Source organism: Conger conger, chromosome 2, assembly GCF_963514075.1.
Source record: "Conger conger chromosome 2, fConCon1.1, whole genome shotgun sequence".
Lineage (NCBI taxonomy): Eukaryota > Metazoa > Chordata > Actinopteri > Anguilliformes > Congridae > Conger > Conger conger.
The window spans coordinates 55393010-55448635 of NC_083761.1; the positions used below are offsets into that span (position 1 = coordinate 55393010).

At 41.7% G+C, this 55626-nt stretch overlaps 2 protein-coding genes across 3 annotated transcripts; one reads left to right on the forward strand and one right to left on the reverse strand.

The window, feature by feature from the left end:
* Window positions 1-738: 738 nt before the first annotated feature.
* LOC133116675 (general transcription factor 3C polypeptide 1) lies at window positions 739-17940 on the forward strand. The gene is made up of 37 exons (XM_061226522.1): window positions 739-1164; window positions 1373-1591; window positions 1696-1872; window positions 2157-2300; window positions 2582-2678; window positions 2780-2903; window positions 2988-3146; window positions 3379-3494; window positions 3637-3991; window positions 5231-5400; window positions 5514-5641; window positions 5736-5889; window positions 6032-6135; window positions 6799-6950; window positions 7157-7441; window positions 7527-7672; window positions 7787-7884; window positions 8005-8101; window positions 8274-8451; window positions 8893-9019; window positions 9111-9246; window positions 9352-9436; window positions 9685-9852; window positions 9961-10118; window positions 11004-11146; window positions 11416-11497; window positions 11865-11977; window positions 12099-12158; window positions 12251-12344; window positions 12681-12853; window positions 13448-13744; window positions 14102-14346; window positions 14857-15146; window positions 15437-15899; window positions 16919-16943; window positions 17156-17348; window positions 17581-17940. The coding sequence occupies exons 1-37, from the start codon at window positions 944-946 to the stop codon at window positions 17797-17799; spliced, it is 6195 nt and encodes a 2064-aa protein (XP_061082506.1). The 5' UTR covers window positions 739-943; the 3' UTR covers window positions 17800-17940.
* A 116-nt stretch (window positions 17941-18056) lies between these two features.
* LOC133116683 (SEC14-like protein 5) lies at window positions 18057-50535 on the reverse strand. 2 transcript variants are annotated; one of them, XM_061226534.1, is made up of 16 exons: window positions 50068-50535; window positions 48139-48208; window positions 35138-35287; window positions 34168-34299; window positions 31425-31553; window positions 28675-28882; window positions 26442-26554; window positions 25861-25890; window positions 24063-24341; window positions 23104-23174; window positions 22793-22964; window positions 22128-22262; window positions 21785-21922; window positions 21247-21486; window positions 20482-20660; window positions 18057-19954 (listed from the first exon to the last, which is right to left on the reverse strand). In XM_061226534.1, the coding sequence occupies exons 2-16, from the start codon at window positions 48199-48201 to the stop codon at window positions 19849-19851; spliced, it is 2145 nt and encodes a 714-aa protein (XP_061082518.1). In that variant the 5' UTR covers window positions 48202-48208; window positions 50068-50535; the 3' UTR covers window positions 18057-19848. The 2 variants fall into 2 exon arrangements, with proteins under 2 accessions (XP_061082518.1, XP_061082526.1); XM_061226542.1 differs by lacking the exon at window positions 25861-25890.
* Between the last annotated feature and the right edge of the window lie 5091 nt (window positions 50536-55626).

Sequence of the window (55626 nt, forward strand, 5' to 3'; positions counted from 1 at the left end):
GCCCAGTCAAGATGCAGCTCATTTAATCCTGCGGCGTTCGATTTGTAATTAACATTTTTATTTTGACGAAAATTTTTATTTTTTAAAACATTTTTTCAACGAGTAAACAAGACAATGAGCAGAAACGAACAGAACACGCGTTTAGAAGAATATCGTTGGCGCTTTTAGTCTATTGACTTCATGTAAGCTATTCGTTCGTTACAAATAACGTCAATGCCAACTACAAGGCATTATAGCGTTTTAGCTAGCTAACAAATAGTGCCACTTACTGGGCGAACAGGGTTTATTAAATAATGAATACATGGTAGTATCTATATTTGGTTATATTACGGCAGTTGGCAAAACCCAGAAGAGCTTTTCTTTCATTTGAATTTCACCCGGACCACCCCATCGTCTCTCACAGCTTAAAATGAGACTGAAAAATGTTTGTCTATAATAAAGTTAGGGGAAATATAGGTCGCAAAGCATTGTGGTTCGTACCCACAATTCTAATGACCATGGTTCACTAGATGTTACGGTGCATTGTGGGATATTTGTAGTGCCCTCAAAATGTGAATAAAATTGAATTTCTGATTCCGAGACTTGAACAAGATGGCTGACGGCCACTAGTTAGTGAATAGTGAGCCATTTCTAATATAATATAATATTTCATTGACTGTAGAAGGCACGAACTCCTGAAAACATGAATGACGTAGGTGAAATGCCGAAGGTCAAATGTGAAGAACGTCACAAGCGCTATAAGTGTCATGTTGTAGCAAGCTGTTGTAAGCTAGCTAGCTTAAAAACAACGTTCGTCCAATGTGTAATGTTGGTTTAAGCAGTGACTTGTATGATTTTGTTGATAATCTGTTTACAGTAAAATCGGACGCTTTGTGTATGGTATTTTTTGATATCTGTGCTAAACCACAGGCTTTGTGAAAGCCTGAGCAACATATGTTTGGCGATGGATGCTCTCCAAATGCTTATTGATGAAGTTGCTTTGGAAGGTTTGGATGGGATAACAATCTCTTCTCTCTGGATCCGTCTTGAGGACAGACATCCCAAGTTTCCTTTAAAGCTAGACCCTTCTACAAAGGAGTTTCTTTGGAAATCATTGGTGTGTGATCCAGACATCGAATTATACGAATTGCCGAGGGAAAGGGCACAACTCATATTATTTGACCGGTAAGTCTGAGCCTGAAGTCGAAGCTCTGTTAACTACACTTAAGTTACAGCTACATTAAGTTTGCTAACCGATAGCCATGTACCATTCGCTTTCGGCCTATTTATTTGTTTCTGCTAGCCAGTTTCCCTTTCTGTCGAGTCGGCTGACGTTAGATAAGTCCTAAGCTTGTTATGGCGGTTGTATGATATCATAGATATGCCTTTATAGGTTTTCAGAGATCGACCCAGAAACTGGAATACAGGAGATTCGGCGGGCATCGCCGTCTCAAGACATACAAGAAGACCCGTACCCTGTCAAAGTTATTCAGGAAAACGAAGACGGGATACAAGGATCTTGTCAGTATTTTGAAGAACGTAAACATATTACCAGTCAAGTCAGGACTATTGACTTTAAACCATGCCAATCTCTTGAAGATGCCATTGATAAGTAAGACACCACTGCTCGTTAAAACACGTCATTGTGTTAGACAGTTAATTAAAATGTATTCTAATTCTAACCTTGGTGTTTTTTTCTTCCTCAACGTTATGCAGATGGGGAGTGAAACTTGTTCTAGTAGCATCTCAAAGGGTCCGTTTCAGGGCTTTGATTGGTTCTGAAGGGGATCCTGACCTTAAATTGTCAGACCATTCATACTGCATCTTGGAGCGACTGGGCAGAGCAAGATGGCAGGGAGAGCTCCAAAGAGATCTTCACAGCAGAGTCTTCAAGTACAGACCCAATTTTGCTTCTTTTATCAATATTAACCCAATGTCATGCCGCCATCGTTTTATTTTTATATTTCCTTGTGAAAACGGTAAAAGCATGACATGTTTCTCGGCAATAGTGCTGAGAGGTCCCTTTCTACCCAATAACTCATTGAATTTATCAATCTAATTAATACAATTCCCACCAGATATCTTATACCCTTTACCCCTCTGAGAGCATTGGAAAAATCCTTTCAGTTAAATGTATGTCATGTATGACCTTGTTTGTTTATATTTAAATCTGTCAGAACAGACCCTGGGAAAATGCACTATCTTAGGAGGTCGCTGGACAGGAACGATCTGATTACCCTCCAATCTCATGTAATCCGAGTGGCCACTGGTGGCCAACAATATTCCATCCTCATCCTCCTCAAGAGATTCCACGTGGACAGGTGAAATCGTCTTAGCCTGTTGATGTGTCTAATAAAACTGCAGTTAAACCCTTCATCTTATGAAATATGTGGACACAAGAACATACTAGTACTACTGATAATAAGTGAAATTTTTTAATAATAGGCACTGTTTGAAGGTGGATGTTTTAATTGGTGAATACGTCAAATTGAATGTCATTTCAATTCTTGAATGTATCATTTATGAACACAATAATAATGAATCAAAGCATCTTGTCAGCGGAGCTCTAAAATGTGGCATTGTGTTTTTAACAATATTTTAGGAGGAGCAAGTATGACATCCTGATGGAGAAAACCTCCAACTTATTGGCTGCCACCCCAAGACAAATGTGTGTGATGATCAAACTGCGAGAGCAGCTGGTAAGATGTTCTTCAACTTTGACTCAGATTAGCGCCTGTGGAGGAAATATGTTTTATGATGGAAATTGAAAGTACACAATGCAGTTCCATCTCTTTTCCAGTCTGTGAGTGAACGGACATTCAAGCGCGTGTACCAGTATATGATGGCGGCCAAGCTGGTCCAGATTGTGTCTCTTCCACTGGAGGAGCTGAACCCTGCCGCAGGACCATGCAAAACAAAGAGAGGTAGCTCTCGCATAGGGCCACAGGTCTGAAGCCTGTCAACATAAAGCATGCTCGCCTAGCAATTGTCATGTATCTGTTCTGCAGGAACCGATATCATGGTGAGGTGCCTCAAACTTTTGAGAGAGTATGGAAAGAAGGAGGAGGATGAAGATGAAAACGATGAAGAGGACGGTTATAGGAACCTGCCTCACTCAGAGGGTCCTATCAAAGAGCGAGACATACTGATGCAGGCCTATGAAATAGGTGCGTCCAGACCCTTACGTTTACATGGAAAAGCTGTGTGAAGTAATAATATTAAGATGATGAGAAATAGCGGTCTAATTGCACTGCTAGTCATATAGGAAAACAGCTGTGTAATTGTAAAATGTTTTTTGTAGTTGTAATGTGATGAATTGTGCTTGGAAGCACAATTGATGTCAAAACTCAATGATCTGTACTAATTTCTCTGATTAAATCCACGTCTTTCAATTGACAGTTGTAAGCAGTGGAACAAAAGGTATTTCCCAGTCTACTCTCAGAATGCGCATGAATGTGGGGAAACTTGAAGGACGCATGATATGCCGACTTCTGGAACGAAACAAAATGATCAAGGTAGGGTATATTTGTATTCAGACAAAGCCTCTGTGTCGAGCTTAGCCTGCTTTTTCCTAATGATTCCTCTGACAGAAAACATGGGAAGTGTGGGAAGAACTAGGAAGTGATTGGTTCAAAGCAGTACCTGTCTTCACCAAAGGGCTTCATGGAGGACCAGGGCCGTCAGAGAACCACCAAGTTCATTAGCAAGATATACGTGGAGCAGAGCGACTTGAACCGGCAGTTTGTGAAGGAGAAGGCGCGGAGCGAGCAGCTGAGGACGGGCGACGCGGCGGATGTGTGCGAGGTGGAGGTGGCGCTGTCGCCGCCCGCGGAGGATATGTCGTTGGCACAGGAAGAGCAGGAGACATCAAAGCGCCGGCAGCCTCCATCGAAAGGCAGTTCCTCTAAAAGACCTGCGAAAAATTCCAAAAAAACTGTCAAAGACACATCCTCCCTGCAGACCCCATTAAAACAAACCAAGCTCAACTTTTCCACCCAGCAGTCTGCAAAGAGTGAGTGCACGCTGTAGAGTTACTTCATTCTTCATTTTTTCAATAGAGAACATGGAAAAAATGTGCCTCTTTGCAAGGAAAAAACCCCCCAAAAAAAACATTTGCGAGTGGAAATTTGTGTTTGTGTCGATTTGTGCCTCGTATCTTTGGCATTAAAGCAGGGAAAAACTTGAAGACGTGTACGCTGGCACATGTTCTCCAATTTCCATAATACTGCTCAGAAAAAAAGTTGTGGTCATTCAAAAATGCTAAATCATGCCACAGAGCAATTTATTTTAAATATCTGATGGCTTACTCCATCAGCACCACTTGGTGTATGACTTCCAAACTTCTAAGACTTGTAGATATTTTGGTTCAGAACAGCCACAAGCAAAATGAAGTCAAACAGATCATTCATTCAAAAAATATACAATGCCAAAGATGGGTCTGGCCAGAAAATGACCAAAAAGTGTTGCCTGTCCAACCAAGTAATTGGAAAGTTTCTGATAAAAATGTAACTATGTACTTCAAAAGGTATAATAGGCCTATATTTGTACAAAAGATTGAGATATATAAAGATATATGTACAAATGGCAATGATGTAGGAAGCCATCAAAGTATGTTTTATTGTGAATTAAGGTTCTCTTTGAACTCATAAAACATGCGTAAACTTAGCAGTTACAACTAAATATTTTGTACATTAGTAGGCCTATTATTCCTTTTGGAGTACACAAAGTTTCATTTTCATTTTTCTATTATAATAAGTTTAATTTTGCAATAAATTATCTAAAGTGGCACAATTTAGCATTTTTAAATGACCTTAATTTCTTCTGAGCAGTATTATGAAAATTTGAGTCCATAATCTGAATGAAGCATACACGTCTTCAGGTTTTTCCCTGATTTAATGCCAAAGATATTAGGTTTAATTCCAACACAAACTCCGTCTTCCACTTGCATTTTTGGGTGCCAGCCCCCCCCCCCCCTATTTTAAGAGACAATATCTCTAATCCAAAGCAGCACATTTTTTGCATGTTCTCTATTGAATATATAAAGAACATTTGCACAAAGTTTGAGCAAAATTGGAGTGGTAACCCACCACACCTTGGTCGATTTTTCACAGAATTACCCTATATTGTTTAGCAGGCAGCCATGTCCTATGTGTAGTAGATTGATTCCGTATTTACCATGCATATCATCTCCGTGAGGCTGGATGTATTTTGCTTCTGTTGGCATGTTCCAATAATGTTTTCTGTTGCACAGTTCTCTCCAAAGCATTGACCCCTAGGAGAGTGCGTGGATGCATGAGCACGCAGGTGGTGCAGAATCTGGACATGAGTCTGGACTCCAGCAGCAGCCAGAGCGCCTGCAGCAGTGGGCCCGCCAATAACGACTCCTGTATGATGATCGTTGAAGAAGTCGTCCCTCAAAAGGTTCTTTTAATTTAATTATTATTTTTTCTGTTTCATTTTTGTGTCGACTAACAGATGTTACTGACTGTGTTGGCCTCTCCGAGTCTTTCATGCAAGCCCACTTCTGTCCCCAGGAGTCAAGGCCTCTTAAGGGGAGTGCCAAACGAATCCAGAAGCCCCATCAGACGTACAGGCTGCTGAAACGCAAGAATCTCATTATTGAAACAATCCGCAGCGTCAAACTCATTGACAACCTGTACTCGTGAGTTGTGTTTGCTGTGCGGCTTGGGAATGCGGTATTGTTTGGTTTCTGTTTATAATTTGAATTTTTGCTGCCGACTGTCTCCTGTGGCCAGGCTGCAGAGGATGATCATGGACGAGGAAAAGCAGGATGGGGTGTCCACCAAATGCTGCAAGAAATCCATTCTGAGGCTACTGAAAAGCCTCTCCAAAGAGGGAATGCTCAGACTGTTTTGCACCACTGTTATACAGGATGGCGTCAGCAAAAAGGTACCAGCACTGAGGCCTGCGAGAAAAATGTTTATAAATGGCAGTGCCTATACTTTGGCAATATAGCTTTTATTGAGGATTCTTACTGAGCTTCAGTTTTCGACTAAAAACAACTTGACTTCATTTTACCTTTTCTTTTCAGGTGGAGTTGGTGGTCCATCCGTCTATAACTCCCGATGACCCCTTGGTGAAAAGTGCTATTGAACAAATAAGATTCCGCCTCTCAAGTTCCTATTCAGTGAACAGGTGAGAGGAATTTCACCGGTGATGAAGGTAGCTTTATGTTTATCGTTGATACATTAAAGGAATACACCAGCATTTTGGGAAATATACCTTTTTTTCGACATATAAATGATCATTGTCTTTGTAACTAAAATTTTCCTGGTGGGGGATTCCCTGCCTGGCCTGACTGGGGCTATATTTCATGCTATATTTCCCTGCCTGAATGATTTTCCCAGTCCAGCCCTGGGTGCACTAACCCGCGGAAGATGGAAGGATACTTGTGTTCAGCAGTTCCAACAGTAAAACGTCATTTTTACAATTTTTTTCCCACACATGTATTTCAAATACACATGATCTTGTGCAAATAAGACAACTTCAGAGTTGCTGTAAGGTGTATTTCTTCACTTTGACAGTGGTAGGTCTTTATGTGAAGCCAACACAATGTGCTAACATGGAAACCGAGTGGAAAAAAAGTTGGAAATAGGTATTTTAATTTGAAACCAGTTATATTTTTTCTTTTTTATCCAGGTGAGTCTCAAAGAGATAAAATAAAATAATAATCTTCTTCAAGGGGGCACTGGCCATGGGTACTTGAAGCTACAATCTGCCATCAGTAGTTTCCAGCAGCAGCAGAGATTGCGATGGAGGCCAGAAAGTCTGACTGTGCTGTGCCGTCTCTCTTAACAGGGCGAAAGTGCTTCAAGCCGATGGGGAGGCAGAGCAGCAAAAAGGGGACGATACCGGGGGCAAAGTGAAGGGGGCCAGTCCCTCCAAGATGGCAGTGAGCAAATCCGAAAAAGCTCGAGCAAAGCAGCTGAAAGACTTCAAGCCTTCTATTGGTACTGTACTGTGTACTGTGTTGGCACATTCTATGCATCCTCCAAAAGTACTGTGTGAACAAATTGGCAGTTCTCGAAATGCTTTGTTTCTGTAGCTAGAAGAGAAAATGTTGGGAAGATTTAATTTTGAAGTGCAATTTGCAAACGATCTCAAGTGATGGTTTCTGAAAATGGATTTTTCCAAAACCAATTATTTTTGTGTGTAGTTCCAGGCCTTGGTCGATCCCGTGGATTTCAGCCTAAAGTACCTCGCCTTAGGCTGGTGCACATGTTCCTGTGGTACCTCATCTATGGCCATTCCATGAGGAGGGCCCCTGCTGAGGACAAGGGCTCAAGTGCTGAGGAAGAAGGAGCAGAGCCTGGACAGAGTGAATCAGCCAATCAGAGTGCAGAATCTGAGTCATCCAGTCAGGCTAAAGGGAAATCCTCCACAGGGATGGCGGGTGACAAGGACCGAGTGGACAATGAGACCGATGACGATCAATTGAAAGGTAAAATCAAATGCCCGGTCATTCCTTTAAATACCTTTGGATACAAGTGGTAAAAAACATGGGGACCATTTTGTGTCTCTTTTAGTGTATGTGGACGAATTGTCATGGAGAAGGTTCATTCCCCCAACGCCCCTGCACAGGGAGTTCAGCTATGGCTGGGCCCTCACCAGCGACATGCTGCTCTCGTTGCCTCTTTCTCTCTTCGTCAAGATCATCCAAGTCAGCTACCAGGTGTCTGCTCTTTTGCATATGTGCATTCATGCACACTGGAAAAGGCTGTACTATGTCTTAAAGATGTTGTTACAATGTTGCTGTACTATGTTGTAATGTGTCTGGTTGAACCAGGTCGATGGTCTGGAAGCATATCTGAATGACCCTGTGAAGCAGCACTATCCCATTAGACACCTACCAGGGAAGCTTAAGATGCAGCTCTTATACAAAAGGTACACAGTTTCAGATAATGCTCCTCTTTTACTGCACTGTTCTAATAGGTAATTCTGCAATTAACATTGAAAAATAACTGTCTATTAAATCCTTACCGTCCAATGGTTTGTGTGTTACAGGAAGTACATATTTAGCTTTCATGAGTGTATGCAACGTTTGTGCTACATGGGACTCATGCAGTTTGGACCATTTGAAAAGTTCCAGGACAAAGATCAGGTAGATTTTCTTTGGAATTAATTCATGTAAATGATCAAATAAAGACATATGAACAGATAAAAGGATTGCAAATGTAACTGCCAGGGCATTATAGAGTACAGAATTAAGATTGATGATGTTATGCCTGGTGTCACTGTTACACTACATGTATCGCTGTGTTAACCTTTCCCAGATCTTTGTCTATCTGAGGAAGAAAGCCACTATTGTGGACACCACCACTTGTGAGCCTCACTATAATATAGCTGTGTCAAGCCGGCCTTTTGAGCGTCGCAGTTACACCTTTGACACCCTACAAGATGTGGAGAACTACTGGTTTGACCTGCAGTGTGTCTGCCTCAACACCCCTTTAGGTACTTTCTTCAAGTCTTTTAAGTTTAGGTTCTATATCCTTTCATTTACAAATTCAACCAATCTTGGAAGTGATTTCATAAATGCATTTAAGGTATTTTTAGTGCACGGCTGCCCAGCCCTGTTCCTGGACCTTTTCCCTCCAACCGTAACAATCCACACCTCATTCAACGGCTAGAGATCTTGTTGACCTGCTAATTAGTTGAATCAAACCTTCAGGAGTGTAGATCTCCAGGAACAGGATTGGGCAGCCCCATTTCAGTGAAATGTGTGATACCACTTCATATTGTTCACTGAGTAGGCAGCCGCACTTGGCCGGGGCATTTTTTTTGTTGTATGAGCTTTACCGCCACCTGGTGGTCAGCACCATATATACACACATTTTCCAGCTGTGGTTTTTGAAATCCTCGGAGCAGTCACTGCAGATTGTCGCATGCCTCCAGGTCTGATACGAGGTCCGCGCAGGAGGGGTCAGGCCAGTGCCGGTTCAGTGGAGGAGGATGAAGCGGAACCTGCCGTGGAGCACATGCGGCCGAACGAGAAGTACTTGCGGGTGGCGTACACATTGAAGTGAGTCGGGCCTGCGTGTGGGCTTACAGTGGAGTGGAGTAACAGGAGAGTGTGGATGCTGATGGGTGGGTTTTGGGTGCATCCTAAACAGGGGCAGGGCCGAGGTGACGGACGATGGGGTGATTCCCGGGGACGGTAAGGGAGCGGGGGGAATGGACTCCTCCTTCTACAGCCACTTGAAGCGAAACTGGATCTGGACAAGCTACCTCCTCTCCAGACACAGAAAGGTCAGTGTCACAACTAGCCCCTCGATCGCATAACCCGCATTCACTCACACAAAATACACAGGTACTTATTTGTGTGTTCACTATATCTCCTGTGCTCTGTTCCAGGCTGACAGCTCTTTTGAGAGTAACCCTACCCTCAGACTGAACAATCTCCTGTCCAAGCATCCATTGCCTCTGTCTGTGCCTTGTTGTAAGGAGCTTCCCCTAATTTAAAGAATTTATAATGTGCAGTGAGGCTGTGAGTGTATCTTACTGACTGTGTCTGGCATGGATATATGAGCTTTGAATTGCGTTTGATTGATTGTGATTTCTTTGTTTTGTGAATCTGAGCTATGTATGTGTGACATTTCTGTGAAACTTTGTAGAGCTTTGTAATCTTTGTCTGTGTGTACATGTTACTGATTAACGTTTATATGTCTATTTCTCTGTTCCTCTTAGCAACTAAAATGAAAAACAGTATGGGCCTCCAGTTGCCAGTGATGGAGGAAGAGGTCCAAATCACTACAGAGTCCAGCAGTAGGAACTTGCGTGTTGTGGGTGGGAAGAAACAAAAGCGCAAGAGGCAAAAGAAGGAGTCTGTGAAACAGGCTACGAAGAAGAAAAAAGGTGAGCAGTTGCAGCCAAAACTAATAAAATAAAAATAAGGCAAAAAACAGGCTTTTGGACTCAGCAGGCAGGCAAAGCTGTTTATCACACTGTCACTTGGTTTCGTAGTGGTGAACCCTCCAAACAAACGACCACGCACTCCTTTCCACGACGAAGCTGATCTCTCTGCCCTCAAGAGGATGACTCGACAACGAGTGACTTGGACCCTGCAGGAGGACAGTCTTCTGATGCTGTGCCGTGTTGCTAGTCACTTTCTCAATCGCAAGGTGAGCCGCTTCAGACACTGAAGATGGTGCTTCCATGATTGGCTGTGTAAACTTAGATATTTGTATGGGGTATTTATTTGTAAGTGGCCTGGTTAAGTCACTTGCTTGTTTTAACTAGTCCTTTATTCACCGGATTTTAAAACTCAGTTACAGGATGCACTATGAAGACCCAAATAAAGATGCCCCTAAAAGACTTTTTGTATTGGATCTGTAAGATATGGATCTCTTCAAGGGTTGTCTCCTGAATAATTGACCTACTGAACCCAGTGGGAAAATTATTCAGGAGGAATAACCCTTGAAGTGATCCATCCATATCTGCTGCATATCTGACAACAGCATGATGGTTTGAGGCTCATTTGATACCTTGGACCCTTGATGACTTATAGCCATTTAGCCAAGAAATGTGTTCTGTTCTGTGTCAGCATAATTGACAGTCCCACCCCCAATTCCTGTTGAGATCCATTCAAATGCAAAAAGGTTTAGTATCGCTTGTTGGGCATCCTGAAAATTAGATATCCAGACTCTGATGAGGTTGTTGGTTCACAGACATCAGTTAGTCATGGCATGCAACATATAACCAAGTATAAAAAAATGTCAATTAAACTATGATTATATGAATTTGTCCAATTATTTTTGTGCCCAAAATTGTCAATCGGGAGGGAATGTATAAAAAGGGCTATAATTCCTGATTTGGTTTCATTTCAAATACAATGTGCTGGAGTAGAGCCAAAAGGACAGAAGTTGTCCTTTTGCCCAAATACTTACGGACTTCACTGTAAATGATACCAAAGACATACAGTCAGGTGAAGCTACTGTGAGCCAAGAATGGTTCGCTGAAGGGCCCACCGCTTCACCTGTATGTCTGTTTGTTGCTCTGTCGTACAGATTAAGAAGCCCTTTGTTCCCTGGCAAGTGGTGCGAGACCTCCTCCATGCTCAGTTTGAGGAATCTCTAGACAAGACATCCCTGTCGGTGGGCCGGCGTTCCCGCTACATCATGAAGAACCCTCAGACCTTCCTCAACTTCAAGTGGGTCGTGTGACTTTTGGCTGTGTTGTAATCCAGTCTGGTCACCCATGTTTTTGTGAAATATTTTATGGAGTTGCTGGCTTTTAATTCCTACAGCAAAGCTTCATCTCAGGAGGACACCCATCTGTGCAAGTGGAGCTTTATTGTTTTTAACATTTCAATTTCAGAAATGTTTTCCCTCTTTACAAAGGCAGCCAGCACCATCTGGTCTGATAACGAACAAATCCCGTTTTAATATTTTTATCTCCTGGTTTACTTTTTGCCTGTAGAATATGCCTGGCAGAGGTGTACCAAGATAAATCCCTTGTTGAGGAATTTCAGAACAGGTGCCAAAACTACGAGGACTCAGAGGTAGGACTGGCAAACGGATGTGCTTTAATGGGGATTGGGTTGCGCGTGATTAATGAATGAATCTGTTTCTGACCCCATTTCTGCATGGTTTTCTTTGTTTGTTAAAGCTCAACTAATATTCTTAACCTCAAAACCCACATGAAATGGAATGCACACAAATCTATAGCCTTTTGTATTGAGGGTATCATGAACAGTATTAACCTGAAAAGTCTTATTGTTTCTGTGCTGCTGCCCCAATGAATGAATCTCTGGTGCTAAAGTCCTTTTTAAAAGATTCTCATCTGATGGGAGGGAATGAGCTCATTTTCAACCAGTGATGTCTTGTATTCTGTCTTGGCTGTTGTTGAGAGACTAATCTACATTTTAGGTGTGTGCCTCTGAGTTCAAGGAGTTTGTCACAGCCCTGAGGCAGAAGTTCAGTGCCGCTTCAGGGGACTGTTCTTTTGAAATCCCCAACACCAAACAGGAGCTTTTCAGAAGGTATTCAGAAGGTGTTAATGTACGGGCTTGGGGAGATGTGATGGAAGGTAAAAGTTTGTTGAAGAATTGCGCAATTGTACAAGTTTTCTACATCAGCATTGGTGCTGTGGTCACTTCACAGGTTCAAGGTCTATGCCATTGGAGAGGACTCAAATAAGATCATGAAGGACCAGCTCAAGAGGTAATACAATGTACAGTGATGTGCGCTTTTCAGAAAGGGCGCTTTCCCCCTTCAGTAACATGGTCTTGACAAAGCCAATCTTTTAATTGCAGCACTGAAGACATCCATTCCCTGGTGCTCAATAACTTGATCCAGAGCACCCTGGTGCTGTCCCCCGTTCAGATGAGGAGCTGTCGCTCCTTTCAGGTAATTGGCTGACAACATGCCGGTGTATTATTGGTTCCCAACGTATAACGTATAGTCACAGTCATTTTTGAAATAGTGTACCAAAGGTGGGAACTGAGATGAGGAAATGGGGTCTTTTCCCATAATGCTCCTTTATCCTGGAATGCATTGCAAAAGGCTAGGAAAGTTTAAGGCTCTCATTGAGCACCATATATGTGACCACTGTACCGGCTTTTTCATTGGTGTTTTCATGTTGTACTTATTGTATTGTTGTCACTGTTAATTGTACATTCCACTTTGTTTCACTGTCCTGTCAAACACATACATTTACCTCTCACTCTCACTTTCCGTCATCAGACCTTCCATATATACAGCAGGTACAAGGAGCAGAATCTGTTCCAGGCCTTTATGAAGTGTCAGAAGCGAGGCCTTGTGAATCGTCGCCGCGTTCACAAAGTTTTTGGGCCCAAGAAGTGCCGGGCACTGCCTTTTTTACCCATGTCCTACCAGCTGTCTCAGACCTACTACAGGTGGGCATTATTTGTGTTTCTTAGCTTCCTATACACATTTCTAGGTTATAAATACTTATAAGTTGAATATTTAATGTTGTCCAAATTCCAATCCTTTTCACTGACTCGGAACGTTCCAGAATTCTCACAGTTTCCAACTTGAAATCCTATATGTTGTTTGAGGCATAATACAAAAATAAACCATGACTTGTTCTGAAATTAAGGATCCAAACTTAAATTAGCTTTTGATCTGTTGCTGTACATCAGGGTTGCTCAAAGCTGGAGATCTACTGTCCTGTGGGTTTTCATTCCAAACTTAAAGTACACCTCATTTAGCAGCTAGAGATATCACTGAGCTGCTGTTTATTTGAATCAGGTTTGCCAAATTAGGGTTGAAATGAAAACCTACAGTACGGTATATCTCCAGGAAGAGGATTGGGCAGCTCTGCTGTACATGGTCAAAGACGGGCAACATGCTTAAAAAATGAAAGGGTGTTGATGAGGATGGGTGGGTCTCCTAGGACTGAGGCAAGTGATCCAATGGGATGTTTGACCAACTCTCGTCTTGTCTCTGCCCCTGCCCCTGCCCCGGACCCTACCCCCGCCCTTGCCCAGGTGCTTCACGTGGCGCATCCCTAACACCGTCTGCACAGAGTCCTACGAGTTCCTGGAGGCCCTACGGAGCTGCGGGAGGGAGGACCGGCCCAACACGTTTATCTTCCGGAACCATATGATCGAGTCCGAGCCGGAGCCCGAATCGGACATGATTCCCTTCCCCCTGGACGCCCCTGGGGGTGCCTGTGTGACCGGGATGAGCCTGATCATGATGGGCCTGCTCTACGTGGAGCTGTCCATCCCTGAGCAGATTGTGGTGGTGGACAGCACCTTGGTGGAAAATGAGGCACTGAAGAGGTAACTGAGGACATGTGCACATCCCAGCACTGCATGAATATTTAATCCGTATAAACTGTATATTTTCTCAATAGATTTGTATCTGAATCCTATGAATAAATGAAGCATACAAATGCGTATTATCCATAATGCATGTCTAATCCTGCATGCTTCTATCTGGGCCTTAGTTTGTCAGTGGGAACATTCTCATTCCGTACACATGCAGTGAGCTCTGCAGCTGAAGCCTGTGCTCTTGGTGTGTGCCTTACCTGACTGAGCCACTGAGGAACCTGTGGTTCTTCTTTAGAATTTTGAGTCTTATGTGAAGGTATAACCAACAGTCGTATGATCAGGAGTTGAGGTTGCGTTTTATCTCAGTGCCGGAAAGGACGCGGTGGAAGACGATGAGGACGATGACATGGAGGAGGGCGAAGGGAAGAAGAAGTTTGAGGTGAAGGCTCGTCAGGCCTCCCACACCAACTACCTGCTGATGCGGGGCTACTCCGCCCCGGGAATCGTCAGCATGCGCAACCTCAACCCCAACGACAACGTGGTGGTCAACTCCTGCACCATCAGGGTGAAGCTGCGTGACACGCCTGCCCACTCCATCTTCAGAGCTGACTGTGAGTCCCACGCTACCATGCTGTCCACTCCTGTCACACATTTATAGAAAGCAAATTTTGCATATTTTTTGTTTTTGAACTTTTCATGCCATCCTGGAGCTTTCTGTTTTTGTTCCATACTGATCCAAGTAAAATCATAGCAATTTTGGTAGAAGTATGCATATTTTAGGGACTAACTGCTATTTTTCTGAGCTGTTTGTAAAACGATTTCCCACGTGACATAATGCATCTTTTTGCAAAATTATTGGATGACATTGCTAAAAGTTAACACAAAGAGCTCATCACAAGAGATCACAAGAGACAGAGGGGTAGGGGTTTGAGACTTTTCAAAATACTACAGCGCTGCTCTTTGCAAACATTTTGTGGCTGTTTTAGATACTAAAACCAGGTGGAGAATGCTGATGCGTGTGGGCCCTTAAATGACTCTCACAGGTTGCTTGGTAAATGCTTGGGTTGGTGAGAAGGACTGAGAAACACCTTTTTTTTAATGGTGTTTTGTCATCGCTGCAGGGGACAGTAGCTTCATAGATAGCGAGCTGCAAGGGGAAGCCTGTCTGCCCAGTCGTTTGACCCACCTAATGAGGCTCAGCAGCGACTCTGGCTGCCTAGAGCGCTTCAGCAACCGATGTGTGGACCAGTACGGCTACAGCGCAGAGGACCTGCAGGCCGCTCTCGACATCCACAGCGCCATTGAAGCCACCCACTCCTTCGGCTGCGACAGGCTGGAGCTCAGCCAGGACTTCTCTGCCCTTATGGAGGTGCAGGACGGCAGGACCAGAACCTTCCATCAGTACCTGCGGGTGAGGACTGTATAGGGGAGGGTAGGGAACCACTCTCCTACCTGCTACCTACAGGAAGCAAGAGGGCATGAGTGGTTTACACATGTAGGCTGAGAAGACCTTTTCTGCGTTTACTCTAGTTTTGCCTGAATGTACAGTTGGCCTTGGTTGCATTTTAAACTACTTTACTTACGTTTTGTGGATACAGGGATATTGTTAGAAGTCTTTTGGAGGCATGAGTTTGCAGGTTTTGTCTGTTGGTAGCTTTGGTCATTTTCAATTACTCGCCTCAATGTTGTATTTCTGCACAGGATCTAGTGAACCTGGAGGAGGTCCTGGAGGTCGGAGGAAACTCTGTGCGCATGGTGGCTGTTAAATATGCTGAGCCCTGGCTAGTGCACATCCACACCCCCGAGAGAATGGCTGCCAAGAGCGAGGACCTCCCCTCACAAAAGGCGACACCCAGGAAGAGGAGTTTGCCACAAGAGGGGGAGGAGCAGCAGGTGCCCCCAAGTAAGAGGCCTACCTTGACAATTGAGAATGAAGAGGAGTCGGAATTGCACGGTAAAGCTGAGCCAGCGAGCAGTCATGCAGCAGAGGGAAGGGATCTCTCTGAACAGTCTACAGGGCCCAAGTCAGATGCAGAGACTCCGGTGGAGGAGGCTGCTAAAGGAGAGGGAAAAGAGGGGCCGGGCGGCAATGTGTCATCTCCCGCCAGTGCTTCTCTTGCTCAGTCCAGTGAGAGCACGCATCCACTGCACCCTCAGACTAAAGGTACTGTATGTGCTTTCTCCTGGTCTGTGCAGTGCTAGATTCAGATGGGACATTTTGTTATTGGAGTGACAATAAGAAAACTGGCCTCCCAGTGGTGGAGTGAGCTGCTCACCACAGTCGGCACAGCAGAGTCGCTGGCTATCTTCTGCTTCAAGAAGACTCCTGGTGTGAGTGCAGGGGCTCATTCCAATCACTTATTTTTCACCTCCTTTCTCCTTGTTCCTTGCCTGACCCAGAAATCGTTTGAGGTCCTCCATCTTTAAGGAAATTCCAATCCGTTAAATGTTGCTTCAAGGAGCCAGGAGCTAAGAGGCGATTGAACAAGAAAACTCGAGCACATTCCTTTGCACTATTTTTTCAAAATACCTGATGTGCAAATGATCAACCTGTGTGTCCACCTCTCCCCATCTGCCACGTATCTGTAACTGATGTTGCTTCGAACTGACAAATGAAGGAATATAAATTTGCCTAATTTCTATTTTCTCAATTTCCCCCCATCTTTGCCTTCTTCTCTGGCTTCCTTTCCTTGCCTACCCCAATGGGTGGAGCTGGGAGCAAGGAAAGGACACAAGAATAGGACAAGGGGCTGAAAAATAAGCGATTGGAAATATCTTCTGTTTCAGCGTGAGAAGACTCCCGTTTAGATGGCTCACCTAATGAATATTATTTAATGGCATTACTAGGCTCTCCTATGCTTAATCTAAAATTATGTCCTCAAACCCATTTGCTACATGAAGGATTACACTCTCTCCCTCTTTCATCTAGTAAAGCTCTTATGTTTCAGCTGTATGTAGTTATAACTTCTAATTTATTAGCAACTATTGGTTGTGACCCTAATGACTTGGTTGCCCAAATCATTGTAGATGCACTTATGTACACTAATTCGCGTTGGATAAGACTGCTAATTCTGCCAAGTCTGCTAATTGCCCAAATGTAAATGTAGTAAATCACTCATTCCCAGTTGTTCCCACTCAGTTATGACCAGATGTTCACCCTTGTTTTCCCCTTTGTTTTTGCAGATAGAGATGGCAGCCCTCCTGGAAGGTAAACATTCCTGTTCTCTTTGATAAGAAAGTATCTTTATTCATGAGCAGAAAACGTTCAGCCAGATGTGTGTGAACAGAGTGTTCACCCGGTCTCCTTCCGACACCTTTACATGCTCCAGTGGTACCTTGTTCCAGATGGTACCGTATGTGCTGCTGTGTGTTCTGTCGCCCCGCTGTTCTCAGCTGCGGCTGTTCCCCCTGTCACTGCAGCGTGTTTGAGAAGGTGAGCTTCATCAGCCGTCCCTGGCGCGTTGTAGACGGGAGCTTGAACAGGCCTGTGTGCAAGGGCATGCTGGAGTCGCTGCTCTTCCACATCATGTCCAAGCCTGGCCTCCCTGAGTCGGTGCTGATAGACCACTACAATGGTGTCCTGCAGCCTGTGGTCATTCTGGACCTTCTACAGGTATGCCTGCTCCTGCTCCTGCTCTGTTCTGCTTTCTCAGTCAGCGTATGTGGAGATGATTCTTGGAGGCGTTTGATAACTGCGAGTTCTCACTCGGCTTTTATGTTTCCATTTTAGTTTCTACCTGCTCTGACTTTGTTTTGAAGATCAGTCTGCCTTGTGTAGGGTCCGTTTGGTCTTTTTCTCCCGAGACTTTAGCACTTAAAAGCCTTCTGCGCCGCTCCTTGTCCAGGGTCTGGAGGAGATCGGGTGTGTGCAGAAGAAGGTCCTTAAAGGACGGCCCCGGGCAACCCTCTTTTCTCCTTTGCGTGCCTCCGAGCCAAAGGAAGATGGGGTGAAGTTCAGAGACGTCACGTTCTATGAGCCCACGGTGGACGGCTGCCTGAGGCTAAGCAAAGTCTTCCCTCATGAGCCCAACTGGAACAAGTGGGTCCCGTTCATACACTCCTGAGACCAGCATCAGGGCAAATTGCGTGCTTTTAAAATTTCATTTAAAATTCCATAGACTAATTATTTTTGTTTTGTATGTTTGTATGTGTCTGTAATGTGTTATCAATCTTAAACTCAATAAACAGGAATTGTAAAATTTAAAGTGTTGAATGTAGCAAATGCAATTTACTGTGTCCCTATTTTCTCCATTTCCTTATTTGTAATGCTGTATTATAATATCCTGCCAACCAAAGCCAAAGAATAAGGAAAAACACCAGATTTCTTTGCACTTGTTTATTTTACAGTAATAACATGGACATTTTCCATCCAATTACATGAATATAGTTCCTTTCATAAAATTACTTTGTCATTTATTGTCAGTTTAAAATGCATTTTGTAGTAGCTACAGTATAAACTGTGAATGCAATATTAATTAATCAATTTTTTGTTGTGTATATTATTTAAAAAATATAGTTCTCCCAAGACAATATATCATTTTTAAAATTAATTATTACGCACGGTCACATCTGCCAGATACCCTGTCAACAATGGAAATGGTTACATTTACAGTCTTCATAGTAACATAAGAAAACTCCCTGTATTCATCTTCAACTTTCGTCCGCTTTAAAATGTGTAAATAGTTTTGTGAAAAGAGCCTTAAAAATTAAGCAAAACACTTACCCTCTCCGATGTGCTTTTTTTGTTTTATAGTTTCTCAGTGTTATCTGAATTGTGTGTTAAAATCAAAACCCTTCTATTTGGTAAGATACTCATTCCAATTAATGGCTGTTTTAACTTAAAATAAAAATGGAGTTTTAAGGCAGTAAATAATTAATTGGCTCAGAAGTTGACTTTACATCAGTGCATCGACTGTGCTTCCTCAATATTGCTGATATAAAAAGCCCTTGTAATCAAAAGGTCCTTAGTCTTGAAGTATCTCTTTCAGTTACATTCTATTCTCCTGAACACTACAGCATTAAAACAAATATGGCTTTCAATTACACAGAAAAGTTACATCTATTTACAGATTATAGCCCTGTGCTAGTTAAGGTTGCACAATTGGGATGCTGTGCTATGCAGTTTTCAGTTTTGTGTCCCACAGGGTTCCTGCAGATTCTCTTGAACATGCATTTAAGAACAGAGCTGCGCCGAAAACATGCCGGAACGCATTGCCTGTGTTTTTTTGACAGGAGCCATACTCTTCAGTTTCGTTTTAAAACAAATGAAACGTGGAAATGGGAGGTCTCAGCAGCAGCTACAGGAGGACTACAGTGGTCACCCATGCACATCACCTCTATTGCATTGCACTGTTAGATGGATATATGAACCAAGAGTTAATTAGTATAGGCATTAGAGAACGTTTCATTTGCATGAAAATTGCTCCGGCAGCGGCCCTATTTGCAGTGTCCCTATTTATTAAGCCCATAGAAAAATATGTACAGCAATCGCTGCAGCTAAATCTTGCACTATAAACAAGACACAGTACCTTTTCTCTATCCCCTTTGAGGTCAGAAATGTATGCCTTATTTTCTACATTCTCAACATTTAAAAAAACATTGTAGCTCAAATGCAAACTTACAAATACCTGGACTGTTCCTTAGTAACATACGGTTTTCCACTTGAGTTTATCTAGCCCTTCTCGTATGTTTTGTTGATATCTGTAGGAGTATGTATGCATATACAGGTATGTGTCTATCATGTACCAATTCCTATGAAGGTTCCTATGAAGGACCTACGTAAAACCTTCATATAAAATACATAATCCAATTACAGCAATGACAAAGAGTGTCATAGGCTATGCTGTATTTCCATGTGTATCATAAATTGCACTCTGTTTGATATTGATGTAGACAACAGTTTATGACAGTCTATGTTGGGCGGCATGATTTTAGCATGTTTACGCTGTGCTTATGAGGTTGTGTATTTATGAAGGACACTTCACAGATAATGTTCATGAAAATGGTTGGTGGACTTCTGTATGCAGGCATGTGTGTTGGTGTGTGATTGGATATTTTAAATAGTTGTCTGTGCCCTTGTGGCTCATGGTGCAGCTGTCCCAGGACCTGGGGGACTATCTGGAGACGAGGGAGCTGCTCTGTGATTGGCTGGAGGAGGTTGTTCCAGCGCTTAGTTGTGAGAAGCCACTGTGACAGGACTCCAGGCTTGTCATTGAACCCCTGTGTGACACACAAACACTCAGCTCAACCACAAATACTTGCTCTGAATTGTCCTCTACAGTCAAAGTGGTGTGGTATTTGTGACTAATGAGTTTCAAATCTGCTATTGGCTTTCCTAGAAGCCAGTAAGTTGGCTATTGCAAGGACCTTAGCAACAGCTGGAAACCAGAAGATTCCAAATATTCCTCAAAAAGTAAGTTTTGTTTTTAAGGAATTTACAGTGGCAGTAAATATTGGTGTAAATAGTGAATGACATTAATGTCGTAATGAAGATAATCTATTTGATTTTGTCCTAAACAAGAATTATTTTGGAATCTTAACTAATGTATATTTTGTATATTGACTAGTAAATATTTGCTTCAAATTCAATGACTCTGAAACCAATACACAGACATAGAAATAGTAGTACTACTCTAATTAGCAAACACCATCCTGAGTTTGTTGTAATTTTTAGCAAGGAATGGATAAATGGCTGGGATCTGTGTAGGACTAGATGTAGATGGGGTGTGAGTCACTGAGAACCCTACCTGAAGTCCTCGGAGGCCAGCACCTCAGTGTAGTACATGACCTTGCACTTGTGGGAGGAGACCTGCAGTGAGGCCAGCACGTCATCTACCCGGGGGATGGCGGTGCTAGTGCTGGAGATGTGGCCTGCCACCTTCCACTGCAGGATGTACAGGCCGGGCCAGCGGGTGATGTGAGAGCCCTGTGGAGAGCAGACAGATCATATTTACACTCATTTATGATGCCACTCACTGCCATTATCTCTCCAGCACATCCATGTCCATGACTTCATAACCGATGTACATTTAGACTCTCCAAACGCTACCTGATTCACCTAAACCAATATTTATACCTCTGACCCATGTTAGCATACACTCAGTGGCCACTTTAATAGGTATACCGGATCGCTAATGCGAATGGCGTGCTACTCCAGACAGTGAATGGCTGCAAATGAAAATGTAAAGTTTGCAGCCAATGGTGGAGAGATTCAGTTTGTGTTCAACCCAACAGTAGAATAGGCAAAATCGAAGCGACTGGTATGATTGTTGGTGCCAGACACGGTGGTTCTAGCATCTCAGAAATGGTGGCAGTGTAGTGGTGCTGTGGGGAATGTTCTTACCACAGCATACTAAAGCATTGTTGCTGACCATGTGCATCCCTTTATGATCAGTCTACCATTTGTCAAAAGGGATACTTTCAGCCGGATAATGCACCATGTCACAAAGCAGACACAATCCCTAAAGAATGTTTGTATATCTGTGGGCAGAGTGGCGCTATAGAACACAGACCTGGATGCTCTCTCCCTCTCGACACATGAGGGGAGACTCCACCATGCTGTAGTCCACACCCAGCACCCAGCTCTTGTCTATAAGCTGGACATTATTGACACCGGGCGCAGAGGTTGCCGGATCTTTCTTGGCTGTCTGCGGGGACCTTTTGGAGTGGAAGATGTTGAACACCAGGTCTCCTTTCAGGATGTCAAAATCCCATGTAATGACAGAGGAGCCCTCCAGGATCTCAATGACAATCTTAAAGGAACCAAAAGGATTGTTTATCATTACGTTATTCATTTTGAACATTTTCCAGCATTGCATCCCTGTATTGTTACAACATGCAAGTGTTGCGTGGGATTGAATGTTCATATAGGCAGTGACATACAGACACTTGGAATGATTATATTGTGCCAGTATAACTGCTGTGAAGGTCTTTCATGACACAGTATGTGAATTGTGAAGTGCCAGATGGTTTGCATAACTCAACAGTCAATAATAAATTTAGGTGCGATTACGAAGCTCTACATTGCTGCTGCTAGATGTAGCTTATTACCTCATGGGGAGCTCCTTTAAAGACATGAGCTGATTGGTAGATGGTCTCTGTCCACAGTTTGATATGATCAGAATTTTCCAACTCTTCCTCAGTTTGATAGAAGGATTTTGGAACCAGGCCACCCTCTGGGACATTGCACTGAAAAGTACAGTGTAGTCAGCAAGGCCAAACAAGCACATACCTTTCATACACTATTACGCTAAATGCCCTTTGGTTGCTTAACAGGGTGAAAAACAATTAATTGTGCAGGAAAGGTCAATTTCCTGTAGATCAAAACAGCAGTAACCCAAAATGTGAAAAAATATTCCTATATTTATAAATGTGATAAAGTAAAGTAGCTTACCAGACAATCTCCCCCAAGAAAGTCAGGGATAATCTCTTTGTCAATGTAATCTACGAGTCCTCCAACTCCCTGATAATTGTTACCGCTGTAGACGAGGAATTTCTGGCGTGTGTTATCGTTTATAAATGGACTGACCTAGACAGAGACAAGACAGAGGCAGTGTGTTTACTGCCACTGAACTTATTTAGCAATTATTATGCTTTATAATAATTATATAAAATATAATAATTGTATTACACGTACAAGATGTAATAAAAACGCTTTCATAATACGTTCATACTGTACAGTCCTTAAGCATGACAGTTGTACAATTTCAGTTTTTCTGACTCCAGCACATTGGATTTGAAATGAAACAATGATTATGAGTTTCATTTCAAATGAAGTGCAGTCTGTCACCTTTAACTTGAGTGTATTTACATCCATTTTACGTGGAGGAATTACATCCCTTTTTGTACATAGTCCCCTCATTTAAAAATAAAATATATTTGGCTTCTCAGCTGTTTCTGATTAGTTGGGTGTACTCAATCGCTTCCTTAGTACTACCACTGTCCAAATACTTATGGACGGCACTGTATATCTGGATGTTGACATTATAAACAATGCTAAGCAGTAGTGCTAATATGCTAGCATTAGTAACATATTGAACACATAGGCACTGTACCCACCAGTGTCCAGAGCACAGGGAAGACGCGTGGGGCACGCACAATCAACAGCCTGCCCAGAGTCTCGGGGTAATTGGCCTCCACCACCTCAATGATTCTCAGGAGTGCCTTCACCCCTGGCCTCCACAGGTGCCTCATGTTCAAGCCCTCCAGGTCCACCAGGCATGTCCAAGACCTGGTGGGAAAAATATAAGCCTTCAAACTTCTGACTGTATAAATTCAATAACTTTAAACTTGGAATCACATCATCAAGAAAAGAAAGACTTGTTGGGGAATTGGCAAATGAATGGGGTAGGGGGGTGGGAGGTACTGACGTGATGGGTCTTCCAAATATCTTGGTGTTCTCTTCACATCGTTTTTGCCCCTCCTCATTAATAGACAAAACCTACAAAATAAAAAATCAAGGAAGTTCAGTTTGTGGCAGAACTTGGTTGAGCAACATATGTTCACAACAAATACATTTTCCCAAACCTCTCCTCGAGTAGCCCCAGCCAGTCCAGGTATTCCATGTGTATGTGGATTTATCAAGAGCTTTATTAGTTGTATCAGGTGTTCATGAGGTAGACCACATGAAATACCTGGACTGGTTGGGGGTATGTGAGGTGTGAAATTTCCTTAGATTCAATAATAACAAAGAGAGATATTCAGAAGCAGAACAACAGCTGTATTATGACAGCTGAAATGGAACAAACCCAAACACTCAGGAGTTTCTACGTGCCTAATATATGTCTCCTAGTTAAGCATTAGGCTAAAGAAGGGCTATAGTAAAATCATTGTCCCGCTACCTCAACACAAGACGTCATGAGATTAGATAAGCAATTCACTCTAGGAAATGAAAAACATTATGAAGGAAAATTTGTGAAAGTTAAATCAAGCAAGAATTCTCAAATAATTAAAGAAAAACACATTTCCCTCGCAGAGGAGAACCACTGCATTATGACACGATTGTAAATGGTAAATGGCAGGCATTTATATAGCGCCTTTATCGAAAGCGCTGTACAATTGATGCTTCTCCATTCACCCATTCATACACACACTGACACACCGACGGCAATTGGCTGCCATGCGAGGCCCCGACCAGCTCGTCAGGAGCATTTGGGGGTTAGGTGTCTTGCTCAGGGACACTTCGACACAGCCCAGGCAGGGGATCGAACCGGCAACCCTCCGACAGCCAGATGACTGCTCTTACTGCCTGAGCCATATCGCCCCATGATTGTGATCTGGTCTCCTTGTATCTGACCCTCCTGTAAATGGTCTGTGGTGGAGCACCCACGTGTCTGAGCAGGGCCTCCTCTCCCAGAGCCTTGACCAGGCCCTTGGTGTCCATCTGGCCCAGGCGCAGGATGTAGAGCGGCCGCCCATTCCGGTCGTGGAAGTGCCAGCCGCCCGCGTAGTACTCCTCCAGGAAGGCAGGGGGCCTCCATGTCTCCAGGATGTAATCCACCTGGTACTGTTTCCTCCAAGTGAGAGACTGGCACAGCATCTCCCGCGCCTTGTCCATGTTGAAGTCGCGAGCGCGCAGGAAGCGCAAGATGTGCTCATCTTTCGGGATCTGACGAGAGGGGGGAAGAGAGGGGGAGTACAGTACGCAGCTACTCCAAGAGTGGAGGACCGATCCAGAAAACCAATGAGAGAAATCACGGCAAACATTAGTAGCTATGTAAAAAAAAAACACAGGTTTTTATGAATGAATGTCATGTCATGTTGTAAACACTAGCTTGTTTTCAACATGTCGCTTTTATTACTGATAGATGTTTCTGGTCATGCAAGTAAATCAAAGCAAAAGGTCTGGGAAAAAAGTTGTTACTGAGAGGCAGGAAGCTAATGCACAGAAAGTTGTTGGTTATTTTGAAACCGCTAACACCATTCTCATGTGTCTCCATGCAAATCTCCAGCTGCGATTGTACATTGAAAGGCATTCTGCAGGGGACTAGCTATGCCTTTGGTAGAGCCTGATATTGTATCCTTGATTCTGATGTTATGCTAACAGTTTTTATGTAGTGAAATGCTTCTGAATGATAAATTAACTTTATCTGTTCTACAGTGATTTAAAGCTGCAACATTGGCTATAAATAAAGCATGGCAGGACTTGCTTCCAAAAATGAAAAAGTGACTATGAATAAAGCAATTTTTTGGAGATTTCTATGTTTTTATATCTGTAGCAATAGCCTGTGCTTCTTTTAAATGCACCGGGAGAGCTGTGCATTTAAATATCAGGAAGGAGTCCTTCTTTAGGAACTGACAGTCTGGAGTAATGCAGATGTGATGAACAGCTAGCTATGGAAACCAGCTGGCTCAAGCTCTTTGGTGAGTTTGGACTGATTCCAAAGAAGAAACATATCGCTGGCTATTGCTATAGTGAGAACATATAAATATCCTTAGATTTAGCTGTGGAAATAGAATCTGCAAGGAGGTACTTTTTTCACTGAAAGGAAATGAATTACCTACCGCTTAACTACACTCATTGTGCCCCCTCTAGACAGTAAAAAATAGCTGTGTCCACTGCAATCACAACCAATGTTATCCTCTTTCTTTTGTCCAGTAAAAGTATAACCATTTGTACATTTTCATTACTCTCTGCATATCCAATTTTGCTGTAACACTGGGCTCCAGCTTATACACATTTAGTAATTATGGAAATCATCAGAATAGTGGTAAAATGCAAATGTTCTGTCCGTTACTGCCTCTCAATTCTGTTACAGCTTAAGACGATATCCCACAATTTATAAATACTCCCTAAAAGCATAGTTATTATTGTGCTGCCATGTTGTCATATAAGAAGTTAAAACCCTGCCTTATGGTTCTGCTATGACTAGCAATTACATAATGATGCAATATTAAGAGGCAAGAATAATACAACTTCAGGTAAAAGATGCCAAACTTATATTAACCCTGAGTCACTTTGTGATTATGAAAATTAGGAGCAACAGACATTTTACGTGTTATATCTTTGCCTGCACCGATTATACACACATGGTAAGCCCTAGTCCTGGTTATTTGTCTACTGGGGGTTCCTCCTCAGATCTATACAGGTTATCCACATGTCTCACGCAGCATGCATTACTTTTTACCTTCTCTGCTTTCCATTCACCAGCTTCTGACTACAGAAAAGAGAAATTATTTTCATGGAGTTAAGCCACTAATACTAATACAACTCCTATTGCCTGAAAAGGCAAATAAATAACATTCTTTAGTTCAGTCACTTGCTCTGAACTTTCACACGTTGAAGTTGGTTATCAGGGTATTAGTCCATGCATATGGATAGGACAGCTCACTTCAGGGTGTTTTTAAAGCTGTGTTAAGCATCCCTGGGTATGACAAGGATTCAACATTTAATTGAACAAAATAATGGTTAGAGGGAAACTTACATATTTAAATGCAACCAAATGTGCACTTATTGTAAGTTGCTGTTAGCACTAAATGCATAATGTGGAGTGATGATTAAAGCGTACACATTATCTATGCCCACACAAAGGCACATTGTTTGTTGTTGTCACACACAGAATGCACCTTATAATGGCAGTGGGCACTTTAGACAAGTCACATATGTACATTTCTAATATGTGTACTGAAAAGCAAATTTAAGTTCTGACAAAAAGGGTAAACTTGTGAAGATGCGCTTCAATTCAGACTTGAAACTTGAAGGACATACCTTTCCCTTGTGTGTCTCCTGTAGCCACTGCCTCAATTGAATCAGACAGCTCTCCTGCATTGGTGTCAGTTGTCCAAGGTAGCGTTCAATGTAATCAGCATCTAGCTTGTCTGCTAAAAGATCGCAATAACACACTACAGTCACTTATCTGTTCAAATCAAATCATGTCCCTCACCTTTGTACAGTCATGTGAGTCACAATAGTAACACTCTGTTTGGAAGACACCCAAATTTTTTTTCTGGGCGATACAGTGCTGCTCATTTGTGAGGTACTGTACCTTTCTGTCACTGTGACCTTCTGATAACGTACGACAGGATCAGATTATGGCCAAAATGTGGGGGTCACAGCGAGCTAAAGGCAACTCACAAACTGTCTCCACTGTAAGTGTGCACTTTCGTTTTCACACACCCTCACCAGACAGTGAACTTTGAACGTTGGAATGGAGTGTGATATTTTGCTGTAATGCACACTTGTCCAGTAGTATATTGATTTGTTTGGCTGGGTGTAGGGAAACAGGGTTTCTGTTACACTGATCTTATAGCACGAGATCAGTGTGGGGAAACAGGGTTTCTGTTACACTGATCGTATAGCATGAGATACAGGATCTCAAAGGGCTTCTGATTGGAAAGCAAGTGGAACAGTTACAGTAAACACAGTTAAACACTGCAGGTTTTCAATTTCACTCCAGTGTCTCACGTTCACATCAAAGTTAAAGTGGCCGTACCCTTATTCCTATTACTACTGGTGTTACTCTTGATATTAACACTACGGCAGTGTTTGCCACCCTGGCAAAGTCTCTGCATTCTGCCCTCTGAAGTTAAAACCATTGTTTCAGTATATCTGTACTTAGAGAAAGCCGTTCCTATCTGCCTAAAAAATAGAAGCACTGAGCTTACATAACTTGAGAATGTAGTACAGCTCCCATCATCCCCTGGCTGTCAGCAGTAGCAGCTGTCAACGGCTCTGGGGTCAATGTCAGTGAGAGGCCTGACGACCAGTTATTCCACAAGACCATGTAGCATGGGACTGCCCACTGACCAATGAGATTGTCCCAACAGTATTCCTTGTTTTGGTTCTGTTTTGGTTCTGAACTGCAACTGTAATAATCATCAGTTAATAATAATTACTGGGATAACTTTTAACCAAATTTAATCGCAAAGCAATTTCCCGTGTTATTGCCACCATGCTGATGAGCCTGTCGTACAGTATGCTGACTGAATCACACACTCCTACTGAGTTAGCCATGCTTGCTTCCCTGTGTATAATGAAAATAATATAGGATGGGAGACTAATGAAATAAGGATTGAGTGCAGCTTCATATCAGATTAACCAGGGTCCCAAACTGGACATACAATGCAGTTCATAAGTATTTGGACAGTGATAACTTTTTTTGTTTTTTGTTCAGTACTGACTGTCAGCTTTAATTTGAGGATATTTAGATCCAGATTGGGTGCTGGAATTATAGCTCTTCTTATAGAATCACCTATTTTAGGGGACCAAAAATAATTGGACAAAAAAAGCATAATCGTAAATAAAGAAATCTTAAGTATTTAATCTATCCTACTTCTTGTTCTTCAGTGGAGGCAGATGAATGGAGGAACTGTAATGTAATCTAATGGGAGAAACTGCAGGCTTACACAATCCTGTTTAAATCTGAAATTATATTCTACAGGTGATGTATGCACTGTAATACTTATTGTCTGCTGCAAATTTGTGTTACTGTAATGTCGGTGCCCTTTAACAAAAAAGTAGGACAAAGTTGAATGTAAGTCTCAGCAGAAATGTTGCAGTGGTGCTCATGGGCGATGTGTGCCCTGTCCCCTGTTGAAAAAAACAGCTGGTAGCCGGTGGGCCACTTCAGACCAGCTCCCTGCTCGATGTGGTTCAGCCGGTTTACCAGTTCAGACCAGCTCCCTGCTCGACGTGGTTCAGCCGGTTTACCAGTTCAGACCATCTCCCAGCTTGTCATGTTTAGACCAGCTCAAGTTATGTTTTGAGACAGTTGGTAACTACCAGCAGACAAGCTACCAGGACTAGCTGGTTGACCAGCACATACCCACCTAGATGAGCTTTATGACCGTCTTGGCCATGCTGGTTGACCAGCTTATTACCAGTCAGACTCACTTTTGACCAGCTTGACCAGCTCAATTCTCCAGCTGGTCAAGCTGGCATGGCAGGACTCAGCAGGGTGCTCTGTGCATTTCATGGCTCCATCGCTGTCGGCGTGGCTCACCGTCTGGCGTGGTGGGCTCTGCAGCGCCGCTAAGGTTGTTAGGGTCTTTGGTGCTGCTCTGAGAGAGGCAGTCCAGGTCCAGCCTGGGGGTGCAGGGCCGGGCTACGGGTTTCACCAGGGCTCGCTTCTCCGGGGGGACCCAGCGCGGGATGTCCGTGATACCCTCTGCTATCAGCTCGTTCAGGTAATACTCGATCACCTCTTTGCCCTGAAAGAAGAAAACACAGCAAGGAGAGGTGACATTCAACATGATGCGAGTTTGCCTGTGGTATTATATGTTATTGAAAAGTGAAAAAATAAACCTTCACAAAGTGACAAGGCTAAATGTGAAGAGAGGCTTACAATAATACTCCAATCTGTGGAACATTGGTAATTAGTGATTAGCAGTTACGGCCTTTAAAAAGGCGGTAACGTCAAGGCCAGTTCATCACGACGGTCAATTTGGTTTATACTCCCGGCGAGTATTTGCATTTATATTTTTCGCTTAGGACAACAACCACTGTCTACGTCGAGTGACAAGAGAACGTTCATGAAAGTTCTGCAATTTCGGTCAAGTCACACTCTGTCTCTGGACCATAAACTGGCCTTAAGGGTTTCTATATCTTTTGGTCATGCCCTGCTCCCCTGGCCTGCCCCACTGCAGAGGAATCGGCAGTAGAAAGTGATTAAATGAGCGGGGCGGCTGGCCCGCTGCCATTGCGCGTTTTGCACAATTAAAACTGTCAGCTGAATAATGGGAAGGTCTGCAGTCCGTTTCACCTGCACTGACCTACTCATATTGTAGCAGAATGCTCGAGTTGTCAAAAATATTTATTAGAAACAGGGTAGCAGTCTGTCTAACATCTCTCCTTTACTAATGGTCCTGTCACATTCTGAGAGCGGTGCTGCTGCGGTCCTTGAACTAGATGCTCAAGGCTAGAGCCCCAGAGCACCTTTTATAGGCTATACTCCATGCTCCTTATTGGTTCACCGTGCCCCTCCTGCCAATAATAAAACGGTTCAAAATGCTTGTCTCTTCATTTTCTTTAATATAATGTATTATGCCACTGAAATAGAATAGGGCAGGAGGTTAATCAAGCGTTTGCAGCGGAGGGAGGGAGGGAGTGCAGACAAGTGCACCGATGGCCCACATATTCCCCCTCCTGCTGCACTGGGTCAGCAGCATGCCCTCTTAGGACGGGAGAGAAGAGTAGGCGTGACGCACAGGGCACAGATGAGAGCTCTGTGCAGTCCCCGTGCAGGTGGGGACTGTGGTCTCTCAGCCCTTCTTTTACGCAAACACACGCAGGAACAAACATGCAGGAGGAACATCCTGTACTTGCCACACTGGGGCTTACTCTATCCAGCTATTCTGTAAAAAACAAAACAGCGGCTTAGAAATCATAAAATACCCTGCTGAAAAAACTGCTCAAGCTAGGATTTAAACAGCTGGTAGCAGTTGAGACCAACTCCCAGCTCGACATGGTTTAGGTGGTTGACCAGTTCACACCAGGTCCGAGCTCAACCAGCTCAAGCTACGTTTTTAAACAGCTGGTAGCAGGTTGACCAGACCAGCTACCAGCACTGATTGACCAGCTCATACCCAGCTAGACCAGCTTATGACCAGCTTGACCTGCTCAATTTTCAAGTTAAAGCTTTAAAAGTTAAAGCTTTGGGGTTAAAGCTTTGATAGTGTAGTACGCAATAGCGGCTCAAGAACAAAGTGGGCTCTGAGCATGTTGGTGTAGCTGAGAGGCTCTGTTTCACCTCTCAATAGCAGACACTTTTGGGTACAGCAGGGTGTCTCACACGCTATCAAAGCACGGCTGTGACACGGGTCTGGTGAATCAGGAGCGTCCTGGCTCAGGAACACAACAATGCCGAGACCACAGCAGATCAAAGCACAGCCAGCAGGGTCAGAGGCAAAGCCTGGTGACTCTACACTTACAAAGCAATGGAAAGCACTATGGCCTGTACAGGATACGCTTACATTCTCCTTACTGACCTCTAGAGATTTGTCTTCACAGAAAACCAGTATTTAGAAAATTGGATTAAGCTTTCTCAATTAATCATAGTCTTAATTAATAGTGTTCTCCCTCCCTATGATTTTTATGTTCAAACATTTTGTAGACTGTCTGTAGACATACTGACCTTTCAACCAAAAAATATTTTGTATGCCGTTTCAAATATTTTACAATATTTTGTCTAGCCTAATGAGCCAGGCACAGTGTTTCACAATAAGTCTGCTACAGTAATATTTAGAAAAATGGCAGTGCGCAACTTGTTGGCCACAAAGGCCTCTGGTGTGCCAGAGATTTTTTCATCTTCACTAAATGACTGGTGTACAGTATGTGACAGATGCGCTTTTTGCATTCAAATGCTTCATTTTATCTTCTAAAATAGACAATAAAAAACATCAACAAGAGAGCATTTTCTGGCCAATCATGTTGGCAACATGCATACCGTGAGCCACGATTGGTAAATCAAACCTGTGCAAGGGTAGACGCAAATAACTCCTCAGAGATGTCCATATTGTTTTCTTTAACAAGAAACATGCACGGCTAGCGGATACGCAGACAGTAAACACGGATGAACATTCAGGAGGTGAGACACAACTGAGACAGCTTCCTGGGTGCTCTATATGCCATCCAATGAAAACACTGCAGTTGCTATCCTTTGTTTAAAACAAATGAAATCAGACAGTAAGCCACGTTCTTGCCATCTGAGAATGAGACAAGGTGTTTAATACTGCGAAATAACTGGATTGTTACCCGCTTGATATTGGCAGTGTATTGTTTCATTGCAATCTTCTCCACCGTGTTTTCAAAACCAAAGAAGGATTTGATATCCAGGGAGGCAGACTGCTCAAAACACGTCCAATCTTCATTCTCTGGATGAACCTGTAAATACAGCAAGCATACAGAATTGTCTCAGAGACCACTGTAATGCAGAACAGAAAATTCTCATCATATCTAGACATATACATCCATCCATCCATCCATTATCTGAACCCGCTTATCCTGATCAGGGTCGCAGGGGGGCTGGAGCCTATCCCAGCATACATTGGGCGAAAGGCAGGAATACACCCTGGACAGGTCGCCAGTCTATCTCAGGGCACACACACCATTCACTCACACACTCATACCTACGGGCAATTTAGACTCTCCAATCAGCCTAACGTGCATGTCTTTGGACTGTGGGAGGAAACCGGAGTACCCGGAGGAAACCCACGCAGACACGGGGAGAACATGCAAACTCCGCACAGAGAGGCCCCGGCCGACGGGGATTCGAACCCAGGACCTCCTTGCTGTGAGGCGGCAGTGCTACCCACTGCACCATCCGTGCCGCCGCTAGACATATACAGTATATACAAAATGTCGACACCACTGACCAGCACTAATGAGGAACAGCTTCAATTGACTCTTCAAAAATCATTGAAACAGTGCCTCTGCCACCGCCTCCCATCCCCCAATATTCATAATACATATTGTACAAAACTCATAATGTACATCTACGGTAAATGTGTGACAGATACATTAAAAAAGTGATCCCACTTTTAACTTGCTTGTGCATGGTGAGAGACTGAAAGAAGTGTTAGGCGATAGTGGCCTGCAGGTCTACATAAGGCAACAGCTGGGCAGTCTGGAATAGTGAGGCAGACATGAGGCCATCTACTTCTCGAAGGCATGTCATTTATCAAAGTCAGATGCGCACACACTTTACATAAGACTGCCGTCCTCGCATCTGCCTACAAAATTACAGCCACGACTGCTCTCTTTGCTGGATGTGGTGTTCCACTTGTCAGACAAATGGAAACCGCAACAACAGCAGGGGAGGGAGGTGTCATTTATATAATCTGTGTGCTGGTCATGGGTCTCTCATTACCTAATTGCATGCTGTCAAATTTCTGGGTACTTGCAGTGTGCAGTGAGAGAATCCCCCTGGAGTGAGGGCAAAACACTGCTATTTTTAAAATCAACAACGTTGACAGAGAAGTGAGGTGCTTTAGCGATTGACTAGAGACAGCATACGGTTGATACCTGCTCAGTGTTCTGCTTTTCACATAGGATTAATTTAGTTATGTTTAGTATTAGACTATTTTGTACTAGTCTTATGAAAGTGTCAATATCTCAAAAACAATTTACTGCACAAACATGGTTGAAAACTTAAATCAAAGAAGAGGCTTGTACCATTCAGAAATCTGAGACAGAACTAATTTACCTTCTACAAGAAACTTACAATGTTTTACATTATTTTGGTACTGAAATTGCCTAGCAATGCATTGACGCAAAAACAAGAAGTAGCTCAAGACGACATTTGCTTGAGTATAGTCGCAGCACATATATAGTTTTCTTGAAAATGGCTGAACGGATTACGAATGAACTTCAAAGTTAGTCAGAAAACAGTCGTAGGTCTATAACCAGGTGGCATATTTGGGTCCATAAATATATCAAATAATATGCAAAACAAACTTATAAGTGAGCAAAAAAACATGTTTAACATGTTTATTCATGTAACTTCTGAATTGCATATATTTTTTCTTATATTGGAACATGACTTTTTGACTTAGTAGTAATAATAAGTAGTAATTTGGGATGTTGACGACTCAGCCACAAGGGGGCAAAGTTGATAGGGTTAATCTAATAACGAAACATTTTTCAACAGGATGCTCTCTGTCTGCGTAGTTTTAAGTCAACCTATTTTTCAACTGTTTTTATTTATTTTTTCGCAATAAATACTCCCTACTGCTGAAACAGCGTTTATGTCAGGCCATTAATCTTTTAACAAAACAGGGATTTTTGGAAAAATGTACTATTGTGTAATAGAGCGTGACACATTCTTATTGCACTGTCCCAGAAACACGCATTTGGGATGCAGTTTACTAAAAGTTACTAATTTGTTGGAGCAGGTGAATTTTTACACATCAGACACCAACAACAGGATCAGAACTGTCACAAATGTCTTTAGAAAAGGCAGGCAGGCAATTGATTGATTTGATTAAGAACACTATTGCATCTGCTTCCCAATTTGCAACAGAAAATGAGACGATTACCACACCTCTGTGGTCTCCTTAGTCTTTAGTCAGCATCCTTTTTCATTAGGACTGCATTGCTGCAGCTGTGTTGTAAGCCTTCAAACTCAACCCGCACACACCCCTACACATTAAAACAGTGCAAAAGAGCAGCAAAGAATCCGACCAATATAAAACCTTAGTTTTCACATGGCCTAATTAATTGGTAAATATTGTCTGAAGCCAATTCCATGACATTATAATACTGTATTTTGATGTTGGCATAACTGAAAAAACAGACAACAGAAATTGTATGGGCAAAAGCTATTAAAGAAGCTTTGCATGTGTACATGGGTACACAAAACACTGAAACACTGTATACATTGAACAAAACTGCGTACATTATCAGTGTATCAAACTCTAGAAGTGGCTCTGGGGTTGAGAAGCCGGGGAAGGCAGTCACTGAGCTTGTGTACAGACACAGTCGCTACAGACATACTCACGCTGTAGCTGCAAGTCTCGATGACCGTCACCCTGCTGGCGAAGGTCTCGTTGTGGGCCTCGATGAGCAGTGTCCGGTCCTTCCAGTCGAGGGTATTCTTCTGGATGAAGTAAACATATTCTACTCCTGCAATCTGTGAAGGGAGATGGTTTAGTGGACAGTTTTTTTGCAGTCTCATGCTACAGACTGAACTATTGTTGCCACTGAAATTAATCAATAAACTTGAGTAACAAAAATGTTTTTATTTATTATCAGTAATGGTGGTGTTACCCACTTCCCATAAACTATTCTCAATTTAATGCCATGTATATTCATATCAGTAAAAATATGTTAAAATGTGTATATTACCAACTACATAATGTATAGGTATGTTTGGTAGCATCATTCCAAAGTAATCCGTGAGATTATGAAAACATTTACTAATATGATGAATATAGAAAGTCATGGATCCTGAATGACTGGTAATGTCTACAAAAAGTAATGATAATCTTAAAGTAATGAAAATCTTAGTAATGATTCAACATTGCAAACAGCCATGTAATAACTTTTTTTCAAGTATAACTTCTTTATATTTAAAGCTATGGTTTCTTCCACATTAAGGCCCGAGGCATCAACCTCTTGCTTCGCTAAATGCCATTGCGTGAACATCACCAAGCCTGTAGCCTAGTGGTTAAAGTACGGGACCTGGAGGGTTGGTGGTTCAAGCCCCTGGTGTAGCCACGATAAGATCCGGTGTAGCCACAGCTGTTGGGCCCTAGAGCCAAGCCCTTAACCCCGCTTCAGGGTGGCTAGTTCCCTGCTAAGTATAATCAACTAAATCGCTTTGCATAAAAGCATCAACTAAATAACAAATTATTTTATAATTTTATCACCTTTTGATCATCCCTCCCCGGGCAAGAGCCGCAATCGACCTCTGAGTGTCAAAGCACGTGCGGTTCTGAGCTCTTGGGACAGCGTGGGTCCCCCCTCACCTTTTTAAGGAGTCTCGGCGCGTCCACATTGAGCTTGCAGCTGCGCTCGATGACGTGCAGGGACCCGTCTTCAGTGGTGACATCGCTGAGCACCTCGCTGCCCAGGAAGACGGGGATCTGGGGGCAGGTGGGGAAGCGTTTCTCATACGCCTGAGGGAGAGAGAGGGAGGTCAGGCACCCATCAAACATTCATCAGCGGCCTGCAACGCAACCAGCACTATGTGCAACCTTCCACGCGACTGCATTTCCGTCTGGAGCCGTGAAGCACAGACCATTTTCAGTCTCTGTGACATGACCGGGCCCCCATGTAATATGCTTCTTAATATAAATATATGTTTGATATAGCTCATACGCCGTCTGTTGTATCGGACGGCAAAATGAACACTCTCTTCTCTTTTGCTGCTTAAATATCCATCCATCCATCCATCCATTATCTGAACCCGCTTATCCTGATCAGGGTCGCAGGGGGGCTGGAGCCTATCCCAGCATACATTGGGCGAAAGGCAGGAATACACCCTGGACAGGTCGCCAGTCTATTGCAGGGCACACACACCATTCACTCACACACTCACACACTCACACACTCATACCTACGGGCAGTTTAGACTCTCCAATCGGCCTAACCTGCATGTCTTTGGACTGTGGGAGGAAACCGGAGTACCCGGAGGAAACCCACGCAGACACGGGGAGAACATGCAAACTCCGCACAGAGAGGCCCCGGCCGACGGGGATTCGAACCCAGGACCTCCTTGCTGTGAGGCGGCAGTGCTACCCACTGCACCATCCGTGCCGCCGCTGCTTAAATATCTACAGTACATATTCCTTTTAAGGACTAAATGGAAACTCAAATTTCATGTAACCAATTGTGCATATAATACCCAAAGCATCTAAAATTCAAAGGGAGATATTTTGGATGCTAAAACACTTTGGTTGTTTCAAGTCATGGGAGAGAGCAAAGGACCAAATGTAAGTGCATGGGAAAACCTATTTTAAATATAATTTATGAGCATTCACCAAGAAAAGACTTGTTAATATTTCACATTGTGTAGTACTGGTTATTGGGTTTGACTTCTGCCATGCTATTTTGGGAGCAGCATGTTTCCTACACAATGGCTCATTTGCAGTTTTGCGTCATGGGTCCGTTACGGTCTGCAGCTATAGTGACTTGAGCAAGGACACCTGATAACCAGCCACACTCTGCTGCATCGCAGATCACTTTCCACCCGTCAGCGAAAACGTCTGACATTTTCAGCTTTCTTAGTTATGCAATATGTGCACAACTGTATTCTTCCATTCCACATATCAGCCTGTAGCAGGCCATCTTGTTCTGACAAAGACTAATTACATGAGGCATTTATTTCAGCCAATTGAAGAAGTGGCTTTAGCGGCATTGCAGATATACAGTACCTCTTCAATTGTCTCATGCGAGTATATGAAAAACTACAAAGCACAACTTCAAGGTCAGGTATTCTAGTCTGCCCTTGTATGACATCACTTCCTCTTACAGCGAGCGGCTCGCGCTGGTGGGGATGCAGTGCCTCAGTTCATCGCTTCCACGCCTGCTCTTGCTTTTTGATAGATCTGGGTCACAGAGAAGCTAAAGGAGAGGGGATTTACAGCGGGTATGCTCCCTTTGTTTGTGATGGCGGCCATTTTCCCGCAACAGGAACGTCTCCTCTCCCAGGAACCAGAAGCGTGTTGTGCTGGGAAATGAGGTGCCGAGAAGCTCATTAAAAGCCGCGAGAGAAAGAATTGGCCTCGATGCGGCCGTCTCTATGGCAACCGCGGCGTTAACGCAGCCTGGGTGGTTAAACTCGGAGGGGAGGTTTTTCGAGATTGCAGGGCGCTGAGAGACGGGCAGCAGAAGGCCCTCTCTCCTCTAATTTACAGCCCCCACACCACTGCTCAGCGCAGCCGTAAACGTCGGGTGCACCCGGGGAAGACATGACCACCGCGTTTTTTGGCGGCGACGCCCACTTTATCCGTGCTGCGGCAACGAGGGCCTCCTACACCAATCGGATGGCTGTGATCGATGTGTCAGCCGCCTGAAAAACTGCAGTGCGCAGACAAAGCGACCCTCTCCCCGCGCCAAAACCCCTCCCCCTCCCGCTGTGTCGCCATGCCCACCCACTCCCTCCAGGAAGGTGAACTGTGACCCAGAGGGGAGCTTGCGCTAAATCTCTCCAGAGAGAGCAGGCTCTGTGGCACAGGCTCACACAAACTGCACCGCTGTGTTTGGAGAACTACCTGACATTATGTGATGGAGGGAAGGCACACATCTTTCCCCAGTGTGATTTTACTCAGCTCAGAAAAACCCAGGCCAATCTCCCTCACAGACAGATATGCCCTAAATCTACAGAGTGTCTGCTAAACCTGTGGCGAGGTAAATGCCCCAGCTGCTGCCAGTCACACAATGCTCTCAGTGTGAGAACCTAAATCCTGACAGGGATGGGAACATGAACCGCAAAGTGCTGGGATGCTTTTGATAGCTGGAACGTGTCTACGGCTTGCATTAATGCCACCGCCTGACAGATTTCACACAGAGGAGGAATTATTTTAAAAAACAACGCTGTGCCCTCCGTCCCACATGCGGCTTCAATTAGGAAAGATGATACATGTAACTCCTGAAAATGATACAGCTGACATCACTGTAGGCTGGGTGGAGCTCACCAAAGCACCAAGGAGAGCACTGGAGCCTGAAAACAGCTCTCTTCAGATGTTGTGTGCTGACTGTCAGTCTCCTGGATGCAGGAGAAACTACATTTCACACATTTCCTGACAAGGTTCACACTATCTTAAATCTTCCCCTATTTTAAGTACTGTAGCTGAATTAAGATTTTTTGAATGCCATTCCTGAAAAATGTGGGTGGAAATCTATAATTTCATGCTGTGCATTCTGTAATGCATATAATGTATATATACTCTATGTGACCTACTCTATCATAATCAGTCTTAAATCGTGACGGCCTTTTCTGGCTGTTTTATCATGGTTTGGTGACACTGAAAATGCAACTCCCTGCTACAGTATGGAACACATTTGTTGGCTAAATGGCTTTAAGTCATCAAGGGTCCAAGGTATCAAATGAGCATCAAACCACCATGCTGTGCCAGATATTCAGAGGATACAAATACAAAAAGAATTGTTTCTCCTGACTATATTTCTTTCCAATCAGTTCATCAAGAAAATTAGTCAGGAGAATACTAAACATGATTACCTTTATTAATATAACATTGCTGTATCCCAAACATTATGGTGCCCTGAAATGGGGGGGGGGGGGGGGGGGAGCACATGTGGATAAAGTGACAATGTGCACTTTATTCACATGTGATTTTTTAATTACAAATAAAACAAATATAGCAAATAAATAAATGATGGGTCTTTGTCCCAAACATTATAGAGGCCAATGTATATTAACTATAAGCACCCCTTGTGGTATAAATAAAGTAATGTTGCATGCATTGCATATTATGTATATTGTTTAAAATGTGTATGGAAGACTTCCACTGCATATCCCGAGTTCCAAAATACTGCATGAGAAACAGTCTCCTTTGCCTACGCATTACACTGATTGAGTGTTTAGAGTGTATTAGTGATAAAGCCAAGTCAGTATGTTTTATCTTCCAGTTTCATTGTAGTCATGCATTTAGATTTGAAGTATATCTACAAACGTGCTTTAGTCTTTATCTCATCAGATACCTCCCAGAAAAGAAAATGCAGGGAAACCCATGAGATTTCACACTCAATTACTGAGCTATATATATATATATATATATATATATATATATATATATATATATACTTCCGTCTACAGATAAAGCATTGTTAAGAGAAAGACAGATGTTAAGGCTGTGTAAAGTGAATGAAACAGTTCCTCAACAGAGGTGAATACAAGTACTTCACATCACAAATGTATCAATACACATGAAACAGGCAACTTCAAACATCAGCTTTGATCCATTTGTAAAAGATGGTACTGACTGATTTTGCCCTGTATTTCTAATGATGTGACCCCATGGGATTTCATCAGTTACAGAAATAATCAAACCAACCTGTCTGGCACCAACAATCATGCCCCATGTCATGTCAAAATCACTGAGATCACATTTTCCCCTATTCTGATGGTTGATCTGAACATTAACTGAAGCTCCTGACCCATATCTGTGTGATTTTGTGCATTGCACTGCTGCCACACAATTGGCTGATTAGATAATCACATGAATAAGTAAGTGTACTGATGTTCCTAATAAAGTGCTCAGTGAGTGTATATCTGTGGAAAAATGCTTATGCATATTGGGCTTGGGACTGAAAAGCTTAAATTGTTTTTTAAAAAGCAAACAAGGAGAAGAACAGAGGACACGTACAAAATAAAAGAACACTTTGCTTACAAATGAGTCAGTAAATTTAACCTGTGACACACTGGCTGTGAGTGCACTCCCTCCATTGCATGGACTCCTGTTTTATCGTGCTGTCGTGCATCATTCTGATTAGATTGCCATGGTCTGTTAATGAATAGCAGACAGGCTGACGAGTCCAGAACCTGACACTGGAAAATAAGAATGAAATCCTTTTCTTTCTGCCAGACTAGAAATATAGCCACAGTTTAATTAAGCCTGTATACTATAAGGGGGTTGGCTGCAGAGCTTGTAGATAGTGTAAACATACGCTCTATTTCTAAAAGAATGAATATCCAATCTGGCTACCATCAAAACATAAGGCTAATATGTAATAAATATCCTATGCTGACATTGTCCTCTGCATATGAGTGCAATAGTTACAGCCTGAGAGATTTTCCTAATAAAAATACTGAAATGCATCTCTCTTTTAGGTGAACAGCCTTTCTTTTTGGACTGTGAAATTCAATCTCTCAAGTTTACATTTCATGCAACCAGTTTGACAGCAAGTAGTAGTTTCCCTAAGGGTAGCTTTAGAAGGTCAGTTTTTTTTGTCATTTTAATATGTTTTTTCAAGCACCCCAATACTAAATCTTATTTTGTGTAATCATAGATTATGTATACTCCCATCACAAATGATGAAGGGGGCAGCCAATGCAATGTGTTGAAAGATGCAATCACTGACTATTTACCTTTAATTCTAAATTGAAAAGGTAGTACTTTTTTCACCGTGAACATTTTTACACCAAGCATGCCTGCATGCCTACCAAGGCATAAATAAAGCATAACCACTGCAGCCCACAGCAACTCAACTCCTGGTCCTGTGGGCCGAAGTGTCTGAAGGTATTTGCTCTAAGTAAACATATCACTAACAAACTTTTCCTGGACTAAGGAATCCAGGAAATCAGGTACTGTAGTGCATGGCCAAAAACCTGCAGACACTGCGGCCTGCAGGACCTGGAGTTGGCTGGCCCTGGCATTATTCATTCACTGTAAATTTTGTGTAAGAGCAGACTTAAGCCAACATAGTTGCACTTGTGAATATGAATATTTTTTTGTGAATATGAACTATTTGGAAGAGTCATTTTTTTAAATATTCAAACACTGATTTTATTTAACGTTTTTTTTTTAACAAATTATCCAAAGCAATTATTCATATAGATGAACTGAAATGCTATTGGACTGAGCAATAATTACTTCCTGATATATAGTTACAAGCAAATTAATTTAGACAGTGACGCAAATTTTTTGTATTCCAGCACAATGGATTTGAAATAAAACAATGAATATATAGTTAATATGCAGCCTCTCAGCTTTCCTGTAATTGAGGGTATTTACATCCATACTGGGTGATCCATGCAGAAATTACAGCCCTTTTTATGCATACTCCCCCCATGTTATGAGAGTAAAGGTAGCTGTTGGTCAGTTGCGTAAGGGAGGCATCCAAAGACAACAGAACATAAAAAGCCTTTCTGAACATGAAGCCACAATCCTTCTGGAATATTAATAGCAACCCCTCCAGTGTGTCCTGGAGTCCTTGAAGCTGTTGAACATGGAGGCTCAAACACGTTACTGGCAGAGCGAGGTCAAAGGCATTAAAGTCAACAGAACAGTGGATCTACAGATGCTGTTTCCTCATGTGCTCCTTTGTGCTGAGTGCTCCATTCTTAAAAAAGCATCTGCACACGCTGTTGGGCGGCAGTTTTTGTGACAAAAGTTCTCTGTGGTTCTCAACATCTTGAGCAAGTATAGCTTTGCAGCAAGTAAGACATCTGGCTGATGTAAGAAAGTTGGTGACCTCTACTACTCAACATTCACAATAAACAGCCCTTGTAATGTTTCTGTATCTGTCCTGTTTGTATTTATGTTTATTCTTGTTATTTATTCATTTTTCATACATCCTTGGTTATTGTTTTCCATTACAGTTCTCATTTGTTATCCCCTGTTATGTCTGCGTCTGAATGTTTACCAGCCGATTCACTCCCCTGTATGTGTGTCCACTATTTGGGTGTTTACGGTAGTTTCGGGTTTTCAACATTCCTTCCAAACTCGCAATTTTTACTTCCTGCTTCTCTTGGTAGTTAAATGTTGTAAAGCACTATTCGTACTAACTACGACAAATCTAGATATTGTACAGTACTAATCCGATTAATACACTTACTGTCTGTCTAACTAACTAACAGTCACTTTTATTGGGTAGTTAGAAGTATTCACGTAACTAATTCACTAACGCAATCTCTTAGTGTTTCTGCACTGTTCTATAACTCCGCCTCCCTATGCTTTCCCTGATTACTTGCTTAGTTTCAGCGAAGTGTTCGCACCTGTCTCTGACTATCACTACGTCTTCAATCTGTGCATATGTCTACTCCCTAATCCGGAGCCGTATGTTTTACATGTTTGGTTACGTGCATCCAGTCCGCGTTTTCGTCTCCCTCCTGTTATGATGTTGTTACCCTATTATGTTTCCCCACCTGTTGTCTATTTGTCTAGCCCACCTTTTTCCCAGCCCCGCCTAGATTGTCACCTTCCCTCATGTATTTAAACCTCAGTCTCAGTTTCAACCTTTGTCGGAACGTTGATCAGTTATAGTGCCGAATTACTTGTACGCCTATTTCTTGAGATTCCTATAGACACCCCTTTCACTTTGATTTTCGAACTTGCCTTGCCCTCTTGTTTTGTTTGCCCCTCTGCTTTCCTGGTTTTTGATTATTTGCTTTGTTTTAGTGACTTCGGTTTTTGCCCTCGCCCTTTTGTACTTTCGCCTTCTGATTTACTGGATTTTTTACCTTTTTGCCTGTTTTCTTGACTATTCTTTTGCTTTCTGTTTTTGTCTTTGTCTTGGATCTCCTGGTTTACGAATTCGGAATAAATAACTACGTTTTGGATTATCCCCTTGTCTGCGTCTGGGTCCTCAGTGCCGTACATAACAGCCCTGCTGAAAAAGAACAGCTCAAGCTAGGCGTTGAAACAACTGGTAGTTAGCTGACCAACAATTTATTAGGTAGACCTGCTTGTTAATGCAAATATTTAATCAGCCAATCATATGGCAGCAACTAAATGCACAAAAGCATGCAGACGTGGTCAAGAGGTACAGCAGTTGTTCAGACCAAATGTCAGAATAGGGAAGAAATGTGATCTAAGTGACTTTGACCTTTGAACCTCCAGTGAGCAGCAGCTCTGCATGCAAAAATGTGTTATTAATGAGAGAGGAGAAGGGCCAGACTGGTTGAAGGTGATAGTAACACAAAAATAGCCATGCATTACAACAGTGGTTTGCAGAAGAGCATTTTTGAACACAAAAACGTGTCAAACATCTAAGTGGTTAGGCTACAGCAGCAGAAGACCAATAAGTCTAATAGTCTAAAGATTAAGTCTAATAGTGTATACTCAGCATGGTTATCCAGCTCAAGCGATGTTTTGAAACAGCTGGTAACTGGTATTTCAAGCTGGTCATAGCTGGATTTTACACCAGGGAGACACATTTCTGTTTTCAAAGCAATTTTATTTTAAACTTTTCCCTTCATTCAGTAGGATGAAATCTTTATATGCCAGTGCAATGATGTTTGTGTAGAAGTGAAACCACCAGGCTAAATGTATGTGCAGCTCCAGTACAACTAGTCCTGGGAGGCATTTACGACCAGGACTGCATGAGAACACTTTGAAATATGCCAGCAATGAGCAGCACATGCCCAGAACGGCTGCTGCTATAGCCAGACTTGGGGGAACATGCACCCACACAGACATAGTAGATGTCATAGCTCTCTCTCTTGATCTGAAGGAGACAGCAGCAGTAACAAGCTAGGCAAGATGACAATGGTATACAACATTGTCTATCAAACAGCATAACATAGCTTTTCCTGGAGCTACAGTTCCCTACTACTGCAGATACATTCACTGAAGTGGATTCACACAAGCAAAGACTGAGAAAATGTCATGGGACAAACCCTGAGTTTTCAACCCGATTTGGGACCAAACGTACACTCTGTCCACAAGGACTCAATGCTACAAAAGGCATGTTCTGCAGTCTGGTTTAAGAGAAAGTCAAAACATTTAGAAGGTGAATTAATAAGGATTGTCAAAATTAAATAAAACATACTGGCAAAAATAGTTAAACGTAGCTCTACAACAAAATTTAGATGAAAATGTACTACATTTATTGGGTCTGTCCTCCATAATAAACAAATGAACCAACAAAAATTTACCATGTTAAACCCCTGCCCTATTTTTCTTTATCGGCTTTTGAAGGTTGAAAGGAGATAGAAACTATATAAGACACTGTGAAACCCTCATTAGCAATGTTATTGCTTATTGTGTGTCACCCTGTAGGATACATTTTGAAACTCCACCTCCAGATAAAACATATCTGATGTGCTACTGGTCTCCAAAACTATGCTACTGGTCTGCAAAACTGTGCTCATTACCTTGGCATGGTTCCAGCCAAATCCTTGTCTAGATGTTTCCCACAAGAAAATGCTGAATACTACATTGAATACTACAGCAGTCCATGAAAAAGTTATTTCAGCTGATTCAAGGTATTGCTATGGCTGCAATAGGAGTTTTATTCTCCCATTGCACCTACATGTACTGTATATATAAGCTGACTTATAAATTTTAAGAGATGACTTAAGAATTATATGAATAACAGTTTCCTCTCTCACAATAATATTAGGAAATGTGTCATTTGGAAACAGGAAATCCCACATGTTGCACAACTGACTTCAGTTGATAATGTATACACTCAATGAGCACTTTATTAGGTATTTAACAGACTTATTTTTTAGACTTATTGGTCTTCTGCTGCTGCAGGCTATCCACTTAGAGGTTTGACACATTGTGTGTGCAGAGATGCTCTTCTGCATATTACTGTTGTAATGCATTTATCTACGTTATTGTCACCATCCTGTCAGCTTCGTCCAGTCGACCAGTTCTCATTAACAACATATTTTTGCCTGCAGAACTGCAGATATTTGCATTAACAAGCTGGTGTACAGGTCTACCTAATACATTTCTCACTGAGTGTATATAAATGTAGAGACCGTGGGAATGTGCAATTATATGCCTCACCATCTACACCATCTTTTGACCTAACTCAGTGCAAACTTTTCAAAATATTTTAACATTTAATATTGCATAGGGCCTCACAGCAAGGAGGTCCTGGGTTTGAATCCCCGTCGGCCGGGGACTCTCTGTGTGGAGTTTGCATGTTCTCCCTGTGTCTGCGTGGGTTTCCTCCGGGTACTCCGGTTTCCTCCCACAGTCCAAAGACATGCATGTTAGGCTGATTAGAGAGACTAAATTGCCCGTAGGTATGAGTGTGTGAGTGAATGGTGTGTGTGCCCTGCGATGGACTGGCGACCTGTCCAGGGTGTATTCCTGCCTTTCGCCCAATGTATGCTGGGATAGGCTCCAGTCCCCTGCAACCCTGTTCAGGATAAGCGGGTTCTGATAATGGATGGATGGATGGATATTGCATAGAGCATGACAGATCACCTGCCCACTGCTTCCGTATGACACAAATGCCTTAATTCATCTACAGGATGGCTGGAAGTGCAAACTATGATCTTACAAGAAAAGAAACATTACAAGTAAATAAAATCATAGACTCTAAACAAAACAAAGAGGCTATTATTTGTGCCCTCACCTATATTATTAATCTGATGCAGTGCCCTGCAGACTACTTTACATAACATCACAAAATGGTTTTATCCCTGTGTTAATGAGGCAAGAAGTTTAATTTGGGGAAAGAGCCCTAACAAAACTATGATACACTTTATGGGTTATTCCATACCAAAGATTCCCTGCATTCAGAGATTAAGGCCTACACATTCCTGCAATAATCTGCAGCGGAGATATTTCTAGCAATGGGATTTTCCTCTGATGCAGCCTCCTGATTTAAACAAGCATCTCCAAGTGACAGTATTCATCTATCATAGCGTCAACAAAATCTCAAAGGATGAACATTTACATTATCAGCCTTTTTTCCTGCTAAAAATGTTCCTTAGAGTATTTTTAGCTGCACCTTGTAGGGCTGACAGCTCCAGTACTGACCTGGAATGATCTATACTTAATTCAACCATTTAAGTTCAAAACATTCTGTTATTGAATCTTGGCCATTTTAGCCATATCTGCAGAGTGTGGACCTTTTTTCATTAGTGCAAATGGCTCCCCATGACATTGCCAACAGTGGGTTCTACATCATGTTCTTCCAACTGACAGCTTTGTGTGCAGTGTTCACAACCTGCAGATCCTCTCTACAGCTGAGAGGAGGGTAAAGCAAGCTATACCCCAGCAGACAGCCCCTACCAGAGCACCCTTAATTAAAACACAACCTGATCTCTTCCCTGACATCTGAGCCACACCGGCCATAGAACCTCACGCTGTCAACCCGATCCCCTAAATAACATTTGCCAAATAACATCTTACCAAGTCCCCATGTGAACCGCCTTGTCCTTTCTGCGATCTGACACACAGGAAATTATATTGTTCCAGACAACAGCTTCCAGTCCTTTGTGAGTCACTGAACAACACTGAACTGAACATCCCAGCACACACCCGTGGTGTGACCACGTCACCTCATCCACACCAGGAGGCACTGGCACAGGCAGGAGAGACACACAGCACTGAGGTATTTTTAGGGGCAAAATCATTAATAATTATCATTTCCATCCCAATAAGGTCTGGCCTTATAGACAGTGCAAAATGTTCACACCCTCTACTTCTTACACAGCGACTACATCCCTTTGTGTCTGTCCTTTCTTCTCAGCCTCCACCGGGCTCTGACCCCATGCAGCACTGCAGAACAACACTGCAGAACAACACTGGATATCTTTTTCCCTTCACTCATTCTCAACTCAGAATGGCTGCCATTTCCCTAATTCAGTCTTCCGTGCAGCTCTGTGTGTTGGACAAAGATAGGGTGAAAACCATTCATTGCCATTCATCTTACTTATTTTACTTACATCATCGCATGGCTTACAGAATGACAGACACACTTAAAATAGGTCAGATTCCTACCTCAAAAAACAATAACAACTTGAACTTGCTAGGTATCATTATTACAAGTTGGCGAGCTCATAAGGATGGCAGCCAAGGAATAGTAGTAAGTGTTATTTTCTGCTTTTAACAGTCTGCAAAGCACATTCTAGAGTATGATGTGTTAAAGGCATTCGATTTTTGTAAATTATATAATTATGTCATTTATTTCCCATAAAATGAACTTAGCACAGTAATTTCACAAACCAATTTGTTGTATAACCCCTTTAGGTTCGTTCAAGACTTCAGAGCCATTAAGATGCATTGTTTGGTATTTTTAAAATGCATTTACCAATGTATGAGGGCGCAGGTTGATGCTGGTGTCACTGTAGCAATAATGGTAATTGGTTGTTTCTTTTGGAAAAGCAGCAATTTTCTAAGGATCGAGCATCAGTGCAGCCCAGTGTTCTCAGTACCACAGACAGCTCCAGTGTTTATGCAACCTCTCCTGTCACTTCCTTGGTAAACTTGGCACCAAAAACGAAACCAAAAAAAACCTGACAGCCACCTGGGTGCAGCTATAATCAACTTCATCAGCTTCACCATCTTACATTCAGCTTCATCGGACCAAAGCCGGGTTTCTGCACAGCATCATTCTGGACTCATTTGCAGTCGAGAAGAGTTTCAGCAACAGAACAGGATTGCCCACTCGTGGCAACCAAAAGGGTCACATTCAGATTTATAGCCTCTATAATTACCATCTGATGGAGGGCTGCACCAATAAAACCGCACAGCCTACCTATGAAAGCTAGGCTGATTTATGCCTCAGGCAACACATTCACAAATATATACAGTGGCTTTCCCTTTGGACAGCGGCAACGGATTAGATTTACAGAGTATTCACACGACTAACAGATGAAAGGGAAGTAATTTCCCAGAATATTGTATTGTAATCACAAGTGGCTGTAAATTTTCAATTATTTCCTTTGGATGTGTCCATCATTCTTGCCAATAATCTTCATTGATAATAACCTGTATTAAGTAGGGACTACTTAACAGTGAAACAAATATTCCATGCATAGGTGTATTATACTCTTTTCCACACACACTATTGTGCTCTCTCCATTTCCAGGGAAATACAAGGGAGGATTTGTCATGAGCCTGACCAAAAGCGCTTGACCTTCCTGTGAATTGCACTGAGCTAAGCCCCATCCAACAGCAGATTACTGGTGCTTGATTTACATGCGTCGGCTGCATGTTGATGACAATAGTCAGGTGGCTTGGTTTTTTTCTAGTAGAGCAGTGAGCATATGCTGAAAGTGCATGGCACACAGTCAGAAAGAAACATCTTCTGCTGCAACAGAGCACTGCACTGCACCTTATGCAGCCCTCTCTGGGAAATGGGGCTGACTCTAGAGTATAAACACAGCTGCCATCTGTGTGCATGCATGTGCGCATTTTAGCATGTGTGCTTGTACCTACATTTTGAAATAAGAAAAATATTTCAAATAGTTTTGATTTGGTTCGAATAGAAAAAAGCCTACTTCAGGCTTGCTGAGCAGTGTTATGTAAGCAGTATGTACGTATGTAGCATGAATATACACCGGCCATACGCAGTGTGTTGGCATTGTACTTACCGCCATCACCATTTCGAATGAGTACTTGTAGACTCTGACGGGAGATTGATATTTCTGCACCATTTTTGATCTACAACAAGAAGAGAAAGGTTTAATGCAGTCAGCATATTCATGCATATTATGACAGCACAAACAGGAGCAGCAACTGCAAGGATATTAATGGTTAGGGAAACAGCACATCCTTTGAGCCAGTGTGGGGGTGCTACCCTCTGAGGAAAAAACAGGCAAGGCTCAGATGTGTCTCAGGAAACATGCTATTTCCTGATAACATGGTCTCTTGTCAGTCAGATTCATCTCGAGCCTTAAAAACACATAAAACCTTTGAGATACTGTGATTCTGTTATGCTAGCACAGAAAAAATAGATTTTCTAAAACTGCTTTTTATATCACTCTTTTATTTTTAATTCATGGGTGTACACGCTGTGGTGGCCCCCTCTTTCTGTCTTGTAGGAACGCACAGCACAATAGAGTGGGCACAATGTAAGACAGAATCCTTTTTTTCCAAAAGCATGCTTGTACTTATTTTGAAACACATTTAGTCTGAAGTCAAATAAGATGCATTTATTTCAGAAATAAATTAATGTCATCTGGTCCTAAGTCACCTAAGTACACTAAATATTTCAGACAAGCGAATGCTGCCCTAAACCAACTTGCCTGGCAAGGGAGTGAATCAGCAGGGACAAGCACGCAAGGTCACAATGCCAAAGCTGAAAATATGAATGAGTGCACATTCAGTCTCTACTTGCATAGACAAACAAAAGACCATTCAAAAGGACAGAAATCAAATACAGTGCAAAAACACCAACAACTGTGATTATTTGAAAACACACTGATCATGGATTTATTTTCAATCTTTTTTTCGATTTTTTTTTTCTGAAAAACATTATCTGAATTATCATTATTAATTTACGTTTTAGCAGATGCCTTTACCCAGTGCCATTTACATAGATTACATTTACTTTTCATACAGCTTGATATTTTAATGAAGTGAAACACAATCCCATCTGGGATTCAAACTTCCAATCGTTTGGTAACAATTCCAGTTCCCTAACCAAGACAAAATGGTTAATGTTTAGATTACATAGCATGATTATGAAATTCCAAAATTTGTCGACTGTATTCTGGAAATTTCAGTGCATTACTTAGTTTTTATGTTTCAAGGGGTATCAGAGTTCAGTCTGGCTGAAGACATTGTAGGGGATGTATCAATACATGCCAACAACTTTGACACGGTTCATTTCATTAACTGAATAAACTGTGCCTGTGTTAACACTATAATCAGATATTTCTAAGGAAGTGGATATAACACATACAGTCCAAAAATTATTAGACAAACACATTAAGAATAAATCACTAATAATGAATGATTAGTTCCTTTAGACGTCACAGTATTACTCAATTAGCCTACTGCAGCTACACTGCAACTTGGCAATCAAATTGGTTTTCTGTTCTTAAGAATTTGTCAATGGCAGACATAACGATGAAAAATGATATAAAAACGGTTAATTCTAACTTCTGATAAAGCAGCTCTTTGGCAACCTATTTTGGTACATTTTAGTAGCAAAATGCGTTACTTTGCGCTAAATGTATTGAATGAATTCCAGAAATGTTAGCAGGCTATTATAACTGATTTTTTTTTAATTAAGCAAATATTTAGCAAGCCAATTGTGTGTTTGTATTTCAATTCAGTTTATACAGCTGCGATAAGACATTTTCCCATAAAAATTGACATTTGCTTGATCCTTGTATTACCCTGCATCCTCCAGTTCTAGCAGTAGACATCCAATATCACCAAATCAATATTTTATTGCAGTACAACGTTGGGCATTTTGCATGTACCTAATCTATACCTTCGGGGACATTAAATCATGTACAGTAACTCATACCACTAGACAAACAGCTTCATAATTAAATGAAGAAGTATCTTACCTCGCGTTAGGGGATTGCGTCCATACAGCGCGTATGTCTTCCGGTGGATTCTGACCTTATTCGTTGGCACATGTATTTGTTTCTGTTTAGATATCGCTACAATCTGCAACCACCAAGTAATTCTACTCATTCATTCATTACTGACCAGAGGCGTTCGCGCATAATATTTCATGCCGTGTTTCCGTCTGCGTGCACGCACTTCATTCATATACGACCTTCAGAACATGCTCTTGTGAAATAGAATCTGTAACGAATTACGAATATGTGATCTCTCCTGCATTGAATACGATGAACTATAAATGATTTCTAAATAAATAAATACTGATATCTAGCTAGCTGTCGCCAAATCGCATTCTGCAGCCAGTTGAGCACCTGGCAACTATAACCCAGAACGGCCCGTAATTTCCAGAGGTTCTGTTACCTAAAATTGGTATAGTCTACTTATCTGTACTTTTCTTTAGCCTACACATAACCAGCGTTCAGCTCCTTAACCGGCAACGACGTCTGATCTGCTTGTCACCCCTCAGCTTGCCGTGATGTCACTGACAAAATTAGTTGCAGCCACATAGATCGGCACACGCCCCCAACAGGCAATGTTTAGCTCTGTTTTTGTGGGAAGGCATTACAGTGGGTTTTGCACTATTGGTACTTTGCTTGCCTGGGCACGGTTATTAATGTGGATAGTGGTCCGACTTGCCAAGACCGCCACAAACCTTGCTGAAACGTCACCTGACCTTACCTTATGAAAAGATTTCTAGAAAAAAAGTTAAAAAATTACTATTGTCTACCTGTTTTAGTTATAATATAGTCATGAAAAGTATTTACCCTGACTGGATATGGGGAAAATGCAATTCATATATAACTTATGTATTCATATATAACTATGACAAAAATATTTTGATCTGTGCTCACTTGCATTTCTTTCATACAGTGATCAGTAGTTAAGTGCCATCATGCCCATTAGCCTATTTTTTAAAATGCATCCAAGTGATTTGAGTTGGACTTGCAATCAGCTGGTTTCAGACCTTTCTGTTTTGTGACTGCACAGTATAGTCTGCTTCTTCCCAAAAACAGATCAAACACAATGGGAAGGTAGCACAACTACTGGTTGTTATTCAAAGAGATGACACTGCAATTGAATAGCATTGCAATGGCTATATACAGCCTGTACCAGTGGTTAGAAGTTTTTTTCCATTCAGCAAATTCCTCTAGGAGGTATTTAACTTGGGACAATATGTCCTCCGACAAACATGATGAGAACATGAGCTAATCAATGTTAGATTCTGAGGAAATGTTTACATTTATTTTTTGGAAAGATAGTAGATGGGGTCTTGTCATGTCTCCTACTTTTAATATTAGTGAACAGTCATAAATACCATCACATAACTGATTTAATCAGAAAAATCTGTATTAGTTGCAGTTAGATTCTTGTACATAAGGGCTAAAAAAATATTCAGAGCTTCTCACAAACACAGCATCTCCCATAACCAGGGAACAGTTAGTAAACTTTTTGTGATTCAATAATAGGCTTTTTTATGATTTACATTTTGTTGGAGTGTTAATACACATACACAGCGTTACGATATTAAAAAAATATGGCACCATTGTAAAAATTTGAAGTGAACTCATTGAAAAGATCAATATGAACAGTGTACATTTCTTTCAGGCAAAATCAAGAGAAAACATTACAGACAAAAGCTGGAAATTATGCAGCCAATGCTGTGAATTTTAGTACTGGCACAGAAAAATACAAACAACACTTCCACTTATGCCATGGCAATTGAGATTAATATAATTTTAAAAGAATCCTGCAGACCCTTGAAGAATACTCTTTGCAATGTTTTCGCAGATTGTCATATTGGTACTCTGTCTATTAAAACTGTCTATTAAAATAAACTATACTGTGTGTTGTAGCTTTATCATCTAACACAACTCTGAACTGCACATTATCCAGAAGTATCAAATATACCATGCCACAAATCCCCTAGAATCAGTATAGTCACTGTTACAGAATATAGGATAATGTCCTGTATGATTACGCTAACACCAACACCTGACATCTTTGACAATCTGAACCTTCCTGTGTTGTGTGGTTCACAAAAAAAAAACTTACAAAGGCATCTTTAATCCTCTGCTTGAAGAATTCAATAACATTTATTAAATAGGCTAAATGAGTGTGTATATTATCAGTTATATCAATATAATGATGTCAATGGAAATCCTGTTATAGTCACATATTGAATCATCAATCAATGTGATTGGGCATCTTCAGGACACAACCATCTCTTCCATACTTATACTATTGAATGGATTCCTTAGATAATTGTGATAAAATGTTATTCATTGACCTTATGTTAAATTATATACAAAGGGTACACTATATATATTTTTGTCTATTCCGATATAAAAAAGATTGAGGCCACAATTATAATTAAATACAGATTAAATTCAGGATGTATTTAGACAAATCAGGGTTAATCTAACAAAAAGTTGATTTGTAAACTTCCTAAGCAAAGACTTATTATTATTTATTTATGGGTATGAACTGTACTCTGAATAATTCAATGTAACGCAGCACTTTATCTTGTATGTTAACCATTTGCCATGTTCTGAATGCATTTTTTTCTGAATTAAAATCAAGTGTGGTCAATAGTTCATGAAAGAATATCAAAGGTTTGTACACCACCACATACCTGTAAACAGCTAAACTGAAAGTATGATGTGGTCTCTTAATCTTTTCCAGAGGCGTACTGTACATATGTTTAAAGCATAATAACACAAACTGTTTACCTTAATATCTGACACAATGATTATATCCCATACTCATGGTTGAGTTTACACTTGATTTTTTTTGTGTTGCATGTCAAATTCTGTGCATTTTGATTACTCGCATTTCTCCTTATTGTGCTCAGCGCTCCAACTGACCTAGCAACCAGCCCAACAACAGAGTACCTTTTTATTATGTCAGGCCAGTATTGCTGATGGGAGAAGATGAGAACCGGAGCTTTCCTATACAGTACATGACACCACTGGACTGTAACAAAGACTACTTGCAGATGCAATTAAAATCTGACAAATCCAATCCACATCAAATTTAATGCATTTAGATCTCAATCATCAATTTAATGTGTTTACATCTCAATCATAAAATGAATGTCCTGGAAATCAGGTATGTTTCACATAAAAAATGTAAACTGCTCAATATAAACAAGCAGTTTCAGGCCAAAGTTGTTTGAAAGTCCCACAATTTTTATTTACTACTAAAATTGTTGAACGATATCATAAAACACTCTGATCGTGAAAACCTTAAAAGTATTCTATCCATGCAGAGAGCTTTAAAGTTACAGATCTGGAAATCTTAGAATGCATACAAGGGACCACATTAATACCTTCTTGCCTAAACTTAATTTCCAAACAAGAAAAAATACCTATATCACTGTTGATATATAGGAACACAAGGATATCTTCAGTAGGCAAAAGTTTTATACAACACAGTTTATGCAATTCTACAAAAACGTGTATAAACTTTACATATGTTCTCACGGAAGGCAACAAATGACCATAAAATAAGGGTCACTTTAATCTGAAAGACACTTCACATTTCACATGCTTTGATTATTCTCAGAAAATGGTTAGCTATTATCACAGAATATATTACCATTTCAAGCGGTTATTCATCATAAATCATAACTGGTAGGCGAACTTGCAATTTGACCTCATATTCATTGTTTCATTTCATATACGATGTGCTGGAGTACAAAGCCATAACAAAAAATGTCTTTCTGTGCAAATGCTTACCTGTACGGACTAGACTGTATATACTGTATCAACAGTTTTCTTTTAAATTAGCCCTTCCCTTTTGCCTAGTGAACTTACCAAATTATTTCGCTTGGCCAGAGCTGTAAGAATTGGCCTATAAAAGGATAGGCCATTAATTACCTGTTTTCTCCCATTTTCAGGACTAATTCCCTAATGCCGATTGGTATTGATAATGTCATAAATCCACTCTGCTTTGCAATATAGTCTAATACAGCAAAAGTGCAATGTTTTCGAGGTCCTGGTAGCAAGATTTACATGGTTTATGAGAACCACCATATGCTGAATCTTATTGTTTACCCTTTATCTTCTCTTGCAATAAAACATCTCTTATACAAATCTCAGAGCACTTAATATATGCAAAACATACATGTGCAATTATACTGTATAATGTGTTGTACATTGTGATAGAACAAAAGGTGATGAATTACATTTGCCTCAGCACCCTAAATGGATGGATACAGAATTTGTTTTGGTGATACATTAAATGAATTTCGACCACACAATACAGAACAAACTCCATTAATCTATGTGCTAACATATGCAAACAGTTTTTTGGGGGCAATCAGATTGGATCGGAATTCCAATGAAACTCACAAAGCAATAATGTTGCATTGATACTGAGACATGGTAATATGCACTTCTTTTTGCATATAACTACAGAGGTCCACAACAGTAACTACACAACATGGATCTTCACATGCACAAATGTAATGAGCTGTTGTGTTGCATCACATCTTTGTTGGCAATAGCAACCTCTCCACCCCAGCAGACTTTTCAGCAGCTGTTAGCCTTACCCAGGTTATTAGCATATCTAATTTGTTAACTGTTTCAACATACAGTAGTAAACAAAACTATTTTTTGCAGTGCTCTTTATGCAGTCTATATAAAGCACTCCTGCATTAGAATTACTGTTATTGCTTTTATACAACTGTGTGCAGTATTGCTTCCATTGAATTGATCAGCTCTGTTTCCTGTTCAGTGAATACAGTCCTTGGTTCCTGTGTTTCCTGTTACTTTCCACAAGTCCTGTTCCTTGTAGTGTATGTCTCATCCTTTTTACAACTTCTGAGGAGGGAGAATGTGTGGAGATAGTAGCAACTGCATGAAAAGAACGAGAAATATGTTTTATGCATTTGAAAAAAGTTTTAAAATTGTTCAGCATGAGTCATTTCCCTTGGCTCTAATATGTTATGTTTTTATGAAACTAGAAGGTAAGAAATCTTGTAAGTTGTTGTTAGCAGCAGTTGTTAGCAGCGGTGTTTTAGAAAAAAAAAGTACAGTAATGATCTTTCCCTAGAGATGCAGAGCATGCTCCACTGCTCTCCTTGGTGTTGCACAGAGAAAATCTCTACAGTCAGCTCTGTGTGGGGCTCCAATCATGTGAGCTGACAGTTCAGCAGGAAGCGCTGTGCGCAATATGCCCACATCTGCTCATCCGCTGAGCTCAACATGAAGAGCCCCAATTACAGTAGCATTATAAAACAGTCTGCTCCCCTAGGCCTGTGTGTGCCACTGGACTGCCAGCAAGTAAACCTGTCACTGTGGAACAAGAGAGCAAACTGGGGATATATACAAAAAACACACTGCATTATATACATTTAAGCCTTTTAAAAATTCCTTTGCAGAGGATTAAAGATTTATATTTTATTTCTAGCCATATGCTGTAAAATACCAATCGAGAACGATTCTTAAAAGTGGAAGAAACTTAGCAGAAACAAACTGCGTATACACTCACTGAGC

Coding starts and splice junctions, on each gene's coding strand:
- LOC133116675 (XM_061226522.1), top strand. CDS start 944: ATGGATGCTCTCCAAATGCTTATTGATGAAGTTGCTTTGGAAGGTTTG. Junction 2,904..2,987: donor ACCATGCAAAACAAAGAGAG/GTAGCTCTCGCA, acceptor TCTGTTCTGCAG/GAACCGATATCATGGTGAGG. Junction 9,437..9,684: donor GCCTCTGTCTGTGCCTTGTT/GTAAGGAGCTTC, acceptor TGTTCCTCTTAG/CAACTAAAATGAAAAACAGT.
- LOC133116683 (XM_061226534.1), bottom strand. CDS start 48,201: ATGGTGCAGAAATATCAATCTCCCGTCAGAGTCTACAAGTACTCATTC. Junction 31,554..34,167: donor TCGAGACTTGCAGCTACAGC/GTGAGTATGTCT, acceptor CTGTATTTACAG/GTTCATCCAGAGAATGAAGA. Junction 20,661..21,246: donor GAGAGGGAGAGAGCATCCAG/GTCTGTGTTCTA, acceptor TGCTCTCCACAG/GGCTCTCACATCACCCGCTG.